At 38.1% G+C, this 70,823-nt stretch overlaps 1 protein-coding gene across 1 annotated transcript; it reads left to right on the top strand.

Annotated features, from left to right (window-relative positions):
* Positions 1 to 11,357: 11,357 nt before the first annotated feature.
* POLR1F (RNA polymerase I subunit F) lies at positions 11,358 to 42,483 on the top strand. The gene is made up of 4 exons (XM_030308064.2): positions 11,358 to 11,633; positions 36,120 to 36,261; positions 39,495 to 39,703; positions 40,596 to 42,483. Exons 1-4 carry the CDS (start codon positions 11,380 to 11,382, stop codon positions 40,987 to 40,989), a joined length of 999 nt encoding a protein of 332 aa, XP_030163924.1. The 5' UTR covers positions 11,358 to 11,379; the 3' UTR covers positions 40,990 to 42,483.
* Positions 42,484 to 70,823: the final 28,340 nt, after the last annotated feature.

The following is a 70,823-nucleotide window of genomic DNA, read 5'->3' as shown; positions in this document are numbered from 1 at the left end:
TAGGACTGAAGTTGTAGGCGTTCTCACAAATGAAACCACAATATTCAGAGAACTCTGCTGACCTGTGTCTGTCAAAAGGTCTACTGGCATTTGGGGTAGACAGTAATTCATTGTACAGACTGTCCTTTGCATTTCAGGTCATTAAGCATCTCTGGTCCCCATCCACTAAATGTCAAGAAGATACCCCAGCTGTAATAACCAAAAATGTCCTAACAAATTTTCGCCTCTTTGGCAGGTAATATTGCCCCCTAATTTAGAACCAGTGAGGAAAACCCTTTAATACAATCCAGAGCAGCCAATGTTAATGCTACTTACAAATGTAGACTTGAATTGCTCAGGATCATAAGTTCACTGTTCTAAGGTCTACCTATATTATCTAATAGAGTAGCCACTAATCTAAGCGCGTGTGATTAAATATATGTATAAATTAATCAAAACAAAATTAAATGTTCAGTTTCTCAGTTGAACTAACCACATTCAAAGTGCTTGAATAGCCACATATGAACAACAATTATAGAATATTTCTCAGAAAGTTCTATTGGACAATGCTAATCAAAAGCACACAGAGGGGAACTGTCCCCAACCCTCGGTCAGCCAATTATCATTACAATAAAATGTGTGAAAAGAATCAGTAAAGTCTCCATGGAATTTGAAGTTGATGGACCAGTTAAATCCATGGACTGAAAAAAACTGCCATATATATACAGTATATATATATGTACGTATGTGTGTGTATATATATATACAGTATATATATATATATACTGTATATATATATACACACACACACACACATATATATAGTAGGCCAAACCCATTATAAAGTCTAAAAGTTGCTATAGAGATTTCATGTTTAAATCTGTTCATGAAAGATTCCACTAAATAACTAAATATTTTATGTTTAACAGGTAAAATGAGATGTGTAACTCCCATTTTTGAAGAAATTTATTCAGCCTATTACCATGCGTCAATGAAAAATTCTGCATTTCTTATGCTTGGGAAGGTGAGAAAAATATGCTGCCCTCCACTTTTTTACTGACTTAGCTCAAAAGTGGCATGTTCAGAAACCGTATGTCCAAGGCTACATTTTCAAAGATGATTTAGCAAACACGTTCTAGAAATTCAGAGAGAGCATCTTAAGTACCATTTGGTTAGAACACAGTTTCCAAATAAAGTTTCAGAACTTGGCATCACTTCACTCTTGTCTCCCTTAAATCATTTTCTGGAAACATATGTGATATTTTTTAATTCAAAGTATATGACAGCCAAGAAATTCAGTTATTCCAAAACCATAAATCACAGGTTGTGAGTTACTCAGAGCAGAGGAAACCAATTCAGAAATTTCTGGAAATGTGGATGCCTAGTAAAATTATACAAAAGGGTTTTTTTTCCTCTTTTTTCCAGGAAAATTATTTACTGAATACAAAAGGTCTTTTACCAGGAATGTAAATATACAGGAACATATTGTAAAAAGTCAAACCATAGATCTGAACAAATGTATTTAAAATTTTAATAGTTTGATATTTTCTACATTAACTAGTTATAGGCATATAGCCTTCATCTAACTGGAAATCTTTAAGAACTAGGATCCATCTTTACTTTCCTTCACATCAACTAGGGACTTTTGATTTCAGAGTTTTTTCTTCATTAACACCCAAGGGCTCTACTCTCTTAGCCACACAATACATTACAAGCCCCACCCCAAGAGCCATTATGTATTTTGTTACTGAAAATTGCCAGATAGACTCTAGAAGTTGTCTGAAGCCCCACAGAAAATCCTAAGATCTTGTCAAATGTGCAAGTGTTTGATTAGCCTCAAGGAATCAGGACTCATGACTTCTCCTTGTATTAATTAATCAAGATATTTGTCCTCACCTACTCACTAAGAGGTCCTCAAATGCCATTTCACGGCATCCCGATGGAGGACTGGAAGATGTCCCTTGGGCTCTCCAAGATCATTGCTCTGGAAAGAAAAGCGGCAGATTCCTTTGTTGGGGGCTCTATCATCCCTTGCTCTGTCCCTAATTGTAAACCAGCCAAGGAAGGTTTTATTCATATAAATACACTCTAAGGGCCCTATGCTGTCTAGATGTTCACTCCCCCTCAATACTATCTAAAAAGTCTTTTGAGATCTGGACTTCTGTGTCTTTTCTATTTATTTTATTAATAACTTCTGCATCAGGGGCGCCTGGGTGGCTTAGTCGGTTAAGCGTCCGACTTCGGCTCAGGTCACGATCTCGCGGTCCGGGAGTTCGAGCCCCGCGTCGGGCTCTGGGCTGATGGCTCAGAGCCTGGAGCCTGCTTCCGATTCTGTGTCTCCCTCTCTCTCTGCCCCTTCCCCGTTCATGCTCTGTCTCTCTCTGTCTCAAAAGTGAATAAACGTTAAAAAAAAAAATTAAAAAAAAATAACTTCTGCATCAAATCTCTGAGACAAAATACATTTTTAAATTTAATTTAATTTTAAAAGGCTCTAGTTCTTTTATAATAAAAAAAACTGTTGGAGAGGATATTTTTTAAGTCATCATAAATCATTGTGATATTAGCCTATTGGTATCTATCAAAAGAAAGGATGGTAGTGCAGCAGGTGAAAGGTAGCCTTTGGTCAAGTGCTATATAATGTACATTGTCTCTAAATGTGAATATTCCTCTATCGTATTAATATAACTTATTTAATATGAAATATGGATAAAGCGGTAAGACTTTTATATTTCACCTGAAAGATAAGGTCATTTCTGGTTGTACCCATGAATCTTAAAGCTATTCAACCAAATAATGCAATTTGTACACCCTTAAGTCCATAAAACAAACCACAACTCCAACCCCTGGGATCCACTGCCCTTTATTTGTTCTGCTTCTTTTGATTTCAGATCCAAATTTCTGGTTTTGTGACAGTGTTTTGATTTCAGTTTTTAGTTCCTGCACTTGGACCTGAAACCTTATCTCTGTAGTTGTCAAGTTTGACTACGAAAGCTACTCGCTTTACTCAAGGCACCCAGGTTTGTTTAACAGGACTCCCTACTTCTGAATCAGCTAGTGAAATCCAGCCAGCAGCAGCTAGTGGTGACAGAAGCGGCTTCAACAAAAATGCTAGTCACCTGGTAAACAGACATGTGCTCCAGTAGGAAACGGAATTCAGAAGAAGGATCTCAGATAAGTAAACAGAAAACGTGAGCTTTCCATACCTTGAATATACAAAGGTTGGAAAATGTATGAGATCATTGGAGACAGGCAGGGAGCTAGAAGTGAGAAACTGAGGCAAGATTATTCCTTTCCTGGGTTTCATCGGGGGATTAAGTCAGTAAGCTCCAGAGAAAATTAATTTTGTCCTGAACAAAATTTTGCCATCATGTATCAGATATGTTCTTTTCTTGCAGTACCTTTTTCTTCTTTTAAATCTCTAGCTTAACGTATTCCCTTGTGCCAAAGAATTGGAAAAAGAGGTTTCATTCAAGGAACACTGTAGGTGTGACTCTAGCGCTGATATGGTGCATGACAGTAGGAATCAAGGGCAAGTGAGACACAAGGGGTTGCTTTCATTAGTCACTGGTCCTTCTCAGCCAGAAATGCCCCTTTCAGTGTGAATCTTGGAGTTAATTTAATTGTGCTATTGGGTATTTACCCAAAAAAAAAACCAAAAACACTAATTCAAAGGGATACATGAATCCCATGTTTATAGAAGTATTATTTACAATAACCAAATGATGGAAGCAACCCAAGTATGCATCAATATATGAATGGATAGGGGCGCCTAGGTGGCTAGGTCAGTTAAGCGTCCGACTTTGGCTCAGGTCATGACTTCACCTCTTGTGGGTTTGAGCCCTGCATCGGGCTCTATGCTGACAGCTCAGAGCCTAGAGCCTGCTTCACATACTGTGTCTCCCTCTCTCTCTGCCCCTGCCCTGCTTGTGATCTCTCTCTCAAGAATAAATAAATATCTAAAAAAAAATCTAAAAATAAATATCTGTAAAAAATAGATGATTGGATAAAGAAGATATGAAATATATATATACACACACATACACCATATATATAGTGGGATATTATTCAGCCATAAAAAAGAACGAAGTCTTGTTATTTGCAACAACATGGATGGAGCTAGAAAGTATAATCCTCATTTTACTGTTTAAACCAGTCCTTTTTAACTAGAATCTTTCATCCAAATGGTATGTAGTTGCCTTCCTGTTAATAATTGATACCTAGATAGATACTTGCAACCTCAGGTAAGTAGAGCTGAAAATTAGTATGATTTTTATCAAAGTCCATATTTTAAATTATATATGTATATATCTAGATCTATCTATTGAATTATAATACACAAACATAATACATATTCTTAGGTAATAATCAGAGAATCTCAACTACAGCCAAGAGGTAAAACCCAAGCATAAAGATCAGGGAGGATGTTTGAACATTATTGTATGTGGTTACCACACAAGTGAGAAAGACACAAATAATTCCATTGTTAGAGAGTGAGAATCTAATGTGATTTACAAATAATCCATTTATTAAAACTGTAAAAATTGTGTTTATGCCTTATGGACAAGAAGACAGGTTGCGTTTAGACTGCAGAAGTTGAATAAACACTGCCTCTTCATGGGAACCAGAAGTTTATGTGTTCGTTGAGAAATTCTGAATTAACGCAAAAATTAATAAAAACAGGTAGGAAGGTAATTGAGGCAAAACAGTATTTATAATAAAATTATCACAGTGATAAACAATTTTTGCATAACTTCTCTTATTTACAAATGAAAACATGGCCTGTGTATATTTGTAACTAATTAATTAATTTTGAGAGAGAGAAAGAGAGAGGGAGACAGAGTGGGAGCAGGGGAGGGCAGAGAGAGACGGAAACACAAGATCTGAAGCAGGCTCCAGGCTCTGCACTGTCAGCACATAGCTACATGCTGGGTTCAAACTCCTGAACCACGAGATCATGACCTGAGCCAAAGTGGGCTGCTTAACCGACTGAACCACCCAGGCAATCCTGTTTGTTAAATTAAATAGTTGCGACTCTTATTGCAGTAACAAAATGCAGGGAATTAACTATGCCTCAGAGAGCACGGAACATGCACACGTGTTAATACAAATTCCCTTTATAGGTAATTATTTTCCTTCCTTCCTGAAGATTGTTCTCTACTTGTTGGAAATAATCATATTTTGACTTAATTTTGTTAGTTTAGGTAAGTTCCAACACACAATTTACCATAATTTATCCCTTTTAGTACAGTCTAGTAGGGAACATAAATTTTCATTCAGTATAGGAAATGTGTGACAATTAAGCAACAGCATTCTATGTCTCTGAGTCTATGCAAATTGTGTACTATTTTATGTTCCTTATTTTGCAAACTTTACTGTGTGTGAACACTAAATCACATGAAAGAAATAATCACCTACATTGTTAATTATTACTGCATTTATGTCAATTATATCTGAATAAAAATGATCAGTCCAGAGTCTCTCCCATAATTCAAATTTTGTTCAAGGCACTGGTTCTTAAACTTCAGCAGGTATTACAATCACCTGTAGGGCCTGGTAAACAGATTACTGAGCTACATCCCCAGAGCTCTAATGCAGTAAGCCTAAGGTGAGGCCTAAGAATTTGTATTTCCAATCATATATCAGGTGATGCTGATGACAGGCAGGGCCATTGGAACCAAACCCAAATCCATCTTCCTGATGGATGCACAGCAATGCCAATCACTGAGACATCAGGTGTGTAGCAAGGAAAGGGTTTATTCAAGAGGCAGCCAAACCAGGAGACCAGAGGACAAGTCTTAAATCCACCCCCCTGAAGGGGAAAAGAGCGAGGTTTTTATAATCATGGGGACTGAGATTACATATTGATGAAAAGGGCAGGAAAACTTATGACTATTCATGAAGAAAGATGGGGTATGTGCACTGAGCAGACATATATGTAACATATATCCCATGTTCACTTTGGGGTGGAGACTTGACAGCAAGGAGGCAGGATTCAGCCCCTGATATCAGGAGATTGTTTTAGGACAAGGAGAAAGGACTATGGGCATGCTCCAAGAGCCGAGAGCCGCTATCAACTGGATGGGGACTTGGACTCCTTATATCAAGGTAAGGAGCCATATCGTTGACCTTGGGTCCATGTTTCTGCAGAGACAGCTAATGAATTTGTCAGTAGGGTCTGAAAAAACACAATAGCTTGTTAGGGGAAATTAGTTCTCTGAAAAACAAGCTTTAAACTGCTAGTTTCAACCTCATTAATCCTCTGGGGTATGGTTTCACTACCAATAAAACAAAACGTTATTAAAGCAGTTGTGTCTTAACTTACAGACAGACACATCTGAATTACTTCATTTTTATGTATTTTCAGCAATAGCTATGGTTTGCAAAATATAAAATCTAGCAAATTCAATAAAATACAATGTCTTCTTTTTTTCCCTCAGTGTAAGCACAGTGCACAATCCGTCAGTTAAGCAATCTAATAAGCAAATAGGAAGAGCTTTCAGAGTTAAAAATTTATGCCAGTTCCTTTTTTAAGGATTGTAGGTTAAAAACAAGCCACCAATAAATATTTGCCTTGATTCTTGCCATTCCTGCAGTACTTTAGGCTAACGCGAAACTTTACAAATTTAAAGCTCACATATGCCATCTGCTGACACATTTTGTGAATTACAAGAATAGCTAATTGGACATCAACCAACAGCTAATTGATTAGTATAGGTTCAGACTTAGGTTTGTTTCATTTCCAAAACCCATTAGGCAAATTTTAAACATGCATTTTCCCCCAAAGTACTGTAGTTTTCAATTTAACTACTAAAAACTTATTTCCCAAAACACATTTTTATTTCAAACAGTGTGTGTACTGAAGCTATTTTATTCTTCCTACTGACAAAGGAAATTGCAAATTGGTATCTCAGTAAACATAGTTCGTATCTACAGTGAATTTTATCAGTAAAATATTTTAAGAGGATATTATCTTGAACTCTGTTTTAAGCTGAATCAAATGTTTATGTATATAAATTGTTTAAAGGGGTAAGTACATTGATGAGGAGCTGAAACTAATCATGCTAGTAACACCAAAGCAAAACAAACAAAATTCATTCATGGAGATGGGGCCAAGTTATTCTCCAGTTTATTCATACTGTTACATGAATTTTCCTCTTAGATCCAGGGCTCTGCCTCACTCTTCATCCAAAGAAGTCATAGCTCCTGTTCACAAAGTCAGCTTTACAGCCTTAATCAGGCTGCACCAGGCATATTATACCTGAAGTGTCGCTCATGGACTCCAACATGCCTATATTATTAAGCACTTACTATAGGCCAGTCACCATGTTCAGTATCACACTGTCATTTACTCCTTGCAGCTTCTCCCTATCATTATACTCCTACACTGCAGACTGGGAAGTTGAAGTTTAAAAAGAGTAGACATGTTGTCCAGGGTGAATGAGGCAGGACTGAGACCCAAACCAGCAGACTCTTGCACCCGGTTCCTACCCTTCCTACCCGCTGTGCCACATTGTCTGAATTACTGTCTGCAAGACGGCTAGCACTCACACTTTGGCCCAAAGTGGTGCTTCTTTGACATCTTGCCAAGCCTGTTAAAAAGGTATTATTTACCAGTTTGATCTGATTCCCACTTTACCGTTTGTTTTTAGGCAGAGGCTAACTAAAATCAGCCACCATTTTCTTGACTCTTAAGATCTCTTCCTTTATCATCTTTGGCCCTGTGTATAGAAAAAGTGAGGATTTTTAGGGATTCAAAGCGTGAGCTTTGCCTGGAATGAGTTATGCCTGGGTTAGCTTCCTTGATTAACAGCTGTGTATCCTTGGAAAACTCATTCATTTTCTCACTCAAGAAATATGTGCTAGGCAGTAGGCCTTCAGCTTTTAACAATACAGACACTGGGGCGCCTGGGTGGCGCAGTTGGTTAAGCGTCTGACTTCAGCCAGGTCATGATCTCGCAGTCCGTGAGTTTGAGCCCCGCGTCGGGCTATGGGCTGATGGCTCAGAGCCTGGAGCCTGTTTCCGATTCTGTGTCTCCCTCTCTCTCTGCCCTTCCCCTGTTCATGCTCTGTCTCTCTCTGTCCCAAAAATAAATAAGAAAACGTTGGAAAAAAAAAATAACAATACAGACAGGATTGCAACCTTCATGGGGCCAACATTTTAAAATCTTCCCTAGACTGTAGTCTCCTCATCTGTAAAAATAGTTAATAATGGTAATAACTGCATAAAGATCCTGTGTTGGTGATTAGTTTAAGGCACTTACCACAGTGCCCGGCAGTTTTATCATAAAGTTTAGCTGTGGTGATGATGATCCTGGTGATGTTGATGAAATCATCATTCATGCTAATAATTTCATAAAATTAATGCATAATGGAGTTGAAACTCTTCTTGTCAGGACTGTTATTACTGTATGACAAGCAGGGGCACTTTTAGGGACTTCCCATGCACACGTGGTATATGATAGAAGTAGCCCTGGATCCTTTCTTAGGCAAAGGACAAAGTACTTGAGATCATAAGTATTTCATGCATTGGACTGCATTGTGCAAGAGGCCATATTTTCTCTGGTGCACTCCTTCACTCTCTCTTGCTCCAAAAAGAACACAGCTGCCAGGCAAACAAGGCTACTCCAGCCTGTTGGAGGATGAGACACATGGACCACCCACCGCTGACTACAGACGCTTGAGTGAGTCCAGCTGAGCCCAGCCCAAATTTGTACTCACAGAATGTTGAACTGAATTAGTGATTGTTATTAAAGCCACCCAATTTGAGGATGGTTTCTTATGCAGCAAAAGCCAACTGATGCAAAGGCATTTTTATCTGAATTGCCCTTTATATGAAACTACCTTATGTAAACCTTTACACATAGTTCAAACTTACTAATTCCATTTCTTCAGTAAAGTCTACTCTAACAATTTCAGATTTTTTTATTAAAAAAAAAAAAAGAACTTGCCCAATGCCACACATCTAGTAAGCGGCAGAGCCAGGACTCAGACTCAGTGCAACTTTATCACCCAAGGCTCCTTGAGTTGCACTATATTAAACTGTTTAAAAATTGAGTATATCTTGTAACAACCAAAATCGTCAACAATGGGAACCCTTTCTTGATTTTCTACTTTTTAAAGATATAAAACAAGGCACACTCATTACAATAATATGTGAAAATTCACACAATTTTAAAAAGCAACTCACCCTCCAGATAACTAACACAGAATTTATACATCCAGATTCTTTGCTAATCATATAAATGTGCATATTTTCTATAAAAATCAGAGCATATGCCACAAATTACACTGTAATTTATTTCAGCAAACTACCAATTATTGCACATTTATATTGCTCCAGGGATTCACTGATTTTGAGGAATAGAAACTAACATAATATAGAGTGTGTGCGCGTGTTAGAGAAGAGGTCAGTGGTAAAAAAGATAGTTGCAGGGACATTTTTCTTTTTCTTTGGGGTCAGTGGACATAGAGTCAAAGTCACATCTAACCACTCTTCTCCTTATCGAAAAGGGGTTTTCTTAGCACATGTTTGATGACTTTGACTTGACAGGGCTTTTCATGAAACAGGGAACACCAATGCCTGACTTTCCATGTCACTTTGATCAAATTTTAGACCAAAAGACAAAGGTACAGTCTATCTATAGGCCCTTGATCAAACGAAGTTTGTGGATTTGTGTGAGATGGGAGATAGGAGGGGGGAATCTCATTGTACTTGTTTCCTTCCTCCCTGCATGGTAGGTGAAACAGGTGGATTTGCTAAAGTAACTCCATAATGGTGAACATTTTTGTGTAGGCTAGATCACCTTCTCCCCCTTTCAAATCATGCAGATTGTGGATAGCAACCAACAATCAAGACAGGACTTAAAAAAAAAAAAAAACTAAAAAGTAGAAAACAATTTTTTTTTTAAATATTTATTTATTTTTGAGAGAGACAGAGACAGAATGCGAGTGGGTTGGGGCAGAGAGAGAGGGAGATGCAGAATCAGAAGCAGGCTCCAGGCTCTGAGCTGTCAGCACAGAGCGCTATGAGGGGCTCGAACCCATGAGCCGTGAGATCATGGCCTGAGCCGAAGTCGGACGCTCAATGGACTGAGCCACCCAGGCGCCCCTAGAAAACAATTTTCAAAATCAAACAAGCAAATGTCTTACGAGCATGCAAAGGGTTATAAAACTACCCCATATTTATTTCCTACGCTTTGGCTATTTTGAGTCATAGGGGAGTTGCAGTGGTGAAGAAGACAGTTATAATGGTTCCTGCCTTAGTGAGCTTGGAGTCTTTGAAGGAAAGCCAACAGGCAACTGACATAAAATTAACATAAAAACAAGTGCTTGAAGGTAGTAATTTACAAAGATGGGGGACCTAACTAATCCTTATGTGGGGGGCAGGGAGAGGTAGGGTGGTAGTAAACTGCAGAGGAACAGAATGCAGAATCTAAGCTAGAGTTTTCCATATGAGAGAAACTACTGTATTCCCACCAGGTAGCAGAAACCGAGAAAAAGAGAGGGAGCAAGCTAAAAGTGAATGAATATGGGTGGTGACTAGCAGATAATGTAAAATGGGAAGTGTGATAAATCTAACTCCTGGGCTGACAGCAGATCCTAATATGGTCTTGTAAGTAACTTAAGAGCCATATTAAGGAATCTGTATTATCCTTAGAAAAATGGGGCATGCATGGGGACAAGTCATGGTTACATTTTCGTTTCGGAGAAGGTGCTCTGAGTGTCCTCTTGACCATCCACAGGCACTTCTGTAGTTTTGGAAGCGAGAGCGGAGAGAAGTATCCCAATAGACTGATGTTTCCACTTTGGACCCCACAAGCCTTGGGGCTGATTTGATATTTGAGGGTACAAGAGAGGCTCCAAGGTTGACAGCTGGACTGAGCCACTTGGAAAATGCTGGTAAGATTTTCTGAGTTAGTTATTACAGAATGAAGAGAGAAGCGGGATGAGAGAGATGATGGTTTTATTTTCAGATGTATTGTATTTGAGGCATCTGGGCTGCTTTTTAGGATTGAGTTTCCTGCAGAAAATATACTCCCTAAATATATTAAAATTTATTACTGTACTGTCCACGCTTGTAAAATTTTCCAAACCACGTTACTACGGGAAATTATCAAAGCGTGAATCCCTGTTACACCTACATACTAACTCTACCGAGGACGTTCGCGAAAACGTAGGTTTGCCAGCCCTGCCTTGGAGCACGTTCCAATTCGCTCAGGCTCCTAGCTACCCAGTCGAAAGAGCGGTTGCCCTCTGCTGGTCAGAAGTGCGTAATGCATCTGAAGGAGAGAAATTTCCTAGGGGCGTGCCAGCTGGCGGATGACGGAGAAACCCGGCGTCCGGAGATAGGCGGTTTTGCCTGCGTCAGCGGCGCGCGCCGCGGGAAACCTGACAGGCCGCATGGCTGCGGGTTGTTCAGAGGCTCCGCCGCCGAAGGCGGCCTCTGAGGGACCAGTGGCGGGACCGGCCGGCGTCCTGCCCTGCCTAGAGCTGCCAACCTACGCTGCCGCGTGTGCGCTGGTAAATAGCCGCTACTCCTGCCTGGTGGCGGGGCCGCACCGAAGACACATCGCGCTTTCGCCGCGCTACCTTAACAGGAAACGCACCGGTATCCGAGAACAGCTCGATGCGGAACTCCTGCGCTACTCCGAGAGGTATCAGTCTCTCCGTCTTTTCCTCCGCGGAGCGGATAACGCCATAACGTAGCTTGCCCCCCTTTCTTTTAGGCGCGGGGAGGGGGGGGGGTTGCTGGTGGACGTGCTGATGGCGTCGCAGAAAAGGGGTGAACGGGAGAGAACGCGCCGGCCACTCGAGCTTATACTCGAGACGTTATGGAGTTTCCAACTAGCCGAAATTTCCAGTGTGTCCCTAGTCGGGATCTGTTCTTACCGTTTCATGGACGTGAAGGTGACGTGAATTGTGCGGGCGGAGCCGGTGGGGAAGCTTGTTTTAGAACTGGCGTGTATGGGTAAGAATAGATCAGGGGTCTGGAGACCCGGTAAGCCAGTTCTGTGTTTTCCCATTTGACAGTGGGAGTTTCGAATGCATTACTTCAACATATTGTCTCTCATTCTGTAGAAAATTGTACATATTAGTACAGTCTTTTGTTTGTAAACCGTGACGAAGTTTCTGGTTTTTATTTTGGCCCTGGTATTTTCCTTGGGTTCTCTTCTCGTGGGCCTGATCACGGATAAGAGAAGCAATATTTCTGTTTTGTTTTTAAGAGCAGTTTATTAAGTCTTAATTGGAGTGAAAAAAAACTTTGTGGTGCATTTAAGTTAATACATTCAATAGAAACTTGGAGACTCTTGGAGTTGCGAGAGTGGAGGGTCAGAGGGAGGGGGCATATGTACGTTAATACTACTAAAGACTACTTTGTCTCGAAAGCAAGGGTTGTAAAACTAGGGTGAGTGGAATCCCTAGGGATTCCTTGTTGCTCTTAAGGAATTTCATGACCCTCCCTCCTCCCCTCTGGGAAATTTCCTTTCAGTTTTCTTGGGCAAAGTACCCAAAGTGTTCACTTTCTCAAGGGATCCTGAACAGGTTAAGGAATCAAGCAGGTCTAGAATGTACAGCTTACTCCAAACACCTACACCCACTTTTGTGCCTATTTTGTACGTAAGGGACTTGGGATTAAAAAAAAAACAAAAACAAAAAACCAAGATCCCTGTTTGAAGAAACTGTAATCTCTAGTAAAGATACAAATGTAAGCCAGGTAAATCCAATGAAGTGTTAAAATTTGCCAGAAACAAAGTAAGTTATACTGAAAGAGTAGTGAATTTGCTATTAGGACCTTTTTGGAGAACAACTTAATAGGAGAAAGGTTCTTTGTGATGGTAGTATTCAAGGGAAAAGGTGTGGCATAAACAAATGGATAGTAGATATAAAATAGACTGGTTCGGTCAGAGATTTATAAGTACTATATAATTGGAGTAAGGTTTATTTTAGGGGAAGGACATTGTGTGCAGTTGGAGAGAGGAGGGCAAAGACAGCTTGGGGGACAACTCAGGATGACCATTTTGCTTTTTTCCTCCTGTCTACTAGGTTTTTGTTTTTTAACCTTTTTCTGTTTGCTTAAGCAGACTTAGCACTTCATCCTTTCAGTGTGCCCTCCAACTCCGAAACTTGGTGCAGTCCGGAGAGAGTAGTATGAATCCGTGATCTCCGGGACATAATCAGACACACAGTTCAAGAAACCACACTTGGTAGCATTAGCTGATGGCTTAAGGAAGGTGAGACTGTAGACATGGAGACCAACTAAGAGACTGTTACAGTTGTCCAAGAGAAAAATGATAAGAGAGTATGGGTTTGAGAGACTTAAGGATATAAATATGGTCATAAAATCTGGGAAGAGGCAACTGTTTGATGTATTTTACCACTTACTGTAACCAATCAGTGCCTCCACTTGACAGGCTAGGGGGAAGCCACCTGAAGTGTCTCCCGTCAGAGCCCTTATACCAGAGATACAAGGAACCAGTTGAACGGTAATTTTTGTAACCAAACGATATAGTGTGACTATGTGGAGCAGGTTGCACTCTGAGCGGATCAAGACTGCGCACTCTACACCCTCCTCCCCCACCCCCACCATTACTTGTGGGCTGTGGTTAAGACTCTGGCTTACTCAGTGCTGATAAAGCAGCACACATTAACTGTGTATTTCTAAGTAGGGACAGAACATGGAACATACCAACAATTGTAATGTCAGTCAACCACTTATGTATAGTTAGATTTACAGATTTCGGGGCCATCCTATAGAATCAGGAGGACTTGCTTCTCTTTTTGTAAGAAACAAGGAAAAGAGAGTGTTGGAAGGTGGAGGATGCACAATAAAGTATCCCCTAAACTGAGAAGGCACTTTGAGATTAGAAAACGAAGCAGGTGACTCCATACAGTTTACACAGAGTTTTATTCAGGGTAACTTACTGACCCGGGGGATTGGGCAGGTGATGATCCAAGTAGCTGCACAGCTGTTCTTCACAAAGTCTAGACCTCAGTCCACAGATTTTATAGAGTGTGAAGGGATGTGCAGAGGGCACTGTGGTGAGGTCACAGGGTTTAACACTTAACAGACCCTGTGGCACCACATGTACTCCAAATGATGGGGGAGGAGTCAGTTCAGTTAAACAGTTGTCTCATGGCTTTCAGTCAGGCCTATAGTGTGTAAGTAGTCAGGCAGAAAATTATCCAAATAATCAAGGAAATCATTAGAAGTCAGGATCCAGCTTGTATGGTAAACAAGAAACATGCAAGGACAATTACAACTAGAATCTTACACCCATAGAGGTATGTTACTGAAACATAGTTTTTTCCTCACCAAAATCACCCTCGTTTCCATCAACAATAGCCAGAATAAGACTAATATGTTTGTAAAACAAGTCCATTTTTCACAAATTTGGCCCAGATATTTTTGTAAGTACAGCAAGAATAGTAACTGGCCTTACATGTTCTCTCAGATCTTCTTTGCTGGAACTTTTTTTTCATAAGGAATTTCAGATCGAGCTTTTGAAAGCCTTTCAAGGCAAAGAGCCAAACCAAATACTTGCCATCAGACTCGCTTGTAATAACTAAAGAAATGAAATACTCCCTCGCTTTTCGGGGTCCCCCAAATATCCTGAGGTTCCTGAGCCTGCCAGGAAGTGACCTTCCTTACTTAACCTCGTAAGGCTCCAGGAACCTTGTAAGCATGGTACCAGCCAGGCCAGTTATTCTAGGGGGCTTCCTTGGCACCATAAAGTCAACCCTAGTTCCTTAGCTTTCTGGTCATATCTGAGTCTATGCATGTCTTTCTCAAATGTGACATTCTAGTCAAAGCCATGGTAATAGAATCAATTTCTCTAATGGTGACCTGTTACAAGAAATTCTTACTGAATTTATGCAAATAACTTAAGTGCCATGAGGGTAAGAATACTCACCAATGAGTTTGTGAATTCAGGAGGGATCAGGTTGGGGGAAAGATAAAATGTTTTTTAAAATCCCGAAGAGCAAACATTAGATAATCAGTGATGTTTCCAACGAGTCATAAAAACTGTAATAATCTTCCTTGATTCCTTTAGTCATGTTATTAATTCTTGTTCAGTTTGAGTATGGTTTCCCGTTCCCAGAAATTCTTATTTGGCTTAGTTTTATTATCTTAAGGGTATCACAAACCTGTGTTTGTCAAGAGTCCTCTCTATGAATGTCCTTGAAGATGAAACACATTTGTAGGAGTACAAATCAGAACAGTAACTGTAAATAACAAAGGACTCAAAAATGAGCATGGTTAAAGATGTGATGAGAGTTCATTATAGTGTAATGAACATTATAGTTGATAAGGAAATTTGGTTACTTCTGGGATAGACAATACTTCAATACTTAGAATTACAAGTAATGATTATTGGGATTTTGGGATTTCATGGCATTCACTTATGCAGTAGAACCTTAAAAGGTTTCTGACAATGCTTCCCATGTAGTTTAACATACCATAATAAATAAGCCTGATTAGTTAAAAAGACTTAATTTTGAATTTGAATTTTGGGAAATTTGTTAAAAATATCAAAGTTTTAAAGCACATGCTGAATGGTGCGCCTGGGTGGCTCAGTTGGTTAAGTGTCTGACTTTGGCTCAGGTTACGATCTCCGTCAGGTTCCTGAGTTCAAGCCCTGCGTCAGGCTCTGTGCTGACAGCTAAGAGCCTGGAGCGTGCTTTGGATTCCGTGTCTCCCTCTCTCTCTACCCCTCCCTTGCCCATGCTCTGTCTCTCTCTCTCTCTCAAAAATAAATAAACAGGGGTGCCGGGTGGCTCAGTTGGTTAAGCATCCAACTTTGGCTCAGGTCACGGTCTCACGGTTCATGAGGTCGAGCCCTGTGTTGGGCTCTGTTCACAGCTCAGAGCCTGGAGCCTGCTTTGGATTCTGTGTCTCCCTCACTCTCTCTGCCCCTCCCCCTCTCATTCTCTCTCTCTGTCTCTCTCTCTGTCTCTCTCTCTCTCTCAAAAATGAATAAATGATTAAAAATATTTTTTTTAAAGCACACTCTTAAGAAGAAACACAAATCATTAAAAACTTAAAACTTATTTAACCTAGGTGGCAATAAGAGATTCTAAAGGCATATACAGAAGGTTACATAGTTGTTAGCAAAACTTAGCTCTTGTAGTATTGATGAGATTTAAATTTATTAAGTAAAGACCTGATAGCAAACTTTGTATTTTCAGGGCAGATAAAGGAAAAACCTTGTACTTTTTTCTGTCAAAAACAGACCAATATTCCAGGATAATCCTCATTTCAACAGAGAGAAAAACCAAACTCCAATCATGAACCAGTATATTTTTAAAACTCATTAATTCCAGTCTTTGTCCTGACCACACATTCTTTAGCAAAGACTCCTTTTTCACAGACTTTCTACAACTTTTTTTTTTTAAACATTCATATTTTCTCCAGTTTTCCCTTTCTAAACCAGTCTCATTTTAGGTCAAATTCCTTTCTTTTCCCTCAACAAAAATGTATTCCCATTTCTCAGAATTTTCTTAACAAAAACACATATCTTATTTTCCTTGCACACAGAGTGCTTCCTTCATTATTTCCAGTAGTCTTAATGACATTTGTTAGAATTCTTAATGCTTAGAAACTACTTTCTAGTGAAAACTAAATAGTAAGCAATATTAGTTTCAGGTTTACCATAGTGCTTTGAGAGGTCTACATATTACTAAATACTCATCCTGATAAGTTCACTCTTAATTCCCTTTATCTATTTCACCCATCCCCTTCACCTACCTCCCCTGTGGTAACCGTCAGTTCTAAGTAGTTGAGTCTGTTTTTTGGTCTGTCTCTTTTCTTCTTTGTTCATTTGTTTCTCAAATTCTGCATATGAGTGAAATCATATGGTATTTGTCTCTCTCTAACTTATTTCACTTAACGTTATCCCCTCTAGATCTATCCATGTTGTTGCAAGTGGCAAGATTTCATTCTTTTTCATGGCTGAATAATACTCCATTGAGTATATATACCACTTCTTTAACAGTTCACCTATTGGTGAACACTCAGACTACTTGCGTAATTTGGCTGTCATCAGTCATGATGCGGTAAACACATGGGTGCATGTATCTTCTCACATTACTGTTTTTGTATTCTTTGGGTAAACACCCATTGATAGAAATACTAAATCATGTGGTAATTCTGTTTTTAAATTTTTAAGCAACTTCCATACTGTTTTCCACAGTGGCTGCACCAGTTTGATTCTAACAAAGGTGTGTGAGGGTTCCTTTTCTTCCACATCCTTCCCAACACTTGTTTCCTATATTTTTTATTGTGGCCGTTGGGATGACAAGTGTGAAGTGATATGCTACTGTTGGTTTGATTTGCATTACCTTGATGATGAGTGATGTTGAGCATATTTTTATGTGTCTGTTGGCCATCTCTGTATCTTCTTTGGAAAAATGTCTCTTCATACCTTCTTCCCATTTTTTATTTGGATTATTTGTCTTTTTTATGTAAAGTTATATAAATTCTTTATGTATTTTGGATATGAACCCTTCATCTGGTATGCCATTAGCAAATAACTTTTCCCATTCCATAGATTGTCTTTAGTTTTGTTGATTGTTTCCCTTGCTCTGCAGAAGCTTTTTTTTCTTTTTAATATATGAAATTTATTGTCAAATTGGTTTGATACAACACCCAGTGTTCATCCCAAAAGATGCCCTCTTCAATACCCATCACCCACCCTCCCCTCCCTCCCACCCCCCATCAGCCTTCAGTTTATTCTCAGTTTTTAAGAGTCTATTATGCTTTGGCTCTCTCCCACTCTAACCTCTCTTTTTTTTTTTTTTTTTTCCTTCCCCTCCCCAATGGGTTCCTGTTAAGTTTCTCAGGATCCACATAAGAGTGAACACATATGGTATCTGTCTTTCTCTGTATGGCTTATTTTACTTAGCATCACACTTTCCAGTTCCATCCACGTTGCTACAAAGGGCCATATTTCATTCTTTCTCATTGCCACGTAGTACTCCATTGTGTATATAAACCCCAGTTTCTTTATCCATTCATCAGTTGATGGACATTTAGGCTCTTTCATTAATTTGGCTGTTGTTGAGAATGCTGCTATAAACATTGGGGTACAAGTCCCCCTGTGTATCAGTACTCCTGTATCCCTTGGGTAGATTCCTAGCAGTGCTACTTCTTGGTCATAGGATAGGTCTATTTTAAATTTTTGAGGAACCTCCACAATGTTTTCCAGAGTGGCTGCACCAGTTTGCATTCCCACCAACAGTGCAAGAGGGTTCCTGTTTCTCCACGTCTTCTCCAGCATCTATAGTCTCCTGATTTGTTCATTTTGGCCCCTCTGACTGGTGTGAGGTGATATCTGAGTGTGATTTTGATTTGTATTTCCCTGATGAGGAGTGACATTGAGCATCTTGTCATGTGCCTGTTGGCCATCCGGATGTCTTCTTTAGAGAAGTTTTCTGCCCAGTTTTCGGGTGTGAGCTCTTTATAGATTTTGGATACTAGCCCTTTGTCTGATATGTCATTTGCAAATATCTTTTCCCATTCCATTGGTTGCCTTTTAGTTTTGTTGATTGTTTCCTTTGCTGTGCAGAAGCTTTTTATCTTCATGAGGTCCCAATAGTTCATTTTTGCTTTTAATTCCCTTGCCTTTGGGGATGTGTCAAGTAAGAAATTGCTACAGCTGAGATCAGAGAGGTCTTTTCCTGCTTTCTCCTCTAGGGTTTTGATGGTTTCCTGTCTCACATTAAGGTCCTGTATCCATTTTGAGTTTATTTTTGTGAATGGTGTGAGAAAGTGGTCTAGTTTCAACCTTCTGCATGTTGCTGTCCAGTTCTCCCAGCACCATTTGTTAAAGAGACTGTCTTTTTTCCATTGGATATTCTTTCCTGCTTTGTCAAAGATTAGTTGGTCATGCGTTTGTGGGTCTAGTTCTGGGGTTTCTATTCTATTCCATTGGTCTATGTGTCTGCTTTTGTGCCAATATCATGCTGTCTTGATGATTACAGCTTTGTAGTAGAGGCTAAAGTCTGGGATTGTGATGCCTCCTGCTTTGGTCTTCTTCTTCAAAATTACTTTGGCTATTCGGGGCCTTTTGTGGTTCCATATGAATTTTAGAATTGCTTGTTCTAGCTTCGAGAAGAATGCTGATGCAATTTTGATTGGGATTGCATTGAATGTGTAGATAGCTTTGGGTAGTATTGACATTTTGACAATATTTATTCTTCCAACCCATGAGCATGGAATGTTTTTCCATTTCATTATAACTTCTTCAGTTGCCTTCATAAGCTTTCTATAGTTTTCAGCATACAGATCTTGTACATCTTTGGTTAGATTTATTCCTAGGTATTTTATGCCTCTTGGTGCAATTGTGAATGGGATCAGTTTCTTTATTTGTCTTTCTGTTGCTTCATTATTAGTGTATAAGAATGCAACTGATTTCTGTACATTGATTTTGTATCCTGCAACTTTGCTGAATTCATGTATCAGCTCTAGCAGGCTTTTGGTGGAGTCTATCGGGTTTTCCATGTATAATACCATGTCATCTGCAAAAAGTGAAAGCTTAACTTCATCTTTGCCAATTTTGATGCCTTTGATTTCCTTTTGTCGTCTCCTTGCTGATGCTAGAACTTCCAACACTATGTTAAACAACAGCAGTGAGAGTGGACAGCACTGTCGTGTTCCTGATCTCAGGGAAAAAGCTCTCAGTTTTTCCCCATTGAGGATGATGTGAGCTGTGGGCTTTTCATAAATGGCTTTTATGATCTTTAAGTATGTTCCTTCTATCCCGACTTTCTCGAGGGTTTTTGTTAACAAAGGTTGCTAAATTTTGTCAAATGCTTTTTCTGCATCGATTGACAGGGTCATATGGTTCTTATCTTTTCTTTTATTAATGTGATGTATCACGTTGATTGATTTGTGAATGTTGAACCAGCCCTGCATCCCAGGAATGAATCCCACTTGATCATGGTGAATAATTCTTTTTATATGCTGTTGAATTCGATTTGCTAGTATCTTATTGAGAATTTTTGCATCCATATTCATCAGGGATATTGGCCTGTAGTTCCCTTTTTTTACTGGGTCTCTGTCTTGTTTAGGAATCAAAGTAATACTGGCTTCATAGAATGAGTCTGGAAGTTTTCCTTCCCTTTCTATTTTTTGGAATAACTTGAGAAGGATAGGTATTATCTCTGCTTTAAACGTCTGGTAGAACTCCCCTGGAAAGCCATCTGGTCCTGGAGTTTTATTTGTTGGGAGATTTTTGATGACTGATTCAATTTCATTGCTGGTTATGGGTCTGTTCAAGCTTTCTATTTCCTCCTGGTTGAGTTTTGGAAGTGTGTGGGTGTTTAGGAATTTGTCCATTTCTTCCAGGTTGTCCAGTTTGTTAGCATATAATTCTTCATAGTATTCCCTGATAATTGCTTGTATCTCTGAGGGGTTGGTTGTAATAATTCCATTTTCATTCATGATTTTATCTATTTGGGTCATCTTTCTTTTCTTTTTGAGAAGCCTGGCTAGAGGTTTATCAATTTTGTTTATTTTTTCAAAAAACCAACTCTGGTTTCATTGATCTGCTCTACAGTTTTTTTTAGAGAGGACAGCAGAGAATCTATTGCTACAGAGATCAAGGGACTAAGGAACAGACAGGAGGAGCTAAAAAATGCTATAAATGAGCTGCAAAATAAAATGGAGACAACCACAGCTCAGACTGAAGAGGCAGAGGAGAGAATAGGTGAACTAGAAGATAAAATTATGGAAAAAGGAAGCTGAGAAAAAGAGAGATAGGGGCGCCTGGGTGGCGCAGTCGGTTAAGCGTCCGACTTCGGCCAGGTCACGATCTCGCGGTCCGTGAGTTCGAGCCCCGCGTCGGGCTCTGGGCTGATGGCTCAGAGCCTGGAGCCTGTTTCCGATTCTGTGTCTCCCTCTCTCTCTGCCCCTCCCCCGTTCATGCTCTGTCTCTCTCTGTCCCAAAATAAATAAACGTTGAAAAAGAGAGATAAAAAATTCCAGTAGTATGAGGGGAAAATTAGAGAACTAAGTGATGCACTAAAGAGAAATAATCTACGCATAATTGGTATTCCAGAGGAGGAAGACAGAGGGAAAGGTGCTGAAGGTGTACTTGAAGAAATAATAGCTGAGAACTTCCCTGATCTGGGGGAGGAAAAAGGCACTGAAATCCAAGAGGCACATAGAACTCCCTTCAGACGTAACTTGAATCGATCTTCTGCATGACATATCATAATGAAACTGGCAAAATGCAAGGATAAAGAGAAAATTCTGAAAGCAGCTAGGGATAAACATGCTCTAACATATAAGGGGAGACCAATAAGACTCCTGACGGATCTCTCTACTGAAACTTGGCAGGCCAGAAAGGAATGGCAGGAAATCTTCAATGTGATGAACAGAAAAAATATGCAGCCGAGAATCCTTTGTCCAGCAAATCTGTCATTTAGAATAGAAGGAGAGTTAAAGGTCTTCCCAAACAAACAAAAACTAAAGGAATTCGTCACCACTAAACCAGCCCTACAAGAGATCCTAAGGGGGATCCTGTGAGACAAAGTACCAGAGACATCGCTACAAGCACGAAACCTACAGACATCACAATGACTCTAAACCCATATCTTTCTATAATAACACTGAATGTAAATGGACTAAATGCACCAACCAAAAAGACATAGGGTATCCAAATGGATAAAAAACCAAGACCCATCTATTTGCTGTCTACAGGAGACTCATTTTAGACCTGAGGACACCTTCAGATTGAAAGTGAGGGGATGGAGAACTATTTATCATGCTACTGGAAGTCAAAGGAGAGCTGGAGTAGCCATACCTATATCAGACAAACTAGACTTTAATTAAAGGCTGTAACAAGAGATGAAGAAGGGCATTATATAATAATTACAGGGTCTATCCATCAGGAAGAGCTAACAATTATAAATGTCTATATGCCGAATACGGGAGCCCCCAAATATATAAAACAATTACAAACATAAGCAACCTTATTGATAAGAATGTGGTCATTGCAGGGGACTTTAAACACCCCACTTACAACAATGGATAGATCATCTAGACACACGGTCAATAAAGAAACAAGGGCCCTGTATGATACATTGGATCAGATGGACTTGACAGATATATTTAGAACTCTGCATCCCAAAGCAACAGACTATACTTTCTTCTCAAGTGCACATGGAACATTCTCCAAGATAGATCACATACTGGGTCACAAAACAGCCCTTAATAAGTATACAAGAATTGAGATCATACCATGCATACTTTCAGACCACAATGCTATGAAGCTTGAAATCAACCACAGGAAAAAGTCTGGAGAACCTCAAAAAACATGGAGGTTAAAGAACACCCTACTAAAGAATGAATGGGTCAACCAGGCAATTAGAGAAGAAATCAAAAAATATATGGAAACAAACGAAAATGAAAATAAAACAATCCAAACGCTTTGGGATGCAGCGAAGGCAGTCCTGAGAGGAAAATACATTGCTATCCAGGCCTATCTCAAGAAACAAGAAAAATCCCATATACAAAATCTAACAGAACACCTAAAGGAACTAGAAGCAGAACAGCAAAGACAGCCTAAACCCAGCAGAAGAAGAGAAATAATAAAGATCAGAGCAGAAATAAACAATATAGAATGCAGAAGCTTTTGAGTTTGATGTAGTCTCAGTAGTTTATTTTTGCTTTTGTTTGCCTTGCCTTGGGAGACATATCGAGAAAAATGTTGCTAGGGTTGATGCGGGAAAAATGACTCCCTGTGCACTTCTCTAGGATTTTTATGGTTTCAAGTCTCACAATTTGGTCCTTAATCCATTTTGAGTTTGTGTGTATGGTTTAAGATACTGGACCAATTTCATTGTTTCACATGTAGTTGTCTGGTTTTCCCAACACCATTTGTTGAAGAGACTGTTTTTTCCCCATTGTATATTTTTGACTCCTTTATTTAAGATTAATTGACCATATTATCATGGGTTTGTTTCTAGGGTATCTATTCTGTTCCTTTGATCTTATGTGTGTGTTTTTTTGTGCCACTACCATACTGTTTTGATTACTGTAGTTTTGTAGTATAACTTGAAATCTAGGATTGTGGTCCCTCCAGTTGTGTTTTTCTTTTTCAAGATTGCTTTGGCTGTTTGGGGTCATTTGTGATTCCATAGAAATTTTAGAATTGTTTGTTATAGTTCTGTAAAAAATTCTGTTGGGATTTTGATAGGGATTGCATTAAATTTATAGATTGCTTTGGATACTATGGACATTTTAACAATATTGATTCTTTCAGTCTGCGAGCGTGGAATGTCTTTCCACTTGTGTTGGCTTCAATTTCTTTCATCAATGTTTTTAAAAAAAAATTTTTTTTTTAATGTTTATTTTTGATAGAAACAAAGTGCGAGCAGGAGAGGGGCAGAGAGAGAGGGACACAGGATCCGAAGCAAGCTCCAGGCTCTGAGCTGTCAGCACAGAGCCCAATGCAGGGCTCAAACTCACAAACTGTGAGATTATGACCTGAGCCAAAGTTGGACACTTAACCGATTGAACCACCCAGGCTCCCCTTTCACAATGTTTTATAGTCTTCAGAGTACAGGTATTTCATCTCCTTGGTTAAGTTTATTCCTAGTTTATTCATTATTTATGGTGCAATCATAAGTGGGATTGTTTTCTTAATGTCTTTATGTTACTTCATTATTAGCGTATGGAAACAAAACAGATTCTATATATTGATTTTGTATACTGTGACCTTACTGAATTCATTTATCAGTTCTAGTAGGTTTTTGGTGGAGTGTTTCAGGTTTTCTCTATATAGTATCATGTACAAATGGTGAAATTTTTGCCTCTTCCTTACCAATTTGGATGCCTTTTATTTCTTTTCATTGTCTGATTGCTATGGCTAGCACTTCCAGAACAAAGTAGTGATAGCAGACATCTTTGTCTTGTTCCTGATCTTAGTGGGAAAGTTCTTGGTTTTTCACCATTAAGTATGATGTTAGCTGTGGGTTTTTCTTATATGGCCTTTGTTATGTTAAGGTATGTTCCCTCTAACCTACTTTGTTCGGGTTTTTCCTCATGCATGGATGTAGCACTTTGTTAAATGCCTTTTCTACATTATTTGAAATGATAGCATTTTTATCCTTCCTCTTTTTGATGGGGTTATCACACTGACTTGTAAATACTGAATCTTTTGATCATGGTGAATAAATTTTTTAAAAGTACTGATGTATTCACTTTGCTAATATTTTGTTGAGGGATTTTGCATTTTTGTCTTCTTTAAATGTTTGATAGAATTCACCTGTGAAGCCATTTGGTCCTGGCCTTTTGTTTGTTGGGAGTTTTTTAGATTATTCATTCAATTTCATTGCTGGTAATCAATCTGTTCAAATTTTCTACTTCTTTGTTGAGCTTTGGGCAGTTATATGTTTCTAGGAAGTTACCTATTTCTTCTAGGTTGTCTAATTTGTTGGCATACAATTTTACGTAATCTCTTAAAATCTTTTGTATTTCTGTGATGTTGGTATTTCCCTTTCAATTCTGATTTTGTTTGAGTTCTCTTTTTGTCTCTCTCTTGATGAGTGTGGCTAAAGGTTTATCAATTTTGTTGATCCTGTTAATGAACCAGGTCTCGGTTTCATCTGTTCCATTTTTTTTTTTTTTAATTTCTATTTTGTTTGTTTATGCTCTAAACTTTATTATTTCCTTCCTGCTACCAGTTTGGGGTTTTGTTTGTTTTTTTTCTAGCTCCTTTGGGTTTAAGATCAGGTTGTTTGAGATTTTTTTCTTGTTTCTTGAGGTAGGCCTGTATTTCTATAAACTTCTCTCTTAGAACACCTTTTACAGCATCCCAAAAACATTTTGGACCATTGTATTTTCATTTTAATTGATCTCCATGTATTTTTTGATTTCTTTGATTTCTTGGCTGACCCATTCACAGTTTAGTAGCCTCTTATGTAGTTTCCATGCATTTGTGTTCTTTTTAGGTTTTTTCTTGTGGTTGATTTCTACTTTGATAGCATTAAGGTTGGAAAAGATTCATAATATGACTTCAGTCTTTTTTAATTTGTTGAGTCTTGTTTTGTGGGCTAACATATCTCTTTTGGAGAACTCTCCGTGTGCATTTGAAAAGAATGTGTATTCCCTGTTACAGGATTGAATGTTCTGAATAGATCCAAAAGATATATCTGTTCTAATGTGTCATTCAGAGCCACTGCTTTCTTGTTGATTTTCTGTTTGGATAATGGAGGTGGGGTGTTAAAGACCTCTACTATTATCGTATTATTATATTACTATTGATTACTTCCTTTATGTTTGTTATTATGTTTAGTGGTGATGAATTTCTTTCACTTAGGTTGGGAAAGTCTTTATCTCTCCTTTTATTCTGAATGATAGCCTTGCTGGATAGAGTATCCTTGTTGCAGGTTTTCTCTTAACAGCACTTTTAATGTATCAAGCCACTCCCTTCTGGTCTAAAGGGTTTCTGCTGAAAAACCCTCTGTTAGCCTTATGAAGTTTCTTGTGTATAACTTCTTTTCTCTTGCTGCTTTTTAAATTCTCTCTTTATCATTACTTTTTGCCATTTTAATTACTGCGTGTCTTGGTATGGACATCTTTGGTTTGCTTTTGTTACGGGCTCTCTCTGCCTCCTGGATCTGGTTGTCTGTTTCCTTCCCCAGATTCAGAAAGTTTTCAGCTATTACTTCTTTTTGCTCCCTGTGTCTCACTTCTCCTTCTGGGATCCTTATAATGCAAATGTTATTATGCTTGATAGTGTCCTGAGTTCCTTTAATCTATTTTCAGTTTTTATTATCCATTTCACTCCTGTTCCATCTTGATGGCTTTCCATCATGCTTTCCTGTAGATCACTGACCCATTCTATTTTCTCTAGCTGTTATTTATTCCCTGTAGTATAATTTTAATTTTAGTTACTGAGTTCTTCATGTCTAATTGTTTTTTTATGTTTTTTTGAAATATAATTTATTGTCAAATTGGCTTACATACAACACCCAGTGCTCTTCCCAACAAGTGCCCTCCTCAATGCCCATCACCTACTTTCCCCTCTCCCCACCCCCCATCAACCCTCAGTTTATTCTCTGTAATTAAGAGTTTCTTATGGTTTGCCTCCCTCCCTCTCTGTTTGTAACTATTTTTTTCCCCTTCCCTTCCCCCATGGTCTTCTGTTGAGTTTCTCAAGATCCACATTTGAATGAAAACATATGGTATCTGTCTTTCTCTGACTTATTTCACTTAGCATAATACTTCCAGTTCCATCCGTGTTGCTGCAAATGGCATGATTTCATTCCTTGTCATTGCTAAGTAGTATTCCATTGTGTATATAAACCACAACTTCTTTATCCATTCATCAGTTGATGGACATTTGGGTTCTTTCCATAATTTGGCTATTGTTGAAAGTGCTGCTATAAACATTGGGGTACATGTGCCCCGATGCATCAGCACTCCTGTATCCCTTGGGTAAATTCTTAGCAGTGCTATTGCTGGGTCATAGGGTAGTGCTATTTTTATTTTTTTTGAGGAACCTACACACTGTTTTCCAGAGCGGCTGCACCAGTTTGCATTCCTACCAACAGTGCAAGAGGGTTCCCATTTCTCCACATCCTCGGCAGCATCTGTAGTTTCCTGATTTGTTGATTTTAGCCACTCTGACCAGTGTGAGGTGGTATCTCAGTGTGGCTTTGATTTGTATTTTCCTGGTGATGAGTGACATTGAGCATCGTTTCATGTGTCTGTTGGCCTTCTGGATGTCTTCTTTAGAAAAGTGTCTATTCATGTCTTCTGCCTACTTCTTCACTGGATTATATGTTTTTCAGGTGTGGAGTTTGGTGAGTTCTTTATAGATTTTGGATACTAGCCCTTTATCCAATATGCCATTTGCAAATATCTTTTCCCATTCTGTCAACTGCCTTTTAGTTTTGTTGTTTTCTTTGCAGTGCGGAAGCTTTTTATCTTGATGAGGTCCCAATAGTTCATTTTTGCTTTTAATTCCCTTGCCTTTGGAGATGTCTTGAGTAAGAAACTGCTGTGACTGAGGTCAAAGAGGTTGTTGCCTGCCTTCTCCTCCAGGGTTTTGATGATTTCCTGTCGCATATTTAGGTCTTTGATCCATTTTGAGTTTATTTTTGTGTATGGTGTAAGCAGGTGGTCTAGTTTCATTCTTCTGCATGTTGCTTTCCAGTTCTCCCAGCACTATGTGCTAAAGAGACCGTCTTTTTTCCATTGGATCCTCTTTTGCTGCTTTGTCAAAGATTAGTTGGCCACACTTCTGTGGGTCCAATCTGGGTTCTGTATTCTATTCCATTGGTCTATGTATCTTTTTTTGTGCCAATACCATACTGTCTTGATGATTACAGCTTCATAGTAGAGGCTAAAGTCTGGGATTGTGATGCCTCCTGCTTTGGTTGTCTTCTTCAGGATTACTTTGGCTATTCGGGGTCTTTTTTGGTTCCGTACAAATTTTAGGATTGTTTGTTCTAGCTTTGAGAAGAATACCAGTGCAATTTTTATTGGGATTGCATTGAACATGTAAATTGCTTTGGGTAGTATTGACCTTTTAACAATATTTATTCTTTCAGTCCGTGAGCACGGAATGTTTTTCCATTTCTTTGTGTCTTATTCAGTTTCCTTCATAAGCTTTCTATAGTTTTCAACATACAGATCTTTTACATCTTTGGTTAGGTTTATTCCTAGGTATTTTATGGTTCTTGGTGCAATTGTAAATGGGATCAGTTTCTTGATTTCTCTTTCTGTTGCTTCTTATTGGTGTATAAAAATGCAGCCGATTTCCATACGTTGATTTTGTACCCTGTGACTTTGTTGAATTCCTGTATCAGTTCTAGCAGTCTTTTGGTGGGGTCTTTCGGGTTTTCCATGTAGAGTATCATGTCATCTGTGAAAAGTAAAAGTTTGACTTCTTTGCCAGTTTTGATCCCTTTTATTTCATTTTGTTGTCTGATTGCTGATGCTAGGACTTACAACACTATGTTAAACAACAGCAGTGAGAGTGGACATCCCTGTCGTGTTCCTGATCTCTGGGGGAAAGCTCTTAGTTTTTCACCATTGAGGATGATATTAGCTGTGGGCTTTTCATAAATGGCTTTTATGATGTTTAAGTATGTTCCTTCTATCCCAACTTTCTTGAAGGTTTTTATTAAGAAAGGATGCTGTGTTTTGTCAAAATGGTTTTTCTGCATCCATTGACATGATCATACGGTTCTTATCCTTTCTTTTATGAATGTGATGTATCATACTGATTTGTGAATATTGAACCAGCCCTGCAGCCCAGGAATGAATCCCACTTCATAGTGGTGAATAATCCTTTTTTATATGTTGTTGAATGCTATTTGCTAGTATCTTGTTGAGAATTTTTGCATCCATGTTCATCAGGGATATCGGCCTCTAATTCTCCTTTTTTGTGGTGTCTCTGTCTGGTTTGGGAATCAAGGTAATGCTGGCTTCATAGAATAGGTCCAGAAGTTTTCCTTCCGTTTCTATTTTTTGGAATTCCTTGAGAGGGATAGGTATTAACTCTGCTTTAAATGTCTGGTAGAATTCCCCATGGGAAGCCATCTGGCCCAGGACTCTTCTTTGCTGGGAGATTTTTGATAACTGATTCAATTTCATTACTAGTTATGGGTCGGTTCCAATTTTCTATTTCTTCCCATTTTAGTTTTGGTAGTGTATGAGTATGTAGGAATTTGTCCATTTCTTCCAGGTTGTCCAGTTTGTTGGCATGTAATTTTTCATAGTATTCTCTGATAATTTCTTGTATTTCTGAGGGATTGGTTATAATAAATACACTTTCATTCATGATTTTTTCTATTTGGGTCCTCTCTTTTTTTTTGAGAAGCCTGTCTTGAGGTTTATCAATTTTATTTTTTCAAAAAAAAAAACAAAAACAAAAAACTCTTAGTTTCATTGATCTGTTCTACTGTTTTGTTTTGTTTTATTTTGGGGTTTTTTGGGGATTCTATATTTATTTCTCCTCTGATCTTTATTATTTCTCTTATTCTGCTGAGTTTGGAGTGTCTTTGCTGTTCTGCTTCTAGTTCCTTAGGTGTGCTGTTAGATTTTGTATTTGGGATATTTCTTGTTTTTTGAAATAGGCCTGGATTGCAATGTATTTTCCTCTTAGGACTGCCTTTGCTGCATCCCAAAGGGTTTGGATTGTTGTGTTTTCATTTTCATTTGTTTCCACGTATTTTTAAATTTCTTCTTTAATTGCCTGGTTGACCCTTTCATTCCTTAGTAGGATATTCTTTAACCTCCATGCATTTGGAGGTTTTTCCAAACTTTTTCCTATGGTTGATTTCATGTTTCATAGCATTGTGATCTGAAAGTGTGCATGATATGATCTCAGTTCTTTTATATTTATTGAGGGCTGTTTTGTGATTCAAATGTGATCTGTCTTGGAGAATGTTCGATGTGCACTTGAGAAAAAGGTATATTCTGCTTTAGGATGAAAATTTCTAAATATATCTGTCAAGTCCATCTGGTCCAGTGTATTGTTCAGGGCCATTGTTTCTTTATTGATTATCTGCCTAGATGATCTGTCCATTGTTGTAAGTGGAGTATTGAAGTCCCCTGCAGTTACCACATTCTTACCAGTAAGATTGCTTATGTTTGTGATTAATTGTTTCATATATTTGGGTGTTTCCAAATCCGGTGCATAGACATTTATAATTGTTAGCTCTTCTTGATGGATAGACCCCATAATTATTACATAATGCCCTTCTTCATCTCTTGTTACAGCCTTTAATTTAAAATCTAGTTTGTCTGATATAAGTATGGCTACTCCAGCTTTCTTTTGACTTCTAGTAGCATGATAGATGGTTCTCCATCTCCTCACTTTTAATGTGAAGGTGTCCTTGGGTCTAAAATGGGTCTCTTGTAGACAGCAAATAGATGGGTCTGTTTTTTTTTATCCATTCTGATACCCTATGTCTTTTGATTGGACCATTTAGTCCATTTACATGCAGTGTTATTATTGAAAGATACGGGTTTACAGTCCTTGTGTAGGTTATCTGTAGGTTTCATACTTGTAGTGATGTCTCTTGTCCTTTGTGGTCTTTGCAACATTTCACTCACAGAATCCCCCTTAGGATCTCTTATAGGGCTGGTTTATTGGTGATGAATTCTTTCAGTTTTTGTTTGGGAAAATCTTTATCTCTCCTATTCTGAATGACAGGCTTGCTGGATAAAGGATTCTTGGCTGCATATTTTTCCTGTTCATTACATTGAAAATTTCCTGCCACTCCTTTCTGGTCTGCCACGTTTCAGTAGATAGAGCTGCTACTACCCGTATGTGTCTATCCTTGTACGTTGAGGCCCATGTATCCCTAGCTGCTTTCAGAATTCTCTCTTTATCCTTGTATTTTACCAGTTTCACTATGATATGTCATTCAGAAGACCAATTCAAGTTACCTCTGAAGGGAGTTCTCTGTGCCTTCCCCAGACTGGGGAGGTTCTTAGCTATGATTTGTTCAAGTATACCTTCGGCCCCTTTCTTTCTCCTTCTTCTGGAACTACTATGATATGGATATTGTTCCGTTTCATGGAATCACTTAGTTCTCTAATTCTCCCCTCGTGATCCAGATTTTTTTTTATCATTTTCTCAGCTTCCTCTTTTTCCATAATTTTATCTTATATTTCACCCATTCTTCCCTCTGCCTCTTCAGTCCTCACTATGACTGCCTCTATTTTATTTTGCACCTCATCTATAGCATTTTTTAACGCATCATTACTAATTTTTAGTTCCTTGATCTCTTGGGCAGTAGATTCTCTGCTGTCCTCTATGCTTTTTTCAAGCCCAGAGATTAATCTTACGACTATTATTCTAAATTTTTGTTCCATTATATTGTTTACAACTCTTTTGATCACTTTTTTAGCTCTTATCTTTCCTGGAATTTCTTTTGTGAATTCTTCTGTTTCGTCATTTTGCCTAGTTTTCTGTCTCTTATGTGTTTTAAAAGCTTGTTATGTGCCCTGCACCTGTGAGCACTACTATATTAAAGAGAGGTCATACACTGTCCAGGACCTGGCCCTTCAGGAAGTGTTTTTTGGAGAGTGTTACTTGCTCTCTGTTGTTGTGACTCTGGTTAGTTTATCTCCCTACTCGTAGTGATGTTTTGGACCCTCCACCAGGTGTGCTTTGATTTGTTTGTTCAAGTAGCCCTGGAAAGGAAAACAAATAAGCAAAAAAATAGAAAACAAAAACAGGCAAACAACCAAAAAAACCCAGAGACACCAGCTACAAGTAAACAGGGTGGGCGCAGTACTGATGGAAGAGGCCTTATCCTGTACAAAGAGAGAAATGACAGGGGCAGGGACAAAGAAAGAATAAAAATTGACCAGAGAAACTATACGGCTTAATCCAGAGAGAAAGAAAGGGAAATAGAGAAGGGGATGGGGAAAAAGAAAAAAGAAATGAAAGGTATGCAGACAGAGAAACTATAAGGCTTAATGCAGAGAGAATGGAGAATAAAGAAGGAGGTGTGGAACACGTATTAAGAGAATGGATTAAATATGTCTGCTTAAACTAACAACCAGAGATAAGAATGAGAAAAGGAAGGAAGAATATATATAATAAGAATTGTCTGAGAATTAATCAGGCAATGCAGCAGTGCCTGTCTGGAGGTAGGGCGTCTGTTTCCTCACTGTCAATCCTTCTCCTGTAGCTATGCAGTTACCAGGTGCAGAGGGGCGTGGTTTGGTATAGGCAGATCCTGCCTCCACCGTGGGCCCTGCTGGGCCCTACTGTCCGGTCCTTGAGGTCCCACCTTGGTGGTGGTGGGGAGAAAAATGGCAACCCCCAGTCTCTCGCAGACCGGGTGTCCCAGACCACTCTGTTCGAGCCATCCTCATTGTGCCACGGGTGCAAATGAGGCAGTTTGTCCACTCCACTGACTCCTGTGCCTAGCTCCGCATGCCCCGTACTGGGGAAGAGCGGCTCCACACCTCCCGATATGTGGTCCCTGGCTGGCAGGCACAAGCATGCTTTGTCCTGTCCCTCAGCACTCCAGGGAGGGAATCGCTTTCTCCTTCTGTGGACTGCACCCCTGACCTAGCCACCGAACCTGGGGCTGGCTCCCCTCCTCCCCAGGTACGTGATCCAGGGGCAGCCGTCCCCAGACCAGAGAAAGCCCACAGTTAGATTGATCTTTCTCTCTCCTGGACTGAAGTTTTTCTCTTGTCCAAATACAGGCCTATGCTTCCTTTTCTCTTTTTCTCTTCCTTTTGTCTCTCCACAAAAGGGGATCCCTCCTGTCTGTTCCTTTTCTCTGTCCCAGTTTGCAGTCACACAACTACGGCCCCTCAGGCTGTCCCAGTGGGTCCCTGGAAGCCGGCTGTCTCTTTTCCTCCCAGACTCTTGGGGTTCAGAGTCCTTCGGCTTCAACACTTCTCTTTTTTATGTTTTTTACCTTTGTTTCTAGCTCCTTTGAGTGTAAGATAAGGACTACGATTAGGACTGATGTTCTCCACTCATTTCAAATCCAGTGATTATCTTTATGATCATTACTTTCTTTATTAGGTATATTATTTATCTCCCTTTTGTTTAGCTCTCTTCTTTTGAATTTGTCCTTTTTTTTTTTTTTTTTCTTCATTTGGGACATATTCCTTCTCATTTTGTCTGTCTTTTTCTGAGTGTTAGGGAAGTCACGTGCTCTTGAAAGCAGTGCCTTTATGAACAAGAGGTCTTGTAATGCCCTGCAGTGCAGTGTCTCCTATTTACCATAACCTGGCGCTTCAGGGGTGTCTCCTTTGTGTTTTGCATGTGCCCCAATTTTGTGGCTGAGCCATGTTTTCCTTCATTCCAGTTATCTGCAATGGGTCTCTTTGCTGTTGTGGGCAAGGTTTGGTCCTTGTGTTTTTAGTGGACCATTCTGGGGCTACCTTGGGTTTAAAGTGAACCAGAACAGGCATTTGCCAGAGCTATGGTAGCTCCAAACTCAAGGGTGCTTTCTTCATGTTGTCACTAGAGAAACTTGTTGGTGGGCTAGGCCTGCAGTTCAGCCAGGTGTCTGACCAGCCTACTGCTGGGGCTGTAGTTGGACTGAGGTGTGCTGTTACTTTCCCTCTCTCAGGGGCAAGAGTCACTTTGGAGTGGTGCTCGCCCCTATTGGGGCTGCTTGCACACCACAAGGCTTGCCGCACTGCTTGGGATAGGCTCAGCCAAGGTCTACAGGAGAACACGGGGGCTGGGTGTGCTGCACATCGTGCCAGCAGGGTCTGCACTGGGCTGCTGTGGAATGGAGCTGAAGCAGCCTGGGAAAACTTCTGCCCAGGCAGAGGGTTGAAGGGAGTATATTCACGAAATATGTGGCTGGGGTGCACTTTTCGCAAGTTAGGTGGAGATCATTGCAGTGTGCTTGTTCCCACAGGTGTCCGTGTATTTAGGCTGGGGATGGGGAGTGGGGGAGGGAAATAGCACCCATCAGTTCTTTTGTTCTTGGAGAAATCTCTCAGATTTCCCTGCCTCTCCAGCACATGCTCTGAGACCATTAAATCTCTTTTCTGTACACCCGCGGCATTTTTCAAACTGTTGCTTCTGTGCTGTATCTAAGTGGAGCTGTTTGTTGTGCTGTACTTTAAGGGCAGAGACTCAGTTTTCTGTTACCCTCCTGCCTCTTAATCTATTGAGCCTGTTGATTTTCAGAATTCAAGGTGTGAAGCCCTTCTGATTGTGGAGGTGGGGAGGGGACAAAACTGAAGAAGCTTCTGGACCTCTGGTTTTCAAAGCCAAATGTTACAGGGATTTGTCTTCTCAGGGCAACCTCTCAACCTGGAGTGCCTGGGGCAGGGTCCTCTCCTTTCCCCTCTGTGCCCGTGGAGGCACACCCTCTCAAGGTCAGTCCCACTTGATGGTACAGTCTTTCAATAAGCATAAAACATCTTTATGAACAAATCCAAATTTCCTTTCTCAAGACAAAAGTAGATGAAACAATATTTAGTAATCACTGTTTTGGTATTTTATTTGGAAAACAATTTGATGTCAATAAAGGGTTTCTCGGGTTTGATGGATTTACACAAATCTATTTGGGTTTAGGGCTCTATGGTTACATTCCCTGGTTACCAATTTTGAACCCTACATAACCCAATACCTCTTTCTTATGGGAAATATTTTGCAGTACTACCTTTACTATCATGAAAACACATCTTTATTGTGAATTGAAACTTAAAGGTAATACAAGCTACTTACAGCACTTACAGATTTTTGTTTTTTTCTCCAAATGTGTAATACAATACAATACAATATTGTGAGAATACTTCCGTGTGAGAATACTCAAGCATGACTACCTGGGAAGACTGAAATAGTTGGATGACATATGCACTGATACCTAGAATCGTGAATGTGTCTAGAAAGGTAGATTGATGCAGGGGTTTTGAATTGACAACTCAGAGAACACATACAGTGTCTCCAATGGCAAAATGCTTTTCTGAAGTAAGGAGTACTTCTCAGTAAAGTTCCATACTTAATAATCTACCCTTGAATTTTAATTTTATTTATTTTGAGTGAGAGAGTGAGCGAGCAGGAAGGGGCAGAGAGAGAATCCCAGGTAGGGTCTACAGCAGTGTAGAGCCCGACTCACGGCTTGAACTCAAGAACCGTAAGATCATGACCTGAGTGAAAACCAAGAGTTTGACGCTTAACCAACAGATTGACCCAGGTGTCCTTCCTGGAAATTTTTATGTATATTGAAACCATGCAAACATGATTTTATGCTGATATGTATGTATTTATGTGTGTGTATATGTATACATATATATATTTAGAATTAGATTTTGTGTCCAGCTATTTATAAATAGGTTTGTTTCCTCATTGACAAGTCTGGTGGACTTCTGGGTTTCTGTGATGGTGTAGTTCCTGCTTGGGAAAACACATTGAGAAATTAACAGTTCAAAAAGGGCTTTCTGGAGTAAATCTCTAAATTTAGGATCTTCTTGATTTGGTAGTTATTAAAGTTCCTTTCCAGTGGCTCCTGGCTGTTTTATTAAGCAACAGCTATTGGGGTAAATTCTTTCTCTTATACTGTGTGAATACTTTTAGGAATTTAGTAGAGTTCTACAAAGTGTTCTGTCTTCTCAAGGGTTTTTGAGTAGTGTGTGGAATGCAAACATACACAGAGCTAGAGTCAGTAAACCGAGATCAAGCACACTTAGGATGCGATGCTGTGCCATGGAGTCTTCTAGGAGTGATTTAAGCCTTTCCTGGGGAGTCAGTGAAGTTTTTGTGAGTAAGTAGTGGGTGTGCTAGTGAAGTCACCAGGTTTGCCTTTTTAGTAGTTAAAATTCCTTAAGTACTTGGAAATGACCTTTTTAAATAGTAGTTGTCCCCTAGTCCTTTCATACTATGTAGACTAAATTGGCAAAATCAGTTTTGTTTTTGAGAGAGAGAGAATGAGCGTGTGCATGAATGCATATACACAAGTGCACAAGCAGAGTAGGGACAGAGGGATTGGGAAAGAGAATCTTAAGCAGGCTTCATGCCCAGTGTGAGCCTGATGTGGAGCTTGATTTCTTCACTTTGAGATCATGACCTGAGCCAAAGTCAGGAGTCAGAGCCTTACTGCTTGAGCCACTCAGTTCCTAATAAATGAAATATGTAGTTGTATTTAATAACATTTCTATTTACTATTAACAGTTATAATTTGAGGATTTTTCTCCCATAAGTCATTGGCTTTAATATTCAGGGCCTTCACCTTTAATACTGATCTTGCTATGGGCCGTCTAGTACAGAAATCTAGTAATGGTGGGTAATACCAAAATTGCCTTCATTCAGTTATACTCAGAAATTAGAGACATTTTTCTCTCATTTTTTTTTTCTTTCTCTCATTGGAGAATGACTATAATTCCAGTGCATAGCTATTAGAGAAGAAAGGTCAACCTGCTCATGCATAATTGGACATTTTGTTTCTGGGTACTTATGTTGAATAATCCTTTTAAATTTAGTATATTGGAAGCTTTTGGTCAAGTTGAATTACTCAAGTCATTATGGACTAATGATAATGCTATTGTATTTTGGCATGTGTGCTGATGTTTAAGAGATAGATGTATAATTTTTGGACTCGGCCAGTTTAATCAGGACATTGGACTGTTTTGAAAGAGAATAAAACATATCATTTTTTCTTTTCTTTTTTTTTTTTTTTAACAGCCTTTTAGGTGTCCCCATTGCATATGATAACATCAAAGTGGTAGGTGAACTGGGAGATATTTATGATGATCAAGGACACATTCATCTTAACATTGAAGCAGATTTTGTTATTTTCTGCCCTGAACCAGGGCAAAAGCTTATGGTATGTATATATATTTAAAGCTTTCTTTGTATAATGGTATAATTTGGAAGATTTTTAAGACTATACACCTCGAGAAGTAAATGGCTTGCTATTGTGGGTAGCTAAAAGTTATTTTTTAAAATGTTTATTTTTGAAAGAGAAAGCAGGGGAGGGGCAGAGAGAGGGGGGCAGAGGATCTAAAGCAGGCTCTGCGCTGACAGCAGATAGCCCAACATGGAGCTCTAACTGATGAACTGTGAGATCATGCCGTGAGCCCAAGTCAGATACTTAGCTGACTAAGCCACCTAGACACCCCTAAAAATTATTTTCAAAGAAAAAAAAGTCAATTCAACCTTGGTAAGTTTTTAAACTCCATTCTTCTAGAACTCACCTGTATATGCAGAGTATGTGTGTCATACAATTTATTCTCTTCTTTGTATAGCACCAGAACGATCTTAAGTGATAAAAAAAAAAAATCACTAGTTTCTTCTCAATTATATACCAATAGTTTCTTTATAAAGGATTTAAACAGGGGCTAGGGGCTCCTGGATGGCTCTGTCAGTTGAGCTTCCTAATGCAGCTCAGGTCATGATCTCACAGTTTGAGTTCGAGTCCCATGTCAGACTGTGCTGACAGGTCAGAGCCTGGGGCCTGCTTCAGATTCTGCTTCTCTCTGTCTCTCTCTGCCCCTCCCCCGCTCATGCGCACGCACTCTCTCTCTCCCCCTCTCTCTCTGTCTCAAATAAACATTAAAAAAATATTTAAAAGATTCAAACCTTGTAGTAGTGTTTCAAATAGGAGTTGAAAATTCAAATAGTTGTGGGACCAGGCAGGTAATGAAAGTGAATGAACAATGAGGTTAGGGCACCCATCAGATGCCATGGTAATGAAGGCCCTGTTGGGAAGGTTTTTTAAGACAATCTAGATATACAGATGGATGTGAAATTGACTGTCTTCTACCAGCAGTTTTGAGTGTATTTGTTGATGTGTGTGTGTGTGTGTGTGTGTATTCATACATATGTTTGTATGTTTTTTTCTTTAAGTACTTCCTATAAAATTTTTTATTAATGGTTCTTATAAGATTAACCTTTATTGTTAATGAATATACTGATCAAATTTCACTGACAAATTCTACAAGGCATTTCTAATTTAAAAAAAATTTTACAGTGTCGGTTAAACTGGTAGAAATAGTATCCTGGGCCTGCCAAAGTTGGGTTATACAGCTAGCCTCCATACTATTAAAGTTGGCAGATTTGTACTTAAAAAAATTCCGACACTTAACTCATCTGCTTTGTGTAAGTTACCATAGATATAAACATGGAAATAACATACTGTACAGAAAGTATGAAACTAAGAATAAAATTATTCCTTTTACTCTATTCCCCACAATGAGATCCAGTCTTCAAATACATCTGGGCAGTTTTTTCCAGTTTTTAATTTTAAACATTTTAAACATAATTTACATACAATAAAATAAGAGATCTAAATTATATACAACAAAATGCATAGATCATAGTGTTCAGTTCAATGAATTCTGACAAGTGCATATATACCATTTTATTTGAGAATGACCATCATGCCCTTTCCTGGTCAATTCTCTCTTCTAGATCCAACCACTATTCTGCTTCTGTTTATCATAGATTAGTTTTGCTTAAGCTTCTCATTTTATTTTATTTTATTTTTTTAATTTTTTTTTCAACGTTTATTTATTTATTTTTGGGACAGAGAGAGACAGAGCATGAACGGGGGAGGGGCAGAGAGAGAGGGAGACACAGAATCGGAAACAGGCTCCAGGCTCCAGGCTCTGAGCCATCAGCCCAGAGCCTGACACGGGGCTCGAACTCACAGACCGCGAGATCGTGACCTGGCTGAAGTCGGACGCTTAACCGACTGCGCCACCCAGGCGCCCCAAGCTTCTCATTTTATATTAGTGGAAATTTTCATTATACACTCTTTGATGAAAATCTGACCTCTTTTGTTCAACATGTTTTTACACTTCATCCATGCTGTTTGATGGTGTATTGGTAGTTTTATTCCTTTTTGTTCATAGAATTCGGTTATATGAGTGTATTACAATTTGATTGTTCATCTTCATTGATGGACATTTTGGTTTCCAGTCTGGAGCTATTATGAATGAAGCTGTGTGAATGTGTATTTTCATTTCTCCTAGGTAGGAACTGGAAGCTGTATTGTAAGTCAGAGGGTAGGTGTTTGAGGAATTAGCCTGTTTTTCATAAAATTAAACATTCAACACTATTAGTTGCTCTGTGTCCTTGCCACCATCTGGTTTTGTTAGTCTTTTAATTAAACTGATGGATAATACTAGGTTCTCCTTAATTTGTGTTTTCCTTCGTGAGATTTTTCTTGTGTTTCAATAAGAAAGGCCTGTTTAAGTGCTTTGCCCATTTTTAGCCGGACTTTTGTGTTACGGAGGTTTAGTAGTTCTGTTTATAAACTTCATACTTTTTAGCTTTAAAGCTTCTAAAAATGTTTTTGTGATTCAGAGTAGCCATGCTCAAGATCTACTGATGAAGGATAAGTTGTCTTCAAATACAGTGCTTATTATATCCTACTAAAGTTAATTGTTAAATAATTTTTTTTATGTTTATTTCTGAGAGAAACAGAATGTGAATGGGGGAAGGGTAGGGAGAGATGGAGACACAGAATCCAAAGCAGGCTCCAGACTCCCAGTTATCAGCACAGAGCCTGATGCAGGGCTGGAACCCACAAACCTTGAAATCATGACCTGAGCCGAAGTCAGGCACTTAAGTGACCATGCCTTCCAACAATGCTTTTTAAGCTTTGAAATTCAGACTGTTTATGGAAATATAATGTGGATCCTAGTTATAAAAAAACATATGCTTCCTGCCTTGAGGTCTTTTCACATTTAGGTAATATCAAACAGTATTTTCTGCTTGGTTTCAATATGGTTATAATCTTCTCCCCAGGGAGTCCTGTAGCCGGAGCTGAGGTAGGTTGGTTTTTTTTTTTTTTTTAGAGGTGTAAGAGTTGTTTATCCAGTTAGGCAATTGATATGCATGCAGTTTACCAAAGTTCCAGCCTTCTAAAAACTCTACAGTGTTTTAAAATGGTTTAGTATAACATGTAAATTTTAATTGAAAATCTTTTTCCATATGAAATTATTCCATTATTTCAATGTTTTCTCTTTAAGATCAGTTTGAAGCTTATAAAGTTTCATTTACCTTTTAAACTCTTTAGATAGCTTGATGCTTTTTCTTTTTCTTTCTTCCCAGGGTACAGTTAACAAAGTGTCTTCTAGCCACATTGGCTGTTTAGTACATGGGTGTTTCAATGCCTCCATCCCTAAACCTGAGCAGATGCCAGCTGAGCAGTGGCAGATCCTAGAGATAAATGTGGGTGATGAACTAGAATTTGAAGTATTTCGTTTGGACTCAGATGCTGCTGGAGTATTCTGCATTCGGGGAAAATTAAATACCTCTAGGTCAGTTCCTCATCACATTATTTTAATTTTGGTAGTCATTTCTGTTTAATTCTGAATTTAGAGAACATAAGCCCCTCTTTCGGAAAGTAATTTAGAATATGCCATAAAGTCAATGTAAATTGGAATCTTAAGTGTTTTGACAGCATATTGAATATTCCAAAGGCCTGCACTTCTAGCTAATGGGTCTGTAGTTTACTAACTCAATCTTCCTATTTTCTAGTTTGGTTAATTTTTTAAACAGTTGATCCTTGAGCTTGAAACTGCTGAAAGCTTAATCATATTTGATTAATGTCACTATGCCAGGTAGATAATTTCTGTATTTTTCTGTTAGCTCATTGAAATTACTTAGTTAGATGTAGCTAGTGCTACTGGATGGGACTCTGCATCCAGTAGAGAGGGCTACTTCACTGATCCTTGTTTTTTTTTTTTTTTTTTTTTTTAGTGTTAACTCACAACTTTGAAAAAAATGAATAATTTGAAACAAGGATTCATAGATGGGAAATTCCATTAATTTTGGTAGACAGTACACGTGTATTTTTTATCGCTCGTCAGTTGTTTGGCTACTAAGCCTGAGTATTGTGATGTTTCATGCACAGTGAGCAAATTTTTTTGAATCAAAACAAAATTTATAAGGTACATTTTGATAAAAATTTATGTCATTTTTATGTATGAAAACAGGCTGGAAGGACTTTGGAAAAATTTTAACTTTTCCAAGACATTTTAATGAGCTGAGGGATAATAGAATAGAATATTTATAGATATTTATGCCATACTTCTGTATCTTGTACTACTGTCATTATTTAGAAGAAAGATTAACATTTGGTATATTCTTGATCTCATTTTATTATTTTTGTTTATTGCTCTGTAATTTTTTTTTTAACTGTTATTTTAGTTTACAAACCAAGTGCTCTACAGTTTCTGAAGAAGTAACAGAAACTGGCACTGAAGAAATTGTAGAAAAACCTCTGAAGAAGAAAAAGAAAAAGAAGACAGACCCAGAGCCATATGAAGTGGAGAGTGATAACAGAGAACTAGCAGATTTTGCAGATGTCACTGTGAAAGAAGAGACAAACCTGCAGATTAATAATACGAATGGCTTCCAGAACGAAGAGCCAAAGAAGAAGAAGAAAAGGCACCAGGAGGACCAGGATCCTGTTTTCCAAGGTAGTGACTCCAGTGGTTATCAGAGTGACCATAAAAAGAGAAAAAAGAAAAGAAAACACAGTGAGGAAGCTGAATTTACCCCACTTTTGGAACACTCATCTAAAAAGAAAAGGGAAAAGTAATTCCTTTAGTGCATTTTACTCAGTTTTTTGAAGATTGATTTACATACAGTAGACGAATAAATGTGGGAATCATATGAAATGCTTGTGTATTCCAGTAGTCTGCAAAACAGGAAACATTTCATTAGTAGGAATTTTTGGTGCTAAAATTATTAAAGTGGTAATTACTTTTGGAAATACCAATATTATCAAACTGCCATTTTATTGTATACAGAATAAGAGGATAAGACCTCTCTCAAGTCTTGCATTTTTCCAGTTTTTACATGCTACATAAAATTATTTCTGTCATCTGAAGACTGGTAAAGGACTTTGTAATAGAGTGTTATTTGTATCATTACCGAATGGTTTTGAGCTTGTGTATTTTTTAGTAGGTTTGACCTTCAGTCATAATATTATATGAGATTTTTAGATTTTCTCTTCTCTGGCTACTACGAGATTTCTGTGGTTCAATTTAGAATGGTTTGCCAAAGGAGCTCTGAAGTTTCCAGAGCTCATTAGAACCATGCCACTATTGACAGTGGTAGGAAACATTGTTCACTGTTCTTCCCTTCCAGATGTATGTTGGTTTTTGTTTCTGTTTTTTTTTTTTTTTTTTTTTTGTATAAGAGGTTGATGTAGAGGGCTCTTCTCTTGTACTTGTTTATGTGTGCCTCAGCTGTAAATGCCATTCTTACTAGTAGGAAATTTCTCAACTACTTTATAATTGGGTTAAGGTATTAAAAACGATTCTTAAGAGAAAATTGCACTGCGAAACGTGGACTGTGTCTTAACTACTGGAAAACACTGATGAAATGACAAGCTGGTTCAGGCTGATAATCAATGCATGGCCACATTCATTGATTTAACAGTACCTGACCACTTTGCTGTGTGTAAAACATTCTACTAAGGAACAGATGTATAATGATTGTAGTCCCTTCCCTTATGTAGTGTCATAGAAACAGATGCACACATGCACAATATATATAAGTAAAATACAGAAAGGCAGTAATTCTGGGAAGTACTAAAAACAAGAGTGTCTACTGAATGTTAATTGTGTTAATATCTGTAAATGGATGAATGGTTGAAATGAATTTCAAGTGGCAACCATTTTGTTGCCGTTTATCTAATATCAGATGTAGTACTGGTCTCACACTATTAAATTTTACTAATATATAAATTCTGCAGAAAGTGTATCTTGATCCAAATCTATAGTAATAGAATACAGAGTTTGGAGAGTAACATACGTTCACACGCTTGTTCTTAATTAAATTAAGAAGACCAGACAATGGACCAGGCCAATTTCTTTTTCTACAGTTTAGTGTGGGTATTGAGCCCTTAAAACATGGCTAATGCAAATTGACCTATCAGTATAAAATACAAGATTTTGAAGATGTACAAAGAATGTAAATTATCTCAGTTTTGTATTGGTGAAATTCTATTTTTGGTATAGTGTGTTAAATAATGTTATATCTAGCTTTTTTTCATTTTCTGGCTAGAAGATTAAAAATTGTAGGTGAAGCTATTTTGTTTAGGATTTTTGCATTTAGGGTCATCAGAGATACTGGTCTATAGTTTTTTTTGTTGTTTTGGTAGTGTCTTTATATGATTTTGGTGTCAGGGTAATTCTCAACAAAATATTGTCCAAAAAAAAAAATCTAATACATTACAACAAATCATTCACCACAATCAAGGGATTTATTCCAGGGATGTAAGTGTGTTCCAATATATGCAAGTCAGTCACATTATACATCACATTAAGAGAAAGGATAAAAACCATATGATCTTCTCAGGGGAGGCAGAAAAATCACTTCATAATAAAAACTCTTTTAACATTGTAGGTTTAGAGGCTACATACCTCAATATAATAAAGACCATCTATGAAAAACCCACAGGTAACATCATACTCGTTGGTGAAACTAAGATCAGGAACAAGGATGTCCCCTTTCACCACTTCTATTCAACATAGTACTGAAGTCCTCACTGTCTTATACCGTACAAAAATTCAAGATGGTTTAGTAAAGACCTAAATTTGGGACCTAAAACCATAAAATTTCTGGAAGAAAACACAGGCACTGATTTTTGATATTGTTCATAGCAACAGTTTTCTAGGGATGCCTCCTCAGGCAAGGGAAATAAGCAAAATACAACCAGTCAGACTACAGGAAAATGAAAGGCTTTTGTAAAGCAAAGGAAACCATCAATAAAACAAGGCAAGCTACTGCATGGGAGAAGATATTTGCAAGTGCTATATCTAATTAGGAGTTAATATCCAAAATATATAAATAAAAAATGGGCAGAGGACCTGAATAGACATTTTTCCAAAGGAGACATATAGATGGCCAACAGACACATGAAAAGATGCTCAACATCAGTAATCATCAGGGAAATGCAAATCAAAACCATGAGACATCACCTTACACTGGTTAGAATAAAAAAGACAAGAAACAAAAAAAGACACCAACAAGTGTTGGTGAGAATGTGGAGAAAAGGGAACCCTGGTGCACTATTTTGGGAATGCAAACTGGTGCAGCCATTGTGGAAATTTTATGAAGGTTTCTCAAAATTAAAAATAGACATGGGGCGGGGCGTCCAACTTCAGCTCAGGTCATGATCTTGCGGTTTGTCAGTTCAAGCCCCGCATTGGGCTCTGGGCTGACAGCTCAGAGCCTGGAGCCTGCTTCCGATTCTGTGTCTCCCTCTCTCTCTGCCCCTCCCCTGCTCATGCTGTGTCTCTTAATAATAAATAAACATGGAAGAAAAAAACAGACACGGACTTCTAGGAAGACGGTGGAAGATCATAAGCTCAACTTTCCCAACACACACACCAAGATAACCACATCAGTGTAGCTAATTCAGAAAATGACCAGAAATCTAGCAGAATAGACTTCCTACTGTTAATCATAGAGAAGAGGCCACATCTAAAAGGGTAGAAGAGGTGGAAATATGGTTGGGAATCAAGCCCTTGGTGAGACTTAACCAGTAATGGGAGAGACCCATACAAGCATGGAGAATCAAGAGTATCAGACCTCACATGAGGCACCAGGGACCTGCACAAGGAAGACGAGTCCCCTTAACATGTGTCTTTGAAAGCCAGTGGCACTTTGTGAGTTTTACAATCATCAGGGCATAACATGGAGTACTTTAAAAATCAGCATACTTAACTCCAGGAGAGCCTGAGGGCCATAGGAAACTGAGTCCCTGCCCTTAAAGGCCCCTAACATGGCTGAGATACAGCACAGAAACAGCAGTGTAAAAAGTGCGTAGGATAAATGTGAAGATTTATTTGCTAATCTCAAGGTGTGCTGGAGAGGCAGGGACCTTTAGAAGACTCCTCTAAGAACAAAATATTTGACAGGTACCATTTCTCCCCACCCCCAGGTCAGATAGCAAACACTTGTTAGAACGCACACACGCACTATCTTGCTAAGATCTCATGCGCCATCTGCATGTTCTGCATATTTTCCCCATCCAACTCACCCCATTTGGCAGGTGTCTCCAAAGTAGCTCCTGTCCCAATACACCCTGCAAGCAGCCCCAGTAGGAACTGGCACCACTCCAAAGTGACTCCTGCCCTGGGGATAGGGGAAAATAACCACACACACCAGTGTGCCCACATACCCAGCAGCTCTTACAGCTGGCAGCACAGAGAATGCCCTGCTCATCAGTGGAATTGCAGCCTCAGCAGAAGGACTGGGAGCAGGCATTGGGCCTCACCACAAGCCTCGACCTATCAACAGAAGCCTCCAAGGGAATAAGCAAGTGAGAATGCTTTGCCTATGCATGGACTACAGCCCTGGTAGATGAGCTGAGGGTAGGCATCTGGTCTGACCACTGATAACGACCCAACTCTAGGACCATGGTGACCCCCACACCGGCCCCTTAACAGTACAGGGTCCAAACCCTGCCCATTGCACCCCCAACAGGCAAAGTAGCCTCTTGCAACTGACTAGACTGAAGGCGAACACGTGTCACCAACAACAGTACAGCACAAACAGCCCACATAGGAAGTAGCTCTGAAGCACCTGGTCCTGGTGAATGGGAGGTATTGCACTATAGGGCATACCTGGAACTCTTCTTCCTAAGGCCACTACTTTCAAGAGCAGGAGATGTAGCTCACTTCCCTAATTCTTAAAACCAGACAAAAGGAGACTATGAGCCAAATGAAAGAACAGTGCAAAATCACAGCCAAAGGGCTAAATTAATTGGAGACAGTAATTCCCAATAGAGAATTTGACCTAATAGTCAAAAAGCCACTCAGTGGACTTGATGTGAGAGTGGAGGATCTCATTGAGAGCTTTGACAAAGAGATAGAAAACACAAAAAGGAACCAGAGATGATGAACTCAATAACTGAAATTAAAAATAGACCAGGGGTGCCAGGGTGGCTCAGTCACTTAAGCATCCAACTCTTGATACTGGTTCAGGTCATGATCTCACAGTTCATGAGTGTGAGCCCTGCCTTGGGCTCTGTGCTGACAGCATTGGGATTCTCTTTCTCCCTCTCTCTTTGCCCCTCCTCCACTTGCTTTTTCTGTCTCTCAGAAGTGAATAGATAGATGGATAGATGGGTGGATGGATAGATGGATGTGTATATACACACACACACACACACACACATACACACACTAGAAAGAATAAATCAATAGTAGACTACAGGATTCAGAATGGATCAGTGATACGGAAGAGAGAGTAATGGAAAGCAACCAAGCTAAACAAAAAGAAAAAAAAAATGAGATGAAGGGGTGTTGGCAACATCATCAAGCCTAATACATTTGCGTTATAGAGATCTCAGAAAAAGACAGAGAGATACAGGCAGTAAAATTTGAAGAAATAATAGCTGAAAACTTCCCTAATCTGGAGATGAAAGCAGACATCTGGATCCAGGAGTCACAGAGAACCCCAATCAGAGGTACACACCAAGACAGTAATTAAAATGGCAAAAAGTACTGATAAAAGAGAATTTTAAAGCAGTATGAGAAAGTTACATGCAAAGGGAAGCCCATAAAGTTAGCAATAAGTTTTCAGCAGAAACTCTAGACGCTAGGGAGTGCCATGAAATATTCCAAGTACTGAAAAGAAAAAAATCTGCAACCAAAAACACACTATTCAGCAAGGTTATATATTGGAATAGACAGAGAGATAGTTTCCCAGACCAACAAAAATTAAAGAAATTTATCAATAAACCAGCCTTACAAGAAATGTTAAAGGGAATTCTTTGGAAAGAAAAAGCCATAATCAAAGAAAATTATGAAAGCAAAAATTTCACAGATAAATGCAAACAAGAGTATATTAATCTCTTATAAAACTAGAATGGAGGTCAAAGCACTTAGGCAGGAAAATCATCTATGAAAATCAGTCAAGTGTTTCATAAAATAAGAGGATGAAAAGTATGATATCATGTACTAAAATGTGAGAGATCAAAGTAAAAATGCTTTTAGAATGGGTTAAAACTTAAGCTAGCCATTAACTTAATATAGACTGCTATACACCTAAGATATCTATGAACCTAATGGTAACCAGAATTGAAAACCTGTAACACATGCGCAAAGAAAAAGAAAAGGAATCCAGGAGAGCAGATGGCAGTAGAGAAAGGACCCCAGGCTCACCTCTTGCCAAGAATACAACTAGGTAACTATCACATCATCATAAATACCCCAGAAACTGACCTGAAGACTGGTAAAACAAGCTCCATAACTAAAGGTAGACAAGAGGCCTCACCGAAGAAGGTAGCAAATAAGGGCATACAGAGATGTGGTTTGGAAGAGAAATGGATCGTGGCCGCTGCAGTGGGGAGGGAGTTACAGTCACAGGGAAGGGGGTGGGGGAGACAGACTAGCATACAGGGGAGTACACCAAGAAGAGGAAGCCCCATAGGAATTCGTTTGGAAAGCCTCTAAGGGGCTGAATTTCCTGACTTCTTGCAATAGGCAGGGCTTAAAGCCTGGAGTTCTAAAGGTCAGTGGTTTTACTTGGACAGAGCCCAGAGGGCAGTGTACTGCTCTTGGAGAGAAGGCAGGACAGACAGTCCACAGACCTACAGTGTGGAAACAGTGATCCAAAGAGTACCTGGGGCACACAGTAGGGAGTTTATTTGCTTATATCACAGTGTGTCCAAGAGAGGCATTAATAGAGAGATCCCTCTGAGAATAAACTGGCAGATGCCATTTCCCTCTCCTACCTACCACTCAGTATAAGTGCAGGCCACTTACGGGAACCAGCACAGCACCAACACTTGCTACCAAACTTGATTACACCAAGCCCCGCCTTCCCATGGTCTGGTTGAACTGCCCTTCCCAATCACACATGCCTCAGTCCCAGCAGGGCAGGCCCCCTCCCCCAGAGGACTGGCCCAAACCTCTGCCAACACCACATTTCCTGACCCAAGAGTTTTGCAGGACCTCAGTTCTGTTGGCAGACCAGAGTCCACCTAGTTACAATGTACCACATTCAGGCCAGAGACCAAACACTGCCCACAACAGGCAAAGACAGCCTCTGCAGACTGGCATGACAAATAAAGAAGCCAAGAAAAAACAGCAGAGCACACACAGCACACGTTGGAGACACTTAGAAGCACCAGGCCCTGGGGAACAGGAGACACTACACAGCAGGACACCGTAGGACCTCTTCTTCATAAGGCCATTACCCTCAAGAACAGGAGACATAGCTGACTTTCTTAACACACAAAAACAGGCACAGAGACTTAGGCAAAGTGAGAAGACCGAGAAATGTGTCCCAAGTGAAAGAACGGGATAAAGCCACAGCCAGCGATCAAAGTGAAACAGAAGTAACGTGCCTGAGGGAGTATTTAAGCAATGATCCTAAGGATACTCACTGGACTGAGTTACATACAACAGACACCCCATAAGGCTATCAGTGGATGTTTCAGCAGACACTTCAAGCTATAAAGGACTAGCACGATATATTCAGAGTGCTGAAAGGAAGAAATCTGGAGCCAAGAATATGCTAGCCAGCAAGGCTATCATTCAGAATACAAGGAGACATAAAGAGTTTCTCAGACAAAAACTAATGGCATTCAAGACCACTAAACCAGCCCTCCAAGAAATACTAAAGGGGACTGTGAGTGGAAAGCAAAGACCAAAAATGACAGCATGAAGGCAGGAACAAGAGCAGTAAAAATTCTTATTTCTATAAAAAATCAGTTAAGGAAGTCTCAAAATAAAAGAATGTGGAATATGACAACATGTATCTAATAGGTGGGGAGTAAAGAATGGGTTTAAACTTAAATGACCATCAACTTAATATAGATTGCTATATACAGAAGAGGTTATATACACATATAATGGTAACCATATATCAAAACCACTAGCACACATGCAAAGAATAAAGAAATCCAAATATATCACTAGAGCAAACCAGCAAACCATGAAAGAAAGATAACAAAGTTTCAGAGAAAATCTTCAGAAACCACCACAAAACGTAATAAAATGACACAATGTATTAAAAAGTAAGACCCATCTACTTGCTGCCTACAGCAAACTCATTTTATACCTAAAGACACCTGCAGATTCAAAGAGGGAATGGAAAAGCATCTATCATACAAATGGATGTCAAAAGAAAGCCAGAGTGGCAATACTTAGACAAAATAGACTTTAAAACAAAGACTGTAATAAAAGACAATGGACACAATATAATAAAGAGGACAACACAACAGGAAGGTATAATAATTGTAAATATGCACTTAATATGGGATGACCCAAGCAAATAAAACAGTAACAAACATAAAGGAACTAATCATTAATACAATAATAATAGGGGACTTTAACACCACACTTAAATCAACAAACATGATCTAAACATAAAATCAACAGGGTAACAGCAGCTTTGAATGCCGACTGGACCAGATGAATTTAACAGATATATTCAGAACATTACATTCTTAAAACAGTAGAGGGGTACTCAATCTATTAAGTGTCCAACTCTTAATTTTGGTTCAGGTCATGATCTCACAGTTTGTGGGATGCCCCATGCTGGGCTCCTTGCTGTCAGCACGGAGCCTACTTGGGATTCTCTCTCCTCTGTCTTTGCCCATCCTCTACTCATCATCTCTCTCTCTCTCAGAATGAATAAACATTAAAAAATAAAACAACAGAATACACATTTTTTTTCAAGTGCACATGCAACATTCTCCAGAATAGGTTCCATGTTAGATCACAAATATCAGCAAATTTTTAAAAGATTCAAATGATAACATGCACCTTTTCTGACCACAGTGGCATGAAACTAGAGTTCAATCACAAGAAAATAATCTGCAAAGAACACAAATAGCATGGAGTTTAAATAACATGCTACTAAATAATGGATGAGTCAACTGCAAAATCAAAGAGGAAATGAAAAAAAAATACATGAAGACAAATGAAAATGAAAACACAGCTGTTTAAAACCTTTGGTATGCAGCAAAAGTGGTTCTAAGAGGCAAGTTTAGAACATAGGCCTACCTCAAGAAAAAGACCCAACAACCTAACCTTATACCTATGAGAGAGAGAGGTAAAGAATAAACAAAGAATAAACAAAGCCCAAAGCCAGTAGAAGGAAGGAAATAATAAAGATTAAAGCAGAAATAAATGGCACAGAAACTTAAAAAAACAGTAGAAAGATCAATGACAGCAGGAGCTCCTTCTCTGAAAAGATCAACAAAATTAACAAACCTTTGGCCAGACTTATCCAAAAAGAGGAGAGAGGACTCAAATTCAGAAGTGAAGGAGAAGAAATAGTAACTGACACCAAAGAAATGCAAAGGATTATAAGAGACTATTATGAAAAATTATATGCCAAGAAATTGGACAACCTAGAAAAAATGGATACATTCTTAGAAACATTTAACTTTCCAAAACAATGAGGAATAAAAAAATTTGAATAGACGGACTACTAGCAATGAAAGTGAATCAGTAATCAAAAAACTCCCAAGAAAGCAAAAGTCCAGGACCATATGGCTTCTCCGGTGAAATGTACCAAACATTTAAAGAAGAGTTAATACCTATTCTAAACCCACCCCAAAAAATAAAGGAGGAAGGAAAGCTTCCAAATTCATTCTATGAGGCCAATAATAAATACCATGATACCAAAACTAGATAAAAGACACCTCAAAAATAAATAAATAAATAAAGGCTAATATTTCTGATAACCAAAATCAAAAGTACTCAACAAAGTATTAGCAAACCAAAGCCAACAGTACATTAAAAAAAAAAAAAATCATTCACCACAATCAAGAGGGATTGATTCCAGGATTGCAAATCAGTCAATGTGATACATCACATTAGGAAAGGATAGGGGCACCTGGGTGGTTCAGTCAGTTAAGCATCTGACTTCAGCTCAAGTCATGATCTTGTGGTTTTCCAAGTTCGAGCTCCACATTAGGCTCTGTGCTGACAGTGCAGAGCCTGCTTGGGAATCTCTCTCTCTTCTACCCTCTGTCCCTCCCTCCCTCCCCCTCCCCCTTTCAAAATAAATAAAAAACTTAAAAAAAAAGGAAAGGAAGGATAAATACGATATGATTATCTCAATAGATGCAGAAAAATCATTTGACAAATGCAACATCCATTAATAAGAACTCTCAACAGTGTAAGTTTAGAGAGAACAAACCTCAATGTAATAAAGGCCATACATGAAAAACATATAGCTACCATCATACTGAATGGTGAAAACCTGAGAGCTTTTCCTCTAAGATCAAGAACAAGATAAGAATGTACACTTAAACCATTTCTGTTCAACACAGTACTGGAAATCCTAGCCACAGCTTCAGATAAGAAGAAAAGGCATCCAAACTGGCAAGGAAGAAGTAAAACTTTCACTACTTGCAGATTATATGATACATTATATAGAAAATTCTAAATATCTAGTGAAAAACTACCAGAATTGATAAATTCATTCCGTAAAGTCACAGGATACAAAATTAATATACAGAAATCTGTTGCATGTCTATACACCACTAGTGAAGTAGCAGAAAGAGGAATTAAAATCTCATTTACAATTGCACCAAAATAATACAATATCTAGGAATAAACTTAACCCAGGAGGTGAAAGAGTTGTACTCCAAAAACTATAAAATTTTCATAAAAGCAATTGAAGATGACATAAGCTATTCCATGCTCATGGACTGGAAGGACCAGTATTGTTAAAATGTCCATAATACTCTGGTTTCTCTTCAGATCGTATAAATCTTTCGCCTTTTAAAATGTCCATAGTACCCAGAACAATCTACAGATTTAATGCAATCCCTAACAAAATGCAACATTTTTCAGAGAGCTACAACAAATAATCCTAAGATTTGTATAAAACAACAAAAGACTCTGTACAGCCAAAGAAATCTTGAGAAAGAAGAACCTGGAGTTGTCAAAATTCCAGATTTCAAGATATACAAAAGTGTATTAAAACAGTATAGTGCTGGCATAGAAATATACATTTAGATCAACAGAGCAGAACAGGGAGCCCAGTAATAACCTCATGCTTACATGGTCAAGTAATATGTGTCAAAGAAGCCAAGAGTATACAATGAGGAAAAGACAGTCTCTTCAACAAACAGTGCTGAGAAAACTGGAGAGCTACATACGAACAAATGAAACTGAACCACTTTATTAAACCATACACAAAAATGACTCAAATGTGAGACCTAAAGCTGTAAAACTCCTGTAAGAAAACACAGGCAGTGATTTTTGATGTTGGCCGTATCAACATTTTTCTAGGGATGTCTCTTCAAGCAAGGGAAACAAAGCAAAATTGAACTAGTGGGACTATGTGAAAATGAAAGGCTTTTGCACAGTGAAAGAAGCCATCAATGAAACAAAAAGGCAAGCTAATGCATGGAAGGAGCTATTTACAAATAATATAACAGATACGGAGTTAATATCCAAAATATTTAAAGAACTCACTCAATGCTAAGAAAAAAAAAATCTGATTAAAAAATGGGCAGAGGACCTGAATAGACATTTTTCCAAAGACATAGATGGCTGGCCAACAGACTCATGGAAAGATGCTCAACATCACTAGTCATCTGGGAAATGGAAATCAAAACCACAGTGAGGTATTACACTGGTCATAATGGTGAAAATAAAAAACAAGGAACAAATGTTGGTGAGAATGTGGAGACAAAGAAAGCCTGGTGCACTATTGTGGGAATGCAAACTGGTGCAGCCACTGTGGAAACTGTATGGAAATTTCTCAAATAATTAAAAATAGAATTGCCATATGATCCAGTAATTCTACTATTATGTATTTATCCAAAGAAAACACTAATATGAAAAGATATATGCACCCCTATGTTTATTACAGTATTATTTACAGTAACCAAAATATGGAAGCAACCCAAGTGTCCAATAATATATGAATGGATAAAGAAGTGGTACGTACATACATTAGAATTATACTCATCCTTAAAAAACAATGAGATCTTGCCATTTCCAACAACATAAAGGGTATGATGCTAAGTGAAATAAAACACTAGGGAAAACACCATATGATTTCACTCGTGTGGAATTTAGGAAACAAAACAACAAACAGAAAAAAAAGGGACAAACAAAAAAATTAGACTCTTAAATACAGAGAACTGGTGGCTGTCAGAGAGTTAGTGGGTGAGGGGATAAGTGAAATACATAAATGGGATTAAGAATACTCTTATCATGATGAGCACTGAGTAATGTATAGAATTGTTGAACCATTATATTGTATACCTGAAACTAATATAGCACTGTATGTTAATTATACTTCAATTAAAAAAAAAATCCACAGGATACCAAAACTTCACCACACTTTCAGAAAAATAAAAGTCTTGATGGAAGATTTAAAAAATAAAATAATTTTATACACTAGCCTTCTGTGAGGCAAGATATGCCAAAGTCTTGTGTATGTTATTTGCCTTCTTAAATTACCACTGGTTTTATTTACCAAATTTGCCAGTTTCTGTTTTGTCTTTTCTAAATCCTGAGTTTCAGTCTACTTTTTGTTTTCTTGGGTCCTTAGATTCTTAGTTCCTATTTAATTTCAAACTTTATCCTTTTTTAATGGAAGCATCTGACCCTAAAATCTTCCTGTGATTTCACTCTCGTTATGTATCCGAGATGATACATATGTACTGTTCTTACTGTTTGTTAACACCTACATATCTCTGAATTATTTGATCCAAGATTTATGTAGACGGGTATTGTTAAAATTTCTAAGAGTTTCTTTGTTGATGATGTTTATTGTTAGTTTTTTTCTTTCCCCCCCCCCCTAAGTTTCTAGCTGTTTTTTGCACTGTGGCCTTCAAAGTTAAGCTCTGATTTCTACTTTTGGAAATTGAGATTTTCTTTGGAGCCCAATGGTCAGTTTTTTAAAAATATTCTTTAGGCACTGAAAAGAAAATATATCTTTTTGCAAGTACACAAATCACTTTAAAAATAGTCTTAATATACCGTTCAGTGAGAACAAAACTAAAATGTAATGGATACCTCTGTACATGATCTGACGTTTTTTGGCATTTCTTTCGAGTAATTCATGGAAAATGTAATAAATGTTGAACTCAGTGTGTTATTGGCTCTCCTTACTAAAAACAAAGATGTTCAAATATTTGGTCTAAACTGTTTTCTCTCTCAAACCTCTGTCCTGGCAGCAGTAAATAACTTCATATTATGTTTTGTCTTCTTTCATATAAATATTTAGTACACTGGATCATCTTAAAGCCCAGTTGCCTTTCCTCGGGCATTAGACTGATAAACCTGTTCCCGCTTACTTACATTATTTTGGTAACTTGAATTTTAAAATTTTATAGTAGGGTAAATATTTAGTAAGTTATAAAATTCGAATAATTAAGAATAGAAGCAGAATCAGCAAATACCAATTTGCAGCCAAGAGTTCAATAGCAAATAAGCTGCAGTGTGTATAGTTGTAGGTAACTAGTTCCACATTCACTTGACATAAATAGAAAATGCTCTGGTACATACTGACCCAAAGGAAAACCAGGACGAATGAAATACCTTACCCATTTTTGTCTTGTAAACAGTTGAAAATACAAGGTAATAGATCCATGAAAGAGGACCATGAGCCATAATTTAAAATTAGTGTGTTAGTAAATAAAATTACCTAGAGATTTATGAGATTAGGAAGGAAAGAAATCTAAACACAGTGTGTCTAATACATGAAAGAAATTCCTGCTAATTCTGCATCCCACTGAATTTTGTTAATTCTAATGTCTTTCTGACAGACTGTAGGCCAGATCACCAGTTAAAGAAGATTCTTATAGGCATCACAAGATATATTTTGTCTGTTACTATTCATGCATATGAATCCTGAAAGAATACAGTCCTCAGTGCCTAGTGTTCTCAGATATTTATACCCAATTTTTTATTACTTTTAATACTGGCATGTTAAATGACAGTGGCTAACCCATGGGGGGGGGGTGGAATAAAGCCAACGTGATTGTGAATTTAACGGATTCTTATCAATTTGTTACTTTGAACAATTTTGCTTACCTCTCCAGTGTGTGTTCTTTTTGGTGCACAATGATAACATTCTGTTGGGGGCTGGATGATCTAAAGATTTCTTTCAGTTTAAAACCCTAAATGTCATGTGTACTGCTGTATATCTCAAATAGTTTATTACATACCTGGAATCTCATTCCTTTACTTGAATCTGTTAAGAACAGTGAGGAGTGACATTTCAACCTACTTGCAAGCTAACAAGTTGATTTGCCATAGTTTCATGGAATGCTGGCATAACATGAAACTCTCAGGTGAGGAACACGGGACTTTTATTATTCATGGCACACCAAGAAGCTTGAGCTTCTTGTTTTGTCAGTTCCTTTTGCCCTGCCAGTCCCCCGAGGACAATGCTGAGGGCCTGTGATAGATGTTGTGCCTGAAGCAAGCTTGTGTTACAGCTAAGAAACCCTATGCTTAGGGACTCTAAGCATTTATAATGGCTGCAGGCACACTTGCCCAACCTTTGCCCCAGAGGGAGATGTTATTATTACAGTGGACAGCAAACCAACATGGCCTCTGACATGAAGGAAGACGCTTTTTACTTTCCATGGCTTTAGCTATATCTAACTTTGAAAAGTTAGTCTGGACCAGAAGCTGAGTGACTCTTGGTCACAAGACGTGCAAAAATGCAAGAGACCTGTGGAAAACTGTCTCTTGACATCACTTCTTCTCAAAAGATAAGGCAAATTTATATCCTTTATATATTTTATACATATACTATATATCACTACAGTTTGATATAATATATACAGATGTATACAGGGATATTTTCATATTATAGCACCCATGATCTCAACTTTAGTATCAAACTTAACTAATATTTTTTATTTTATGGATTCACCTTTAGAAAACTTTTCTTCAAGTTGCTTACTGTTTATGTCATTTGTCTTATTTTAAAACTAAATGTCAAATAAAGTGCTAACGTCTTGGTCATTATATGCACACATATATACATTCACAGATACTAGTGGAGATCTACTAATTTTTCTGTATCATATCCCTTTTAGAAAACACCTCTCCTCTACTCTATGGATTAACATGGGGTTATGAAATCATGGGACCCAATATTGGGGCTCCATGTGACCCCATCCCAGCAATTATGGTTTACAAAATAACCAACTGATGAAGCAAATGACCAGTGAGCTTTGGGAGTACTAATTTTGAAACTGTAGGAGAGAAGCTTGTTTTCTTATCTTGGAGATCATTCAACCTCCTTGGGAATAGACATCTCACAGACCTCCCAAACAGGGAGCTTTATTAGCTAACTGCCCTAGCTGCTGCACTCTGAAATCCATACAACATTTACACAAGGCCATGCTACTACTGGCACTGATGGCATGGTAGCATGAATGTAAGACAGTCATTCCTGGGAGGCACAGGACTTCCCTAACAACTGGCTTTGACTTGAGGACTCCCTAATTGCCCTTCTATGAGCCACCTTTCGAATACACAGCAACCTAGAACATCTCTACCTAACTTTCCTTACCTCTCTATTTCCTTCTCTGTCAGACTTGCATTGCAGTTTGACAGCTTACCCTGTCTTCCCCAGTTCCCTCCAATTCTCTCTTTCTCTCAGGCATTTTCCCTAACAAAATCCTTGCATGTTTAACTGTGCTTAAGTGCCTGTTTGTGGTGGAGCTGAGTAATACAGATCCCTAGCTGTTAGGTTCTAAAGGTGATGGTAACTATTTTGACCATCATGTGGAATTAACCTATTTTCAGGAAAACAGGACAACAGAGCCAAAGAGATGGAGAGAAGTTATAATAATCTGAATGCCTACAACCAGTCAACCTGAAGTCAGAAACATCTTCTTGAATGTCTGCAGCCCACAAACCAAGAAATCTCTCTCTCTTCTCCCTCTCCCTTTCCAGGAGAGCAGAAACATTGCCTCTGAATTTCAGATAGTACACTGCTGATCACACAGGAGGCACTAAATACAGATTTGTCGAATGAGTGAAAAAATTACACTTCAATTCCATTCCTTGTAACCTCTAACTACTGAAGCTGAATTATTATAGAGATATAAAAGACAGCCATGGAGCCAAGTGTATTCTTTCAGTCCAGGAGATCCAATGGGCAAAATTTTTGTTTGTTCTTTTTTAATGTTCTTTTTAAGGGTCCAAGTAATCTACCCTTAGGAGAGAAAAGCACTTAAGTCTACTTTAATATGATACAATTCAGCTTTGCTCTTCTCTGTAGAGCTCTATGCCAATAACATGTTTTCTCTTGCTTTGTTTTTCAGACCCACATTGTCTTGTCCCATCAAATTAACATTTTCCACCTTGACAGGCTCTGTTGCGGCAAAAAATTCACAAGAATTCACAAGAACTTCACAAGCAATATATAGATTTCTCTCCCCATAAGCCCATCATTTATAATTATTCCCAAGTAAAGGAAGCCTATTATAATTTACTTAAGCTTAAAGAAAAGTGAGAGTTGTTATATGAATTCAGCATTGCTGTAGGAATTCCAAGACAAGTATGAAGCTGGACCTCAAGAAAGATTCGAAGTTACTGCACAGTACCAAGAGTTTTGATCACTCACAGACCTTCTCTACAAACATTTTACAGCCCCAACCATACAGAGAGTGATTCTTGGCCCTCAGTCCCAATAGCAAATTCTCAGGGGAAAGAATCTGGCCCAGGTGGGAGCTGGTGTCCACTGCTGGAAGTACTAACATGGCTGCCTGCCATCCTGACTTGTGAGAATTTATTACAACTTGTGAAGACTTGTACAAACAAGTCCTCCCAAAAGGGGATCACTGTTATCTGGCAGATATCCCAAAAGGTGACTTCTATATCTGGTACCCAATAGACATAATATTTTTATCTTAATAAGCATTTTGAAATGGTAAAATTTCCTTTTTGTATTGTTTCTTTCCCCACAGAGTTCCTGACTGAATGACATCTTTTGTTCAGTGAAAAAGGCATGGGATAGAAATAGCAACATTCAAGAGTCATAGAATGATCTTAACCCATGTATTATTAGTATCTGAATCTACCAACAGATGGCTCAGGCTATTGCTAAATGAATCAGTCAAGTTGGGAACATTTAGCTTTGAGACGATGTAGGTTCTGTTTTTATAACTCAAAAGTAACATCCTAGTCATCACAAGGGGTCATAAGTGGTGGAAGGATTAGCAGAGACATTTACAAATTTATTTACAAATTTATTACGATACAGTACTGGAAGTTTGTATTTTATCTATGAAATACATGGCCCATTCATTTCGTCCTTTCAAAAAAAATTCTTTTAAAAGAGAAAGAAACCATTTATTTTTAAAATCACTCATTAATTATAGCCATCCCTGGGACAGTGCGTTTATTCTATTCTTCACATTCATTTGTTTGATTCTGTGTTCATTGCCCTTGAGGCTGTGGCTTGTGGTGCTGGCACACCACAAGAAAAACAAATGAAAAAATAAAGGGGGCTGCCAAAGTGCCTTTGTGGGTGTAGTCAGATTAAAGACAAGTCCAGAGAGGTATTGTTTTCATCCAGCTGAATGTTGGAGATTCTGTATATTTTACCAACACACATGTGATGGGGGAAGAAAGTATAAGTACACACACCTAGATCTGGGTTCATTTGTTAACTGTCTCTACATTTGAGTTCAAATTATTTCAAAATATGGAAAACCCGTACTGCTGACACATTCAAAAAACAAATGAAGTCATTGCTGGGAAGATGATGGAGTAGGAGGACCCTAAGCTCACCTTGTCCCAGGGATACAACTAGATAACATTCACATCAGTATAAATAATGCAGCAAATGCCCCAAGACTGGTAGAATAAACTCCACAAGTAAATGTAGACAAAAGGCCACATGGAAGAGGGTAGGAAGGGCAGAGACACAGTGGGGAGCAAAAAGGACCTTGGGACTAAGGGAGGGAGGGACCCTGAGGCACAGAGAAGAGAGAGAAAGAAACATTATCATACCAGGAAGCCCACAGAAGGAAGCTAGATCCCTTTAACATTTGGCTTTGAAAACCAGAGAGGCCGAATTTCATGTGTTTTTTTTTTTTTGTTTTTTTTGTTGTTTTTTTTTTTTTTTTTTTTTACAACTAGCAGGACTTAAAGCTTGGAATTTTAAAAATCAGTGGGCTTGGCTCTGGAAAGCCCAGAGGGCCAGAGAAAGCTGAGACCCTGCCCTTAAAGAGAGACCAGAACAAATAGCCCATGGAGATATAGCATGGAAGCAGCAGTTTGGAAAACAGTTGGGGCACAATGGAGAATGATTTACTCATGTCAGAGTGTGCCCCGGAAGGACAGAGATCCTGGGAGACTCCTCCAAAAACAAAGGAGCTAGAAGGTGCCATTTTACTCCCAGCTCCCTCATATAAACACAGGGCCACCTGGAGGAAGCAGCACTGTGGACATTCACTGTCTAACTTGCTTACATTCTGCCCTGTCCTCTGGGGCTTGGGGATCCACCCCTTTCACCCAGGCCTGCCTCAGTTTCAGCACCATGTGTGCCCTCTCCCAGAGGACAACTCAAATCCTACCACAACCCTGACTGCTGACCTGTATTTGTGGGTCCTGGGTCCTGGCAGCAGTGGGTCTCCTCTCACTGAGGACCGGCTTGCAAATGGATATACAAATCCGTGTGTTGCATACCCACACACTTTGCAGATCTGCCCCCCTCCAATACTATTCTTGGCCAGAGTCCACTCAAGCCAGGTCCCCAAGCCTGTCAGTGTGCAAACAGCCCCAAGTAGCTTCCACTACTCCAACATGACTCCTGCCCTGGAGGAGGCACATGAAGGAAAGGTAACTACACAAACCAGTCAGAATGTGTTTCCAGCAGTGGGCTGATCTGATTCCAGGTCCTGCCCACCAATGAAGCTTCTCAGCGGACAACACATGGAAAGCACCATGCAGTTCTGTGCTACTCCATCTCTGGGAAATGCTTGGTCTATCTCACCTCAAGCCTAAAGTGGCCCCAGACTGGCCCACCAACACAACAGGGACAAAACCCTCCCCACAAAAGCAAAGTGAGCCACTGTGGACAACTGGACTGAAGGAAAACATGGCTCAGACACAACAGGGCACCCACAATACATCTAGGAGACACTCCCGAAGCCCCAGTTTCTGGTAAACAGGTGGACATTGCATTTCAGGGTACTATAGGACCTCTTTTTCGTAAGGCCACTACTTTTGAGAGCAAGAGATATAGCATAGTTTCATAACACACAGAAGCACAAAGAATTAGACAAAATGAAGAGACAAATAAATATGTCCCAAATGAAAGAACAGGACAAAACCATATCAAGAGACCTAAGTGAAACTGAGATAAGTAATATGCCTGATAGAGAATTTAAAGTAATGGTCATAATATACTCACTGGACTTGAGCAAAGAGTAGAGGGCACTAGTGAGACATTTAACAAAGAGATAAAGAACCAACTAGAGATGAGGAAAACAATCAATGAAATTTAAAAAACAATTGTAATTGCAATTTTAAATAGGATAGTGAATTAAAGTATCATTAGAAGGTGAAATTAGAATCTAAAGATGAGGGAATCCAGAAGTAGAGAATATCAGAGTTGGGGCATAGTCACTGAAGAGGCCTAAAGATAGGAAAAGTATCCTGGGTTTCATATTTCTGAAAGTTTTCCAGCCCCAGGATACCTATGTGGCTATAGCAGAGTGAGCAAGTTGAAGATGACACGCGATGAGTTCAGAGACAGTCAATTTTTCCTTTTACATCTTTGCATCTTTGACATCACTTAATCTTGGCCAATAATCTAAAGAAATTACTTTGAAGCAGTTAATGGTGTTTGCTTAATAATTATTTGAATATCAATGATATCAAGGATAAATGAGGGCCTGTAATTGGGAAGTATATTTAAAATATTAAATGTCACATTAAATATGCCTTATCTGTTTTAGTTTCAAATTACAAAAGAAATATTCATAGGTTTTTAACTTGTATATCATAATAAGATCAAATAGCATTCCTTCTGTTTAATATTGATGTAGTAGCTTCCAGATGTTTTTTTTTTTTTTTTTTGGTATTTTATCTTCCAGTGGATTTAAATGACTGCCTATGCTTTCTTTGAAAGCACAGACATGCATAATACTTAAAAGTCTGTGAAAATACCTAGTCTGATAGTTTGCATTGAAACTAGATGACTTAACAGAATAAGGAGGTGAATATGCAACTTAATATCCTATTGCAAATAAGTGATAAGAGAAATGCACCTTAAGTATAACTAGAAAGGGGGGCACCTGAGTGACTCAGTGGGTAAGTGTCCAACTCTTGATTTCAGCTCAGGTCATGATCTCACAGTCGTGAGATCGGGCCCCATATGGGGATCCATGCTAGGCGTGGAGCCTGCTTAAGATGATCTCTACCTCTGCCCTTCCCCACGTTCTTGCACACACACGCACATGCTCTCTCTCCCTCTCTCTCTCTCTCAAAAAAAAAAAAAAAAAAAAAGTATAACTAGAGATGAAGTTTCTCTCTTCCCATGTGCACCCTCTTTAACCCAGTCAGGTTTGGCCCACAATTCCAATAAGGGCAAGCCTTTGTTTTCTAGCCATGTTGATTCGATCAGGGATGGACAATGATCCAAAGTGAAATCAATGTATCTTTCTGAAGACTGTGGAATATAGAAATAGAGACTAAATCAGCATATTCAGTGGAGACTGGAGCTGTAAATTCATGGAGAGTAGAAATAATGTCAGAAAAATAATCAGGTGGATTCTGGTGCAAGATACAATTACTGAAAAGCAAAAATCAGGACATTACAAAGAGCTGGTTTTCTGTGAGAAGACAGATTACTCCCAGAAGGGTAGCGTTTGAGAGACTGGCTGCCAGCCAAATTTCTACTTCATGTAAGGCCTACCTACATTTCCTGCTGTTGGTTGCCATGAGAGTATTCTCCTCTTTATGATAAACATCCTTTTAATTTGCACCCTTATGAAGTTCAAATTTGGTTCTTGCAACCAAAGAGCCCTTTACTATTGTTAGAGACTGGTTATTGTAAGGATTTGACTTAGGTTAAGTAAGCAAACTTGTTGCATTGTTTAAGCAGTCTTTAAAATATTGTTTATAATAAAAAGTTGCTCAGATTTCTAATAGGTATCCACAACTGATATGACTGTCAGCTTTTCCTCCTTCTTCCTCATTTGAGTCAAGTTTAGTGACTATCCTGCCATATTTGGGCACTGTGAAGTCACATTTGTGAGTGTGTAGCATACTCACTATTTGGGGGAAACATGTAGGCTTATAATAACTCTCATCTAGATGTGAATGGGTCTTAATTTCTTCAGTAATTTGAAAATATAACAACTTCCCTTGTAAATATCTTTTTCCCCTTTCTTTCTGCATTTTGTAACAAACTAACTAAAGTAGATGGAAAACTCCAATGAGAGAAAAGATTTTGTAATTTTTATTTTTAACACGTTAAAAATAGTGTATTAAAGGTACTAATTGCAAGTTTTATGTTAAGTATACAGAGGGCTACAAATATGATTAACAGGTGGTATCCATATTCTTCCATTCCCTAGAGAGGAATTTTTGAGGTAAAGAAAATCTTTTTAAAAGCAATGGCATGCTCTGGACTGTGTGACTACAATCAAATTTTGTTCACTGTGACGGCCAAATAATGCAGATCAGTTAACGTTCTCTTAGGGTAGAGACTCACCTTTAGGAAGTTACTATGTTAACTTTCTCACAAAATGCCTAAGATTTCTGGGGTAAATCTTAAAGTTACTATAACATTTTTATAAACATTTAATAAGTTTCTCAAAGATCCTAAGAAACTCTTCAACCAGTAGCAAGATTTAGGTTAGTGTTTTAAAAACCAAAACCAAAAAACAGATAAAACACATGTATGGGAGGGCCAAGGGGAGGTCTGACAATAGTTTTAATCATCAACTGGTCATCTATTAGATTAGTAAATGATATCAGAGAAATACTGTATGATGTCTGAAGTAAAAATGAAGGAATTATTTTGTAAGATGAAACAGTGTTTACAGTAAACATTATCCTCACTTATTACTACATTGTAATATAGTCAGTAACATTATTAAATATTAGTCCTAAATTTTTGTTTTTCAGGTAGCAAATCTATGATATGATGAATGTGGGAGAGGAAGATATTTTGACCTACATTTTGGCAATAATATATACATATATATTTTTTTTCTAATGCAAACTATGCCCAGCTCTAAAAGTCAATACGAAAAAGACCTTAAAAGCTTTCAAGGAGTTACCACATTAAAATTACTTTATTAAATTATAATTATTATAAGCAAAAGCCATGCTATTATGGTAAAAGTTATAATGCTATGTATCAAAGATACAGATATAGTTAACAAATTGAAGGTTATTCAGAGAAGAACAGAAATAACCAAGGACCAGATAGATTTATGCAAGATTAAAATAATCTAATAAGTCAATAATAGTACTTAATTACTGTTAAGTGGATGACAGTAATCACTAAAATAACTTGGACATGTAAAAATTAGGATAGAAATAAAACTGATTATAACAGCATAAGATGGACTAAACCACATGAAACACTGGGCAAAAACACAATGATAAATATAACTGAACTGATAATCATCTAGAAGAAGTGATTTTATTCATTCAAAGTCAACTGTGTTTTTTTTAATCATTTTTTAAGATCTGAAACAAAATGAATAGGACATCATATAATTTTTCTCAAAGGTAATGAGGTCAGCAGTTTTATGAACAGCATAAGGCCAAGGAAAGAGAAGTCTGCTTGGGACCTCCCAACACTATGAGCGAGTGAAGATGAAGGAACATGAATAGGGATCTTTAATTTCTCCTATTTGGGCTAGAAAGAATATATTCCATTACTTTTTTAATTTTTTGCTTCTGTAGAGAATTTAAATTAACATTCTGATTTCACAATTCCCAGGATACAAAAATAACACCTTTCTTACTGTTCTTGTCTCTTAACTCCTCTCATTTTCTCTTATCTTTCCATTGATACTCTTTTTCATCATATCAACTTCTCTGCCCCTCCTCCTATTTTCCTTCACTTCTCCATACTTGAATCTTTTAGTATATTGGAAATAATCATTCATATGGCAGATGGTCCCTTGAAATCCACTCCAGTTCATAGATCTACAATATAATTACTTTTTCATAATATCCTTCTAATTAATTGACTCCTCATAAATGTACTTAAATTATGTGAATTTTAAATAATCAAAAGAATCTTAAAAATCAATAAACATATGGGAGGACTTCCAATTTCAGGTTCTACATATAAGGGGCCACTCCATCCTAACAATAAGTAAAAAGCTGAAAAGACTAAAAACTCACCAATTCTTCTTGGATCCATATGAGAGGAGAGGACACAGGGCAAACTCCTGCCCCCAAATCATAGAGGCTGACAAGTGAATACAGTGAGCCACAGCTTTCCGGAGCAGAGACTCCTAAGTGGAAACCACCCCGAGGAACCAGTGCTCAGGGAGGAAAACCTAAACTCTAATTGACGAACTGCTGGAGGCTCAGGGTAGGCAAATCTAAAAGTTAAAAACTGCAGGGGGAGGTAGTCATAGGGAGGATTCCACAATATTGTAAGATCTCCAGAAGCTTGACCATGTTCCCACAGTAAACATCCATGAAAAACCCACTGTTCTTTTGGCATCAGAAACGGAAAGAAACCATTTTGAAAGAGGCCAGAGCACACTGTTCTTCTTAATAAGGCCTGCCTTCAGGGGCAACTAGTTAAGGAGACCCTAACCTGCTGGGATATAATCAGAGCCTAACTGACTCATAGGAAGGAAACTAACCAACAATTAGCTCTAGTCTTCCATGTAAGAGAAGGAATAAACCTAACTCCAGCCCACTCTAGTCATCCTGTCCCACCTAGGGAGAGAAAAGAAAAACCCTGAAAACATTTTAAGGTTTACAGTTCAGAGGCCCAGGCTCACTAAAACAGAGAGCTGATCATAAGACTACAGAATGCTTCCCTTCCTCCCCATATCTATCACCACATTACTAAAGACATATTTACAGTATTTCCTTTTACCTGGTACGTCATGCCTAGATATCAAGAAAAAATTACATGGCCTGCTAAAAGGTAAAACATACAGTTTAAGAGACAAAGCATCAGAATCAGATATACCAGGGCTGTTAGAAATACCCAACTGGAAATTAAAAACAAAAACTATGTTAATATGCTCAGACTTTTCAATGGATAAAGTAGACAGCATATGAAAACAGATGGGCAATGTGAGCACAGAGACAGAACTCCAAACAAACAACCAAAAAGAAAAGCTGAGATCAAAAATACTATAATAGAAATGAAGGTTGCCTTTGATGGGCTCATTAGAGGCTAGGCACTGCTAAGGAAAGAATCTCAACCTGAGGATATCTCAGTAGAAACCTCCAAAACTGAGAGGCAAAAAGTACAAAGACTGAAAAAAACAGAACTTAGTATCCAAGGACTATGGGACAACTACAAAAGGTAGTGTATGCATAATGGAAATCACAGAAGAAAGAAACAAAAGACATATTTGAAACCGTAATGATTGAGAATTTATGCAAATTAATACCAGACACCAAGGCAAAGATCCAGGATGGTAACAGAACAGAAAACAGGGTAATTGCCAAAATCAACACCTAGGCATATCATTCTCAGATGACAGAAAATTAAAGGAATCCAGAGGGGGTGAAAAAAAAAAAAAACAAAAAAACCTTACCTATAGAGGACCAAATATAAGAATATCATTAATTTCTCCTCAGAAACCATGCAAATAAGAAGAGTGGAGGGTAATATTTGAAACGTTGAGAGAATAAAACCACCAAATTAGAATTCTATACTCTGTGAAATTACCTTTCAAAGGTGAAGGAGAGAGACAAAAAGACTTTCTCAGACAAACAAAAATTGGGGGAATTTATTTCCAGTTGACCTGCCTTGCAAGAAATGTTAAAAGAAGTTCTTCAGAGGAGAAGGAAAGTAATATAGGCCAAACACTCACATATACATAAAGAGCACTTACTTATTCTTAATCGATCTGACAAGAGTTTGTTCAAAATAATAATGGCAACAATGTATTTGATTATTACAGTAAGCAAAATAAGTCAATCAGAGAAAGAGAAATACCATACGATTTTAACCAAATATGGAATTTAAGAAACAAAACAAATGATCAAGTGGAAAAAGAAAAGCAAACCAAAAAGCAGACTCTTAACTACAGACAACAAAATGAGGGGGATGGTGGGTGGGTGGGGAATGGGTGAAATACCTGATTGGGACTAAGAAATGTGCTTGTGGTGAGCACCGGGTGATGTATGGAAGTATCTAATCACTATATTGTATACTATTATATACCTGAAACTAACATTACACTGTATGTTAACTAGAATTTAAATAAAAAGTTTTTTAAAAACCACAGAATAATTGTGGCAACAATGTACTTGATTAGGAATGCTTATGTTATACACACACACACACACACACACACACACACACAGACACAGGTGTGTGTGTGTGTGTGTGTGTGTGTGTATATATATATAAAACTTGTAAGTATATATATTTTATACATATGTAATACATGAGCATACCTAATCAAATACATTGTTGCTAATATTTTGTTATTGTTTATGTATATATACACACTTAAGTATGCTTTATATAGGTAAAATGAATAAAAACAGTGATACGAGGAATAAAAAGTAGAATTCAGAATTATTTTGTTATAAGGCATTCATACTATTCATGAAATATTATATACTGTTACTTGAAAGTGGACTATATTTAGTAGTAAATGTATATTGCAAACTCTAGAGTAACCACTAAAAAAAGAAGGAAAGAATTTTAACTGATAGGCTAAGAAAGGAGAAAAAATAGAATCATATAAAAATCTCAGTTATGAGTACCAAAGGCAGAAATAGAAGACAAAAATAGGGACAAAGAATAAGGGCAAACAAATAGAAACCAGTAACAAATATGGCCAATATAAATACAACTATATCACTAATCACTTTGAACTTCGATGGTCTAAATGTAAAAAAGAGATGGTACAACTGGATGAAAACACAAGACCCAACTAACTGTCTGTAAGAAACCCACCCTAGATATAAAGACACATATTAATTAAATATAACTGGATGCCTGGGGGTGTGGAGGATAGGCAAGATGGGTGGAAGCAAGTGGGTGATACAGCCTTCTAGTTATGGAATACATAAGACACAGAAATAAAAGACACAGCATAGGGAATATAGTCAGTGATATTATAATACCTTGTATGGTGACAGATAACAGTTACACTTACCGTGAGCATGGCATAATGTACAAACTTGTTGAATCACTGTCATACACCTGAAACCAATGTAACATTGTCAGCTACACTTCAATTAAAAAAAAAAAAAAAGCAGAAGCAGCTAAATCAATTTTAGGCAAAGCAGACTCTAAACAAGGAATATTATCAGGGATAAAGAAGGACATTACATGAAAAAGAGGTCACTCCTCCAAGAAGATATAACTTAATGTGTATGTGCCTAACCACAGTGCATAAAATATGTGAAGCAAAAACTGATCGAACTGCGAAGAGAAATAGATGAATTCACTATTATAGTTGGAGACTCCAACACTATTATAGTTGGAGACTTATTAGAAAGGGACAGACCCGGGGCGCCTAGGTGGCTCAGTCGGTTGGGCAGCCGACTTCGGCTCAGGTCATGATCTCACGGTCCGTGAGTTCGAGCCCCGCGTCAGGCTCTGTGCTGACAGCTCAGAGCCTGGAGCCTGCTTCGGATTCTGTGTCTCCCTCTCTCTGACCCTCCCCCGTTCATGCTCTGTCTCTCTCTGTCTCAAAAATAAATAAACGTTAAAAAAAAAAAAAAGAAAGGGACAGACCCAACAGTCAGAAAATCAACAAGGACATAGTTGAACTCAACAACACTATCAATCAGCTGCATACAATGGACATCTACAGACTATTTCATCCAACATCAAAATACACATTTTTACCAGGGTTACATAGGAAAATTCACCAAGCTAGACCACAATCTGGGCCATAAAATACACCATAACAATTTAAAAGAATAGAAATCATATAATGTCTGCTCTCAGACCACTATGGAATTAAACTATAAATCAGTAACAGAAAGATAACTGAAAAATCCCAAAATATATGGAAACATATATTAAACAACACACTTATAAATAACCCATGGGCCATAGAAATTTCAGGAGACATTGAAAAATATCTTGAACCAAACGAAAACAAAAACAGCTTGTCAAAATTTGTGGGATGCAGTAAAACGAATTCTTAAAGGGAAACTTAAAGCATGGAATACATGTATTAGAAAAGAAAATTTCTTATTAAACTAAACATACTTTTACAATACAGTACAGTATTCATGCTCTTTGGTATTTACCCAAAGGAATTGAAAATTATATCCACACGAAAACCCGCACGTGGATATTTATAGTAGCTTTATTCATAATTGCCAAAACTTGCAAGAAACCAAGATGTCTTTATTTTCAGTGCTAAAAAGAGATGAGCTATCAAGAGGGGGGGGGGACTTAAATGCCTATCACTAAATAAAAGTATCCAATCTGAAAAGCTAAATATTATGTGATTCAAACTATATGACACTTTGGAAAAGGAAAACCTATGGAGATGGTAATAAGGTCAGTAGGTGCAAAGGGGTGGGAGCACACAGGGAGGAAGGAATAGGCAGAGCACAAAGGACTTTTAGGCCAGTGAAAATACTCTGTATGATACTATAATGATGGATACATGTTATTATGCACTTGTCTCAATCCACAGAATGCACAATACCAAAACTACTCCTTAAGGTAAACTCTGCACTTTGGATGATAATGATGTGTTAACGTATGTTCATCAATTTTAACAAATGTACCACTTTAGCAGGGATGTTGATAATGTGGGAGGCTACTCATGTGAAGAGGCAGGCAATAAATGGGAAATCTCTATAACTTCCCTCTGATTTTGCTGTGGACTTAAAATTGCTCTAGGAAGATAAAATTAGATAAAAAATTAAAAAGAAAAATATTTATAAAGGACAAAAGAAACACAAACACTAATATATTTGATGAGAGCTCTCTAGTCTCCTCATTCTCACTTGGAGACTTGAAGTATTTATTTCTTAATTTATTCATTTGTTTAATTTAATTTTGTTTGGATTAGTCTTTCCACTTGCAAATCATAGGTCAATGAACTTATCACTATTTTATTTATTAATGTTTCACTACCAACTCCTTAATACATGAGAAAATTTAACGTAATTTAATATCCTTAACACGTGAAAAATTAATTATCACTTGCATTTTCTCTATTTCATTCTCTTCTATCCTTAAGATTATCATATGGGGTGGGGGTAAGGCAGGAAACTAGCTCATAAAGTACACCTCAACCCTTCAGGAACATATTCTAACTAAAATGCTGTTAAATTAAAAATAATTATATTTTAAGTTTTTAGAGGTGGTTCTGGTTATGGTCAAGACTGAATATGCAAGATCCACCCTATTTGAATTTAATTAAAAACCCTGGATGAATACATAGAACAACTATTTGAGGACTCTGGAGAGTAGTAGCAGCGGGTGGATTAGGGAAGGAAAGCAGAAAGTAATGTACCATTGAACCAATAATGAATTTGGTCATTCCTTTTTCCCTGGTTATCTTCTGGTCTACACTTGAAAGAGTCCTGAAACCAAGCATTGTGCATTGCAAGCAGACAGAGTTGCAAGAGAAAATTTCTATTTCTCGTCAACCCAAAAAGTAGGATTGACTTCCTACACCTGACAATCCAAGAAGCTGACTTCCAAGCACCTCTTCCAAGGTGGTGGCAGAGGAATTTTTTTCCTTTAACCAGAACTGTGGTCTCAAAGAGCATGGGGAGAATGTCCATTGCTTTATTTTTACTCTTTACCTTCTCACCATTTGGCTCTGGTGGAAGACACTTTCAGGAATGCTTGGCAGAGTAGGGAAACTAAAGCCACAGTTTTTTTTATAAGGAGGACCAGTAAGAGGGACCTCTAAAAATCCCAAACATATGGCAGTGTACAGAGAGGAAGAAACTTAAGAAGGCAATACCCTAAAGTTGTGTGTTAGCTTTTTCTCTTACTCTCTAGCTACACAAGCATGGATCCAACCCTAAAATATATACCAAAGTCTTTAAAAACTAAACACTCAGTTTAGACTACCACTCAGGTCTCCTATTGGCTATTGGGTATCACTCTGAAACTGGAGTCACATTGAAACTACAGGGCATGGAAAGCAGGTAGGAACTCAATGCTTCAAACTAACAAATGCTACCAAACATTTAAAGAACAAATAATACTATTTTACACAATCTCTTCCAGAGAAAAGAAGAGGGAGCACTTTCTGATTCATTTCATGAAGCTAGATTTACTCCAAACTAGAGAAAATACAAGAAAATGAAACTACCAATTAATATTTATTGTGAACAGACACAAAACCCTCAACAAAATGTAAACAAATTAAATTAATATATAAAAAGTCTAATCACCATGATCAAGTGGGCTTAGTACTAGAAATGCAAGGCAATTTCAATATTCCTAAAATAAACAATGTAATTCATCATATTAATAAGAAAAGCTACAAGATCATATTGTTGCAGAAAATTCATTTGGCAAGATTCAACATCCATTGATTATTAAAAAAAAAATTCTCAGCAAACAAACAAGAACTTCTTTTTTTCTGATTAATGGAATCCAGAAAACATCCACAGCTAACATCCTATGTAACAATGAAAGAATGGTTTCCTCCTAGGTTTGTGGAAAGTCAAAGATGTTCATTCCGACCACTCCTAATCAATATAGTACTAGAAGTCCTTATCAGTGCAGTGATATGCAAGAAAGAGAAATAAAAGGAATCCAAATTAGAAAGCAAGAAATAAAATGGTCCCTATTTGAAATATCATGATTGACACCAAAATTCCCTAAATTGATTGATTGATTGATTTTATATTTTAAGAGAGAGAGAGATAGGGAGAGAGACAAAGGGCAGGCATGGGAGGGGCACAGGGAGAGAGAAGAGAGAAGAGAGAAGAGAGAAGAGAGAAGAGAGAAGAGAGAAGAGAGAGAGAGAGAGAGAGAGAGAGAGAGAGAGAGAGAGAGAATCTTAAGCAGGTTTCATGCTCAGCACAGAGCCTGACTTGGGGCTTGATCCATGACTCTGGGATCATAACCTGAGTCAAAATCAAGAGTTGGACTCAACCAACTGAGCCACCCAGGCACCCTGAAAATCCCTAGATATTTATCCCAAAAAGCAAATAAGTAATATTTTAGTTTACTATGTTAAAGGATATAAGGCTAACACAAAAATATTCAATCATACTTCTATACACTAGTAATGAAGAATTAAAAATTCAACTCTTGGGGCACCTGGGTAGCTCAGTTGCTTAGGCA

This window comes from Lynx canadensis, chromosome A2 (genome assembly GCF_007474595.2).
Source record: "Lynx canadensis isolate LIC74 chromosome A2, mLynCan4.pri.v2, whole genome shotgun sequence".
Taxonomy (NCBI): domain Eukaryota; kingdom Metazoa; phylum Chordata; class Mammalia; order Carnivora; family Felidae; genus Lynx; species Lynx canadensis.
The sequence above is the reverse complement of the archived record's forward strand: the minus strand, read 5'-3'. Positions and strand labels throughout refer to the sequence as shown.

Bases quoted from the DNA above. Each gene is read 5' to 3' on its own strand.
- POLR1F (XM_030308064.2), top strand. From the start codon at position 11,380: ATGGCTGCGGGTTGTTCAGAGGCTCCGCCGCCGAAGGCGGCCTCTGAG. The intron at 36,262-39,494 runs GTATGTATATAT...CTTTCTTCCCAG, and splicing joins AACCAGGGCAAAAGCTTATG to GGTACAGTTAACAAAGTGTC. The intron at 39,704-40,595 runs GTCAGTTCCTCA...CTGTTATTTTAG, and splicing joins GGAAAATTAAATACCTCTAG to TTTACAAACCAAGTGCTCTA.